General features: G+C 41.8%; 2 protein-coding genes, 2 long non-coding RNA genes and 1 pseudogene across 6 annotated transcripts in view; all 5 read left to right on the top strand.

The window, feature by feature from the left end:
• Nucleotides 1-10651: 10651 nt before the first annotated feature.
• Nucleotides 10652-13238, top strand: LOC109767991 (uncharacterized). 3 transcript variants are annotated; one of them, XR_005769144.3, is made up of 4 exons: nt 10652-10905; nt 11114-11237; nt 11932-12049; nt 12636-13238. It is a non-coding gene; the product is annotated as an uncharacterized lncRNA (long non-coding RNA). The 3 variants fall into 3 exon arrangements; XR_005769145.3 differs by having other exon boundaries at nt 11085-11237; nt 12663-13238; XR_002233941.4 differs by having other exon boundaries at nt 10654-10905; nt 11085-11237.
• Nucleotides 13239-21989: 8751 nt separating this feature from the next.
• Nucleotides 21990-49386, top strand: LOC109767983 (uncharacterized). Its single transcript, XM_073507430.1, has 16 exons — nt 21990-22274; nt 26205-26552; nt 30481-30828; nt 34756-35103; nt 36720-36837; nt 38956-39403; nt 44692-44716; nt 44764-44976; nt 45958-46690; nt 46872-46937; nt 47113-47208; nt 47601-47711; nt 47868-47966; nt 48116-48253; nt 48337-48500; nt 48585-49386. Exons 1-16 carry the CDS (start codon nt 21990-21992, stop codon nt 48885-48887), a joined length of 3843 nt encoding a protein of 1280 aa, XP_073363531.1. The 3' UTR covers nt 48888-49386.
• LOC141041877 (uncharacterized) lies at nt 39955-43121 on the top strand (annotated as a pseudogene).
• A 2627-nt stretch (nt 49387-52013) lies between the features above and the next one.
• On the top strand, nt 52014-55591 carry LOC109767979 (uncharacterized). Its single transcript, XM_020326720.4, has 4 exons — nt 52014-52220; nt 52321-52436; nt 52522-52603; nt 55220-55591. The coding sequence occupies exons 1-4, from the start codon at nt 52157-52159 to the stop codon at nt 55471-55473; spliced, it is 516 nt and encodes a 171-aa protein (XP_020182309.1). The 5' UTR covers nt 52014-52156; the 3' UTR covers nt 55474-55591.
• A 3600-nt stretch (nt 55592-59191) lies between these two features.
• The window catches only part of LOC120974698 (uncharacterized), a 3566-nt gene continuing 3268 nt past the window's right edge, over nt 59192-59489 (top strand). The window contains exon 1 of the long non-coding RNA XR_005770040.3: nt 59192-59361. This is a non-coding gene — a long non-coding RNA (uncharacterized lncRNA). The remainder of the gene's footprint in view (nt 59362-59489) is intronic.

The following is a 59489-nucleotide window of genomic DNA, read 5'->3' as shown; positions in this document are numbered from 1 at the left end:
ACCTTTATAATCACCCAGTTACGTTGTGACGTTTGGTAGCACACAAAGTGTTCCTCCGGTAAACGGGAGTTGCATAATCTCATAGTCATAGGAACATGTATAAGTCATGAAGAAAGCAATAGCAACATACTAAACGATCGGGTGCTAAGCTAACGTAATGGGTCATGTCAATCACGTCATTCTCCTAATGAGGTGATCCCGTTAATCAAATGACAACTCATGTCTATGGCTAGGAAACATAACCATCTTTGATTAACGAGCTAGTCAAGTAGAGGCATACTAGTGACACTCTGTTTGTCTATGTATTCACACATGTATTATGTTTCCGGTTAATACAATTCTAGCATGAATAATAAACATTTATCATGATATAAGGAAATATATAATACTTTATTATTGCCTCCAGGGCATATTTCCTTCAGTCTCCCACTTGCACTAGAGTCAATAATCTAGATTACATAGTAATGATTCTTACACCCATGGAGTCTTGGTGCTGATCATGTTTTGCTCGTGGAAGAGGCTTAGTCAACGGATCTGCTACATTCAGATCCGTATGTATCTTGCAAATTTCTATGTCTCCCACCTGGACTAAATCCCGGATGGAATTGAAGCGTCTTCTGATGTGCTTGGTTCTCTTGTGAAATCTGGATTCCTTTGCTAAGGCAATTGCACCAGTATTATCACAAAAGATTTTCATTGGTCCCGATGTACTAGGTATGACACCTAGATCGGATATGAACTCCTTCATCCAGACTCCTTCATTCGCTGCTTCCGAAGCAGCTATGTATTCCGCTTCACACGTAGATCCCGCCACGACACTTTGCTTGGAACTGCACCAACTGACAGCTCCACCGTTCAATGTAAATACGTATCCGGTTTGCGATTTTGAATCGTCCGGATCAGTGTCAAAGCTTGCATCAACGTAACCCCTTACGATGAGCTCTTTGTCACCTCCATATACGAGAAACATATCCTTAGTCCTTTTCAGGTATTTCAGGATGTTCTTGACCGCTGTCCAGTGATCCACTCATGGATTACTTTGGTACCTCCCTGCTAAACTTATAGCTAGGGACACATCAGGTCTGGTACACAGCATTGCATACATGATAGAGCCTATGGCTGAAGCATAGGGAACATCTTTCATTTTCTCTCTATCTTCTGCAGTGGTCGGGCATTGAGTCTTACTCAATCTCACACCTTGTAGTACAGGCAAGAACCCTTTCTTTGCTTGATCCATTTTGAACTTCTTCAAAACTTTGTCAAGGTATGTGCTTTGTGAAAGTCCAATTAAGCGTCTTGATCTATCTCTATAGATCTTAATGCCTAATATATATGCAGCTTCACCGAGGTTTTTCATTGAAAAACTCTTATTCAAGTATCCCTTTATGCTATCCAGAAATTCTATATCATTTCCAATCAGTAATATGTCATCCACATATAATATCAGAAATGCTATCGAGCTCCCACTCACTTTCTTGTAAATACAGGCTTCTCCAAAAGTCTGTATAAAACCAAATCCTTTGATCACACTATCAAAGCGTTTATTCCAACTCCGAGAGGCTTGCACCAGTCCATAAATGGATCGCTGGAGCTTGCACACTTTGTTAGCTCCCTTTGGATCGACAAAACCTTCCGGTTGCATCATATAGAACTCTTCTTCCAGAAATTCATTCAGGAACGCAGTTTTGACATCCATTTGCCAAATTTCATAATCATAAAATGCGGCAATTGCTAACATGATTCGGACAGACTTAAGCATCGCTACGGGTGAGAAGGTCTCATCGTAGTCAATTCCTTGAACTTGTCGAAAACCTTTCGCAACAAGTCGAGCTTTATCGACAGTAACATTACCATCAGCGTCAGTCTTCTTCTTGAAGATCCATTTATTTTCAATGGCTTGCCGACCATCGGGCAGGTCAACCAAAGTCCATACTTTGTTCTCATACATGGATCCCATCTCGGATTTCATGGCTTCAAGCCATTTTGCGGAATCTGGGCTCACCATCGCTTCTTCATAGTTCGTAGGTTCGCCATGGTCTAGTAACATGACCTCCAGAACAGGATTACCGTACCACTCTGGTGCGGATCTTGGTCTGGTTGACCTACGAAGTTCAGTAATAACTTGATCTGAAGTTTCATGATCATTATCATTAACTTCCTCACTACTTGGTGTAGGTGTCGCAGAAACTGATCTCTGCGATGATCTACTTTCCAATAAGGGAGCAGGTACAGTTACCTCATCAAGTTCTACTTTCCTCCCACTCACATCTTTCGAGAGAAACTCCTTCTCTAGAAAGGATCCATTTCTAGCAACAAATATCTTGCCTTCGGATCTGTGATAGAAGGTGTACCCAATGGTCTCCTTTGGGTATCCTATGAAGACACATTTCTCCGATTTAGGCTCGAGCTTATCAGGTTGAAGTTTCTTCACATAAGCATCGCAGCCCCAAACTTTAAGATACGACAACTTTGGTTTCTTGCCAAACCATAGTTCAAAAGGCGTCGTCTCAACGGATTTCGATGGTGTCCTATTTAGAGTGAATGCAGCCGTCTCTAAAGCATAACCCCAAAACGATAGCGGTAAATCAGTAAGAGACATCATAGTTCGCACCATATCTAATAAAGTACTATTACGACGTTCAGACACACCATTACGCTGTGGTGTTCCGGGTGGCGTGAGTTGCGAAACTATTCCGCATTGTTTCAAATGTAGACCAAACTCGTAACTCAAATATTCCCCTCCACGATCAGATCGTAGGAATTTTATTTTCTTGTTACGATGATTTTCAACTTCACTCTGAAATTCTTTGAACTTTTCAAATGTTTCAGACTTATGTTTCATTAAGTAGATATACCCATATCTGCTCAAATCATCTGTGAAGGTGAGAAAATAATGATATCCGCCACGAGCTTCAATATTCATCGGGCCACATACATCTGTATGTATGATTTCCAACAAATCTGTTGCTCTCTCCATAGTTCCGGAGAACGGTGTTTTGGTCATCTTGCCCATAAGGCACGGTTCGCAAGTACCAAGTGATTCCAAAATTCCATCAGTATGGAGTTTCTTCATGCGCTTTACACCGATATGACCCAAACGGCAGTGCCACAAATAAGTTGCACTGTCATTATTAACTCTGCATCTTTTGGCTTCAACATTATGAATATGTGTATCACTACTATCGAGATTCATTAAAAATAGACCACTCTTCAAGGGTGCATGACCATAAAAGATATTATTCATATAAATAGAACAACCATTATTCTCTGATTTAAATGAATAACCGTCTCGCATTAAACAAGATCCAGATATAATGTTCATGCTCAATGCTGGCACCAAATAACAATTATTTAGGTCTAAAACTAATCCCGAAGGTAGATGTAGAGGTAGCGTGCCGACGGCGATCACATCGACTTTGGAACCATTTCCCACGCGCATCGTCACCTCGTCCTTAGCCAAACTTCGCTTAATCCGTAGCCCCTATTTCGAGTTGCAAATATTAGCAACAGAACCAGTATCAAATACCCAGGTGCTACTGCGAGTATTAGTAAGGTACACATCAATAACATGTATATCACATATACCTTTGTTAACCTTGCCATCCTTCTTATCCGCCAAATACTTGGGGCAGTTCCGCTTCCAGTGGCCAGTCTGCTTACAGTAGAAGCACTCAGTTTCAGGCTTAGGTCCAGACTTGGATTTCTTCTCCTGAACAGCAACTTGCTTGCTATTCTTCTTGAAGTTCCCTTTCTTCTTCCCTTTGCCCTTTTTCTTGAAACTAGTGGTTTTACTGACCATCAACACTTGATGCTCCTTTTTGATTTCTACCTCCGCTGCCTTTAGCATTGCGAAGAGCTCGGGAATCGTCTTATTCATCCCTTGCATGTTATAGTTCATCACGAAGCTCTTGTAGCTTGGTGGCAGTGATTGAAGAATTCTGTCAATGACGCAATCATCCGGAAGTTGAACTCCCAGTTGAATTAAGTGATTATTATACCCCAGACATTCTGAGTATATGCTCACTGACAGAACTATTCTCTTCCATCTTGCAGCTATAGAACTTATTGGAGACGTCATATCTCTCAATCCGGGCATTTGCTTGAAATATTAACTTCAACTCCTGGAACATCTCATATGCTCCATGACGTTCAAAACGTCGTTGAAGTCCCGGTTCTAAGCCGTAAAGCATGGCACACTGAACTATTGAGTAGTCATCAGCTTTGCTTTGCCAGACGTTCATAACTTCTGGCGTAGCTCTTGCAGGAGGCCTGGCACCTAGCGGTGCTTCCAGGACGTAATTCTTCTGTGCAGCAATGAGGATAATCCTCAAGTTACGGACCCAGTCCGTGTAATTGCTACCATCATCTTTCAACTTAGCTTTCTCAAGGAACGCATTAAAATTCAACGGCACAACAGCACGGGCCATATATCTACAATTAACATAGACAAGCAAGATACTATCAGGTACTAAGTTCATGATAAATTTAAGTTCAATTAATCATATTACTTAAGAACTCCCACTTAGATAGACATCTATCTAATCATCTAAGTGATTACGTGATCCAAAGCAACTAAACCATGTCCGATTAACACGTGAGATGGAGTAGTTTCAATGGTGAACATCACTATGTTGATCATATCTACCATATGATTCACGCTCGACCTTTCGGTCTCTGTGTTCCGAGGCCATATCTGTACATATGCTAGGCTCGTCAAGTTTAACCTGAGTATTCCGCGTGTGCAACTGTTTTGCACCCGTTGTATTTGAACGTAGAGCCTATCACACCCGATTAACACGTGGTGTCTCAGCACGAAGAACTTTTGCAACGGTGCATACTCAGGGAGAACACTTTTATCTTGAAATTTTAGTGAGAGATCATCTTATAATGCTACCGTCAATCAAAGCAAGATAAGATGCATAAAGGATTAACATCACATGCAATCAATATAAGTGATATGATATGGCCATCATCATCTTGTGCTTGTGATCTCCATCTCCGAAGCACCGTGCTTGTGATCTCCATCTCCGAAGCACCGTCATGATCACCATCGTCACCGGCTCGACACCTTGATCTCCATCGTAGCATCGTTGTCGTCTCGCCAACTTATTGCTTTTACGACTATCGCTACCGCTTAGTGATAAAGTAAAACTATTACATGGCGATTGCATCTCATACAATAAAGCGACAACCATATGGCTCCTGCCAGTTGCCGATAACTTGATTACAAAACATGATCATCTCATACAACACATTATATCACATCATGTCTTGACCATATCACATCACAACATGCCCTGCAAAAACAAGTTAGACGTCCTCTACTTTGTTGTTGCAAGTTTTACGTGGCTGCTACGGGCTTAGCAAGAACCGTTCTTACCTACGCATCAAAACCACAACGATAGTTTGTCAAGTTGGTGCTGTTTTAACCTTCGCAAGGACCGGGCGTAGCCACACTCGGTTCAACTAAAGTGAGAGAGACAGACACCCGCCAGTCACCTTTAAGCAACGAGTGCTCCGAACGGTGAAACCAGTCTCGCGTAAGCGTACGCGTAATGTCGGTCCGGGCCGCTTCATCTCACAATACCGCTGAACCAAAGTATGACATGCTGGTAAGCAGTATGACTTATATCGCCCACAACTCACTTGTGTTCTACTCGTGCATAGCATCAACGCATAAAACCAGGCTCGGATGCCACTGTTGGGGAACGTAATAATTTCAAAAATTTCCTACGCACACGCAAGATCATGGTGATGCATAGCAACGAGAGGGGAGAGTGTTGTCCACGTACCCTCGTAGACCGACAGCGGAAGCGTTATCACAACGTGGTTGATGTAGTCGTACGTCTTCACGATCCGACCGATCAAGTACCGAACGCACGGCACCTCCGAAGTTCTACACACGTTCAGCTCGATGATGTCCCTCGAACTCCGATCCAGCCGAGTGTTGAGGGAGAGTTTCGTCAGCACGACGGCGTGGTGACGATGATGATGTTCCACCGACGCAGGGCTTCGCCTAAGCTCCGCGACGGTATTATCGAGGTGTAATCTGGTGAAGGGGGGCACCGCACACGGCTAAAATATCGTATATCAAGTGTGTCTAGAGGTGCCCCCTGCCCCCGTATATAAAGGAGCAAGGGGGAGGCCGGCTGCTTATGGGCGCGCCAAGGAGAGGGGGGGAGTCCTCCTCCTAGTAGGAGTAGGACTCCCCTTTCCTAGTCCTACTAGGAAAAGAAGGGGGGAAGGAAAGAGAGGGAGAGGGAGAGGGAAAGGGGGCTGCGCCCCCCCTCCTAGTCCAACTAGGACTCCTCCTGGGAGGGGGCGCACCACCTCCTGGCTGCTGCCCTCTCTCTTCCCTCAAGGCCCACTAAGGCCCAATACTTCCCCGGGGGGTTCCGGTAACCCTCCGGCACTCCGGTTTAATCCGAAACTTCTCCGGAACACTTCTGGTGTCCGAATATAGTCGTCCAATATATCAATCTTTACGTCTCGACCATTTCGAGACTCCTCGTCATGTCCGTGATCACATCCGGGACTCCGAACAACCTTCGGTACATCAAAACATATAAACTCATAATAAAACTGTCATCGTAACTTTAAGCGTGCGGACCCTTTGGGTTCGAGAACTATGTAGACATGACCGAGACACCTCTCCGGTCAATAACCAATAGCGGGACCTGGATGCCCATATTGGCTCCCACATATTCTACGAAGATCTTTATCGGTCAGACCGCATAACAACATACGTTGTTCCCTTTGTCATCGGTATGTTACTTGCCCGAGATTCGATCGTCGGTATCTCGATACCAAGTTCAATCTCGTTACCGGCAAGTCTCTTTACTCGTTCCGTAATACATCATCCCGCAACTAACTCATTAGTCACAATGCTTGCAAGGCTTATGGTGATGTGCATTACCGAGTGGGCCCAGAGATACCTCTCCGACAATCGGAGTGACAAATCCTAATCTCGAAATACGCCAACCCAACAAGTACCTTTGGAGACACCTGTAGAGCACCTTTATAATCACCCAGTTACGTTGTGACGTTTGGTAGCACACAAAGTGTTCCTCCGGTAAACGGGAGTTGCATAATCTCATAGTCATAGGAACATGTATAAGTCATGAAGAAAGCAATAGCAACATACTAAACGATCGGGTGCTAAGCTAACGTAATGGGTCATGTCAATCACGTCATTCTCCTAATGAGGTGATCCCGTTAATCAAATGACAACTCATGTCTATGGCTAGGAAACATAACCATCTTTGATTAACGAGCTAGTCAAGCAGAGGCATACTAGTGACACTCTGTTTGTCTATGTATTCACACATGTATTATGTTTCCGGTTAATACAATTCTAGCATGAATAATAAACATTTATCATGATATAAGGAAATATATAATACTTTATTATTGCCTCTAGGGCATATTTCCTTCAAGGGCTGGGTGGTGGAGTGGGAGTAGGGGCCGGGGGTGTTGGGGAGGGAGCAGGGGCCGGGGGTGTTGGGGACGTCTCGGGTGGGGTGAGTGTATGGTTGGGATTGGCTATGGTGGGTGTTAATGGGGGTGGTGATAAGTTGTGTTCGGTAGGTAGGGGAGTATATAGTTGGAAAGGACGGGGAGAGGGGGTGTTTGCGGAGCTAGGGGTGTTGGATGGTGTAGTAGTGCGTTGTGAGAAAGGAAAAATGTGCTCAGCAAACGTGACATGACGAGAGACATGAACGTGTCCGGTGTGAAGGTCGAGACAGCGATAGCCTTTGTGCTCGTCAGAGAAGCCGAGAAAAGCACATGGGATAGAGCGTGGTGACAATTTATTTGCAGAAGTGGCGTAGGCATTGGGAAAACAGAGACAGCCGAAAACACGAACCGCGGAGTAGTCGGGGTGGGAAAGAAAGAGGGAATAATAGGGAGTAGTGTTGGGTTTAGTTTTAGAAGGTCGAATATTTAGAAGGAAGGTGGCCATGTGTAGGGCTTCAGCCCAAAACTTGGGGGGCATAGATGATTGAATGAGGAGAGTGCGAACTATATCACTGAGGGTGCGAAGAGAGCGTTCTGCTTTACCATTTTGAGGGGATGTGTAGGGACATGAGAACCTAAGCAGGATGCCATGTTGTAAGAAGAAAGTACGATTTTTAATGTTATCAAACTCGCGACCATTGTCACATTGGATAAAGCGAATTGGGAGGAAGAAGTGAACAGACACATAGCGTTGAAAATTAAGGAAAAGAGAATGGACCTCGGATTTGTTAGAGGAAAAGTCCAGACAAAGTGGGTGAAATCATCTAGGATAACAAGGTAGTATTTAAAACCCGAAACACTTGCAATGGGAGAGGTCCATAAATCACAATGTATTAATTCAAAGGGATAAGTGCTACAAGAACTAGAGGAACTAAAGGGAAGACGCACATGTTTGCCTAATTGACAAGACTCGCAAAACACAGAATTATGAGAGTCCCTATTACATGGTATGGTAAATTCACTAAGCATAGAAGCTAAGACGGCGGGGTTGGGATGGCCCAAGCGACGATGCCAGAGATCGACGGAGGCCAGCATGGATGTTGGAGGGGTGGCGGCAGGAACTCCATTAAGAGAATAAAGATCACCGGAGCTATTGAAGTGAGCGATCTCGGCCTTGGTGAGGTAATCCTTCACAGATAAACCAAAAGGTCAAATTCAGCCAAAACTAGATTGTCGCAAGTAAATTGGCGAACAGAGATAAGATTTTTAATGAGGGCGGGTGCAACTAGAACATCGCGAAGTAAAAGAGGTTTGGTGGAAGAGGGAAGTTGAGCCTGACCAACACAATATATAGGAATAGATGATCCATCTCCAAGGATAATGGAAGGGAAAGGAGATTTAGTGCAAGAAGATAACCAATTACTAGATGCAGACATATGACTAGAGGCCCCTGAATCAAAGATCCAATCCGTACCTGAGTTTCCTTGTGCAGCAAAGTTATTCATGGCCTGGAGAAAGGCAGCTTGATCCCAGCTCAGCGTCGCAGGTGAGGGTGGCGTCGGAAGCAGTGCCGGCGGATACGATGGTGAAGGCAGTAGGGCCAGCTCGGGAGTGTAGTAGGCATTGGCCGGCTGTGGTGGGGGTGGCGTCGGGAGCAGGGCCGGCTGAGGTGTGTAGTAGGCGCCGCCGTCGCTGGTGTAATGACCATAAGGAGCATACGTCGGGGCGGCGTGATAGGCATTGGCCGGCTGTCGGGGGTTGAGAACCCCGGGAGCACCAGTAGGCGGCCGAAGGCCGGGTTGCCAGGCACCTGAGTATGCCGGCGGAGCACCGAGGGTGGACGGAGCGGACCAGGGCATGGGCCATGCTTGAACAAGCCCCGTCCAAGGATCATGAGGAGGCCGCCATGCAACCGCAGATGGAGCACTGGTGGGTGGTGCAGGACTCGGTGCTGGTGATGTCGTAGGCGGAACCGAACGAGTCGACGGCGGCCTGTAGATAGGGTTTTTGCCGCGGTAGTTCGGACTAGGACGCCAGCCTGAGGGCGGTTGAACAGATGACGATGCGGACGGCCCGGCGGCAGGAGCCGGCCTGGAAGGCGGCGCTGGTGTAGACGACAGAGGAGGACGAGCCGCAGCATGAAAGACCTTGGGGCGAGAGTCCTTGCGAGCTTGTGTTTCCGCCGCGAGTTGTAGCAAGGAACGAACTTCAGCGAAGGTAGGAGGGGGCCGTATCATCGGTATGAACGAGGCTTGCTTGTCAAAGTCTTCGCTGAGGCCGACGACGACGATATTGATTAGCTGTGAGTCGCTAACTGTATCGCCGAGTTCGCGGAGCTCATCACCAATGGTCTTAACGCGCTGGCAGAACAGGTTCACCGGGGCGTCTCCTTGCACCATATTGCGAAGCTCGGTGTGGAGAGCGTTTTTCCGAGCGTCGGTGTTGCTTCGGAAGAGCTGACGGAGGGAGTGCCAGATGTTGGCAGCGGTGGCGCCGTCGTGATCGAGCATGTTGAAGATCTCGGTGGTGATGCGGGTGTAGAACCACTGGACGATCGCGAGATCGTCTTTCAACCATTGCGGATCGTCGGGGCGGGGAAGACAGTTGGCGGCGACATGCGAGCGCAGGTTGCAGCGGCCGAGGTGGAGATCGAAGAGATGTCTCCAATGATAGTAGTTGTGGGCGGCGAGATCAAGAACTATGGGGATGTAGGGGCTGACGTCGGAGATTGTGTCAGCAAGAGATATTGGTGCGGCGAGGATGGGTGCAGGGTAGTTTTGTGGAGCTATGGTGAGGGCCGAGAGAGAAGCGGCCGCGGCGTTGGCAGCCTTGGCGATGAGTGCGGCCCGGCGCTCGAAGTAGCCGGCGGCGGCGACGGTGTTGGCGTTGGCGGAGCCATACCCTAAACCCTGGGACCGGTATCTGATACCATGAAAGCTGAATAAAACTGTTGTTTATTGATGATTTGGTGAGGCATACAAGAGTATATAAGAGGGTACAAACCGACTTGAGGTAGGGGTACAAAACTGACATGGACTAGAAGTCGTATACCATAATGACTACTCTAACACGCAGGATTAGGGACCGATGTAAAATTGTGATCAGTACCTTCGTAAGATTACCTTGACGCTGGGAGGAGCCAGCCCACTCCTCGATGCATTCGCTAATTAGGTGCTCACCTGCGAGCGGTTTCTACTTTTTACGTGGAGAGCGCGGTGAGCGGTGGGGATCGACGACGTGATGCTCGGCGGAGATTTTTGTCGCCCCTGTCCTCCTCTCCCCCGTACACTTGGCGATTAGGAGCAGGCGATAGTGGCGGCGGCCGCGGTGCAGGGGCGGCGGGGACGGCGATTTGGGCTGCGGCGGCGCCGGCCACTGCAAATCCAACCCTCCTCTGTCGGAGAAGGCGCCAGCGACAAGAAGACGGCGGTGACTGCCCTCCTCCGTATGGTCTGCTCTCTCTCTAACCTAGTAAAAAAATTCTCCTTGGTCTGGTTCTCCCTTGATTTCTTCCTTCTTGGAGATTGATGCTTACAAATTGGATTGTAAAAGTTCCTCCTCCGTCTCTTTATTTAGACGTCTGCACGCTTATGCTTTCTAAGCTCTGAGATTGATAGAAATTTAATTAGCTTGACTCTGGACAACGGGATGCTGAAAGGAACTGCTGACGAGGGAGATTAGAAGAAGCTGGACGGCAATGGTATTCTTATCAAAGAAAAGAGAAGTAGCACAAGGCTCCTGAGGAGGAAAACACAAGGTTATCTTCTTTGATCCAGCCAAAGGTGGTAGCTCTGTCTCTTCTCTGCTTTAGATTAATCGTCCCTTCCTTTCTTTGAGCCTTACTGACTTTCGATGAACTGGACTAGTCCCTCTTTAATCAATTAATTTCTCATGGAAAGAAGATAAAGTGAAATTTAATTGGAGGGTGCTTAATTAGTTGTTCCTCTTTCCTGATGGAGGCTGCATCATTTTTTTTTAGGAGAGAACTCCTATTCCAGTGTAGGCTCTCTACTTGCTACAGGGGAGAAAGAAATTAAATAGGGTTAATCAAGTATGATGACATGTCTACCTGTGTTTAATTAAACATGATGGATTGCTTACTTGTAATTTGTAGCTATTAGGTTGGATGATGATTTTCTCATATAATTAGTAGTTGTACGTTGGTAGTTTTTCACTGCGTATTTGATAACAGGAGAAAATTAAACTCCATGTATATGTATCAAAAGATACAGAAACATTAATGCTCCACAATTTATAAGAAATATGCATGTGACTGCCTGAATGCTTGATGCTTCTTTTTGAGACCGGCAAAAGCTAGCTAGCATATATATAGTCAAAAAGGGGCATTACCATCTAAAACAAAAGGTAGGCATGATGCTCTGTGTCTTTCTTTAATTGGTACTAATTAATTCTGAAGCTGCAGAGGTGTCATTCTTTTGTTTTGGTTGCCTGATGCTTCCTTTCTGTCCTCATTAGATATCCAAGCTGCTGAGGTGACACATACTATACTGTTGGAGAAATTGTTGTGAAGCTTAGCTTGTATGAGAGTCATAGTGAAGCTGTGGTGTCCTTTTTAAGCTAACAAGGATAAAAAGTAAGTTACCCTTGTACATTTGCAAGTAATTTGTAGAAGGCTGCATGCAACTTGCGCAGTTTGTATCTGTGGACAAAACTGACATTTCATTGGAAAATGTAGCATGGCTGATGTGGTTGTGCATGACTCACTTCATACCATGATATGACTTATTAGTTCATCGAAAAATAGAAGAGACCTGGACTCTGTCTCAGTATTTAGTTTCTTCTCGTATGTTGCCTGTGGCCATCTATTGTTTTTTATTAGCACCCCAATTTTTTCCCACTGAGAAACATTGTTTTGACATTTCTAGTTTGAGGATATTCCCCGCTTCATTCTTTTGGAAGGAATGAAGCATGAATTTTATTTATCCAAGTACAGAAAATGCCAGTACAATTTAGTGATTATCATTTAGTTGCCTTTCAGAGCCAACGAGTTCTCTTATCTTTATCTAAAATATAATGGAGCACCAAATTTATGAAGGCTAATTGGCTAATTAATCAAAAGAAAAGAAGAAAGTGAAATAATATTTTGTTTGTAAAATATTACAGCATGCATCTTTATGATTTTGTTTTTTATCAACATGTGTTCCATGGCTTTATGGCAGATTTGAAAGTGATATGCTTGCCTTTAGGGTGTTACTATGGGGCGCAGGAAAGGAGAGGAGAGAGCAAGGTGCCATTTGCATGCGATGCAAAACTTACATGTATGAATAGTTTCACATCTCAATACTTAGATACTCCCTCCGTCCCATAATGTAAGACGCTTTTTGACACTACACTAGTATGAAGTAGTTCGCAAGCAAAGATGAGTTGATTCCATATTTCCATACAAGCCCTCAATGCGCTCTTTCCATATTTCCATACAAAAGGCAAATTCTATGCCAACCCTGCTGCGTGTATATGTGAAGAGACTAAAGATGACCCCTCTAGTACAGGAGGGAAGAATTCCAAAGATGATCCCACCGGGACAGAAGAGGTGATTGATATTGGGACCGGCGGTGATTCTTTGGTCAGATTGGAGGTTTGTGAGTTGGAGGTCATCCTGATTAGTTGAGATATTTTGCAGCTCAGAGGAATTAGTTAAAGTTATTTGCGTGCTAGTGGTGTATGTGGTATACTAAAAATTCAGAGAATTTCTGATTTTATTTGGATGGATTTTGGTGTATGCATGAACTGTACTTCTTAATATAGTGGATCTTATTTTGTCTTGCAATGTGTTACTAAATTTTCGTTGGAAACAGAGAATTTCAGAGTCTTTTCTCTTTATTTCCAGATTACACAATATTTCATATTTTATTTTTGAAAGGAATCAGAGAAACAATAACATATTTGAATTCTTTATAATAAAAGAAGTACGTAGACCTGCTTTCAAAACATCCATGTGATCCTGTAGACACTAGATCCTCTCAATACAAAACATGTCAGCATCTACAGTTTGATCACTACACCATTGGCTTGCGATTTACTGCATCCTTCATCTTTTCTTGTACACTAAAAAACAAGACTTCCTACATCCTTCATCTAATACAACATATTGTCGTCCTAAGCAGAGCTCCTTAATCCTGTATAAGCGAGTTTTTCTGTCAGAGAAGAACCAAGACGCATACTATCATATTGTAGGTACTATACTGCCACAAAATTGAATGGATGGAACTTAACTCGCGCAGAACACTGAAGACGAGAACTGAGAAGGTTCCTTGGCATTGACAGTATTCAAAGAAATAGTGCATTCTGAATTAGCATATCAGAAATCTTTTTGTGTGGGGTCTATAGCCAACAAGATGATCTGGTAGACAACCAACAGGCAAAATATTGGAGGAAGATACAAACAGGAAGAATATCCCAAACCAAGAAATAAACAAGATTTTTCTCGGATACACTCAACAAAGACAGTTGTTGAAAAGCCTATCACAATCTGCTGAAAAACACGCACAAATTAGAAGAATAAACATCCAATGGTACCTCTACAAGGAAATTTGACAAGCATTCACATGGATCGATTTTATCGACAGAATATTTCAAAAGGTAAATGCATTTACCCCAATCAAGTACTCACTATACATCATGAAAAAGATGGCGGTGAAATCTTTGCCTTCCTATTACTAATTTTGCTCGCATTCAGATCTTGTATCACACTGAATAACCAGAGAGGAGCTGAATGACATGTTCAATTCATGGCATAAAAATTCAGAGTTCTTCATCTCTTATGGCACTGGCAGCTTCAGTTAGGCTGCTTCTGAATTCACCGGTAGCATTGACCGGTCGAGCAGTTACACATGGTTGTGATTTTGCTCGTTCTTAGTAGGTGACATGAGCATCCCGGCTTTACTGCAATACTGCTCCACGTGCTTCCACGCAACACAATCCTTGATGCTGCTGCATCTGTAGAACCCCCTGCGTTCTATTAGTTCATACTGAATTACTTGATTAAGTTGCCACCTACAATGAACGTATGCATATCTCATCTTAAGCTAAATAACATGTATATGAAGGCCCTATAGCACATAGCTGATGGGTCAAACATCTGAAGCTTTGGTAATTTGAACGCCCAACATTTCAAACATGAAATCAACACATAGATAACTAGAGTAAGAAATAAATTGGGTTTTCCACTAAAATTTCCTCTAGTGACAACACCCTATAAAATAGTATTCTGGAGACAATAACCCAACAGAAAAGAAGGAATAAGGAGTATACTAAGTACTGTACTGAATTTTAAGGTTAAAAAGGAAAGTAATATTTAAGGTAAAAACTGCAAATACCGTATACTCTCTCAGCAATCCGGTGGCTGCAGCTCGTCAGATCTGCCGGCTGCGACCGGATCCAGCTCTTCCACGGTGGTGGGAGGCCATGCCGGCTTGGTGCTCCGGGCTGGTGGCTGTATGTGGCTGGGCAGTGCGGCTGGGGCTACGGCTTCGTTCCTTTGGGCTCGGTAGCTGGCCCTGGCAGGTTTCGGGATGGTGTGGCAGTCCTCCCCCCGGCTCCGGTGTTGCGAGGAGGGTCTGTGGCTGTGTGGTGGTGCAGCGCGAGGTGGGTGCCAGATCTGCTGGTTCTCGCAGGCTTCGAGGTTTGAGGTGGCCCTGCGTGGCGGCGGCGCGACCGCTGCGTCAGGTGTGTGCGGGTCAGCGGAGGTGCTGTCGGCCTTGGCCGACTGCGTGGAGGTGATGGTCTGCGCTGCTTCAGGCGAAAGCCTTGCCGGTATTGTCGGCCGGCGGCGGCGGTGCCCGTGGGCGTCGCTATCCTTCTTGGAGGCGCCGTCGTGTTATGCGCAGCATCTACTTCCAGATCGAGCTCTTCGGGTGAAAGCCTAGACCCGGCTGGGTCGGGCAACGACGTCGTCCCTGCGGCGTTTTCCTCCTTTGGGGCGTTGCTTTGAAGATCGGTGATCCCTCTTTGTGCTTCCCTTGGGCTGGACACACACGATATCACGGTTGGCTGGTGCCCAACCGGTGATGCGAGGTGTTGGCGTTGCGACTCGTGCGGCAACGACGATGGTGGCGCGTGGAGCTGGGTCGCGGCTGGTCCTTCTGATGTCGGCAGTCCGGTGCACCTATGGGTGTGCCTATGTTTGCTTCTCGCTGTGACAGAGAAGTCGGAGCTGCTCGTGGCGGGGCCCCTGCGGCAACGATGCCTCCATGAGGGCGGTTTCAGCGGACAGTGCTCTCCGGAGGTTGCGATGGACTAGGTCGGTACGAGGCTTGCAACTTTCTCCCATGAAGCGCATCAACAAAATCGGAGCTGCCGGTCTTCGACGTCTCAGCCAATTGTTTGGCTTTGGCCAATGAGGTCCTCGGGTGTCGTCGTTCGGAGGGGTCTTGACGGGTCGTCAGCGCCAAAGTCGGAGTCGCCTGCTCGGGGAGAGGTGATGACGATGACATTGCAGGCAACCTCGACGGTGTCCTCTCCTCGGCGGTGTGTGTGGTCTTGTTGGTGCCAGGTCGGCCGATGTGCCCTTTGTGTGGGCGTGTTGTGACGGTTTTCGCCCGGGTCCCCGTTAATTAACCGGGCAATTCTCTTCTGCTTAATCAATGAAAATGGCAAATCTTTTGCCTCGTTTCAAAAACAAGTAGTATCATCATAAATCTCAAACTGAAGGCAATGGCCAGCCAACTAAACGAAGCTTCTAGTTAGATCAATGCATAATAGAGCCGGAAGATATAAATACACGTTCATATGAGAGCTAACTACTTCATTTTCTTTTGCAGGGAGAGAGCTAGCTATTTCGGAACTAAAAAATTCAGCATCCAATTGATTGATAAGCTTTTAGTCTTCAACAAATGTACTTGAATTTCTATCCAAACCTATACAGAAACTGCAAGTTATTCCATTATGTATTGCCTAAACAATATATGGGCTAGGATGCAGGTGAGCAAATGTACAACTGTCTTTTGAGTTCCTTGCAGATTGTAAAAGAAAACAAGAAAACTGAAGCAGCAGCTAATATGCATAACTAATTGTGGAAATTCATCAATACATTTTTTGAGGACTAACATTTTATCATCTTCTTTCAATTCTGGACAGTGGCATGCCTGGGATGCCTTTGGTGATATAATTTCTAACTGAAAATTAATGACATTTTCCCTTTTTTTTATGAAAATCAATGGTGGTACACAAGCAGCTCAAATTGATAGGAAACTTTGCAAGAAGTACGTGAAGTATTTTACATCAACTCGAACATGAGGTATATCTACTTTAAATCTATATCTAGATGATAGGAAAGTCACATATGCATTCTAAACATACATAATTCCCCAAACTAATTTCTTGTATCTCTAGCAGGAAAATTTAGCAGCACCTCCAGAATCTACGTTAAGTAGAAACATTATAATAATGTTTGAAAGAGCTACTAGCTGCAGGTATGAGTCTGAATAACAGAACAAGAACCTTTCTGAACAATACAAGTGTATTTACAGCGAGATTTGCTATATTCTAGAACAAAAAGATTCTCCATACCTTCCAAAAAACGATAAGGAAAATTCATTTAGTTTGACAAGGCAATCAGGCTATATAACTAAACTCGATTCACAGAAGGGGAATTCTGTAGAGGAAAAAATAGTGTGTTTTGATGGAATTCATCATCATTGATGACAGTAACTAGAGTTTACTTATATAGTGAGGCCTCGCCTGGATCCCTATAACAAAAAGATTACACTGAACAAATTTACGGGAACAACATCAAGAAAGAACACTAGTTGGAGACGAATACCTTTCTTCTTGAATTGGATATTGGTATCCCCATGAAAATCAGGAAACAATAGAAGAACTTAGCCAACCAAATTAACATTTAGCAGTACCCAAACTACAAGCTGAAGAAAAACTGCAAGTAGCTAGATGCTGAGGTCGCAGCCATGCTAGCATTGTGGCACGCGCAGCAGGACAGATTCTGGTATTACCAAACCTTAGCATAAGCATTTTAATTTCACATAACATGGTAATTTTATTATACTCCCATTACAACAGGCTCGAGTAATTCCTTAAAAGTAATTGCCCCATCATAAAGATATCAATCTCGTAACACACAAAGATGCCCCCTTGACATAACAAAAAAGCTTCAGTATATCCAAAATAGGTAGAAATATCACCAGGGGAATGGAATCGTCCATGTTCGAGATCGGCAAGGGGCAGACCTCGAGCTCATGGACGCATGAAGTAGGAGGAGCGACCAAACTTAAGAGGAGGTCGATGATGCATAGACCATGATGACTCGATGGCCTATGAAATCTCGCGTTCCTTTCAATCAGCGAGGTGAGGGGTGGGAGAGGAGAGAAATACAGTCCCCGAGCTCGCGGAGCGCGTCGACACGACCGAGCGCCCTGGCACTAAGGTCGAGGTCAGACTTGACGTCCTCGCTTCCGTTGAACTCGATCCCGCTGGTGGGACGACCTCTTCTCTTCTGCAAATCCACCGGAGCAGGTTCGCGGCCGCAGGGACAGAGTGACCTGGTCCGCTGGCCTCTGGAGAAGGGGAACCGCCGCGGCTGCGTGCGAAACTGGTCGGGCATAGCGGCGGTGGACTGGTGGAGATCGTTCGGAAAATGGCAGAGCCCTCCCACGATCTGGTCTTCTTCCAATTATTTTAGCAGTATATAGATGCGTGAGGTAAATTTACCTCGCAAGTCTTACGGTTCTTTCCATATGCCATAAGAAAAGAAAAAAGTCCTGCCGTCCTTTTTTTGGCATAGGGCCATACGTGAGGTAAATTTACGCCCCAAACTCTGTTTCTTTTGTTTCTTCCGTGTACCGTGTGGTTTGGCTGGGGTGAAAAATAACAAGTTGTTACTCAGGGTGACGAATAGTCAATCCCCCTATATATATATGGAAAATCCATCCTACCATCCGGTGGTAGTTATCCCACATATCTCATATACTACCATGTGGAACTATATATACTATTTTATTTTCTTAAATATGTTCGTATACTATATCTAAGACATTTCAAAGCAAGTTGCATGAACAAATTGCATATGAGCCCATAGTTTTTGTTATATTTGAGAAATACGTACATATTTGTACGTAAAAAAGAGCATACTCAAAACATAATACATACTACCTAAAAATTAGTATATATACTACATACTACACGTACGTATTCTCGGTTTCGATAGATACTACATACAACATACAAAAAGCAAGTGATGGTAACTACCACTGCTTGTAGGAAACATTTGTCATATATATATATATATATATATATATATATATATATATATATATATATATATATATATATATATATATATATTGAATATTATTTAATATACAATGATCTTATTTAAAAATAAGATACACCTTATTTAAATATAGGATGAACTTTTGTGCATGGCCTGAGTTACTAATTCAAACATATCATTATAGTTCTCTAGAAGTATGCCCTTGTGCATAGCCTGAGTGGATAATTTAGTAGTTCCTCTTCCTCACACCTCTTGCGCATCTTTTCTTCCACCAGCCCCTGCCTCCTACAAAAACCACAACAGAACCCAACCATCACAATTAAAACTTACAAGTTTAGCTCCAAACAGAAGAAGAAAAAATACTTTTTTTCTAGAACAAAATTGAAAACAAGTGGAACAAGGCAAAAAATACAGGGAAACAACCGACCTCCAGCACGGTACCACAGATCAGTAGAGTATATGTGCGTACTACATTTTGAATTATTTAATACTAGTGAGCGTGCATGTGCAACTCACGTCTTGAATAATATAAATGATAACAATCGGGCAAATTTATAAACTATATTGGATGTTGTACAATTTTGCCATAACTTCAAATATTATGTCAACTAAAACTGATTTTCATCCATTGTTTAGATCATACATAGTATTTGTAAAATTACACCGATCACATAAACAATAATAGATATACTCATTTCATAATGCAATACAACTTGTGTGTTAAGGACTAAAAACGGAAAACCTTGCTCATAAAAAGATAATCCATAAAACTTGTTGAACAGTCATGAAATCAAGACAATAAATGAATGCATAGGCCCTCTAATTTAGGCTCCAGGCAATGTGGAGGTAGCTCCGGTAATACTTGTTCGGCTTCAGCTGCACCTAGATCTTCTCGTTTGTCCTCATAACCGGCTACAAGGTGTACTCAACCACATCAGATGCCACTATCCCGTCATTTGCACCATTGACACGACAACCAGCACCAACACCTTTACGCTCTCCTTCGTGCTTTCATCACCGACAAGAACATGTATCCTGCTATACCCTGCCCAACCACGCCACACACCGCCCTTGACATGCAGATCCACATCATGGTGGGATGCGCACAATACTGATCCAGGCACGACCGTACAGGTGAGCAAAGTTCCAACGCTACAGTCATTGGCATTTTACAACCAAAATATACATGTAACAATATGTAAATTACCAAAGAATCATAGTCAAAGTACCAGATGAGAGATGTAATTGTCGAAGTCCAGTGATACCCATCACTTGACGAAGGATATAAGGGTGTTCAATGCACTTCGAGGAAAAATGATTAAATATGAAATCCAAGCATAAGGGTTCACAATGGTACATTCTTCCTAGAGTGAGGCATACTGTGCAACTAAAATATTGATGTTAATTAAGAAGGCAGTTAAAACTATTCTCTGAGCAAATGTAATTTTGTGTATTCCTTCTAAATAGTACATCAAGCCAATGTTATTGTGGAGGCTAAGGTAGAGTACATCTATTAGCAGTGTTATTGTGCAAGTCAAGGGAGAGTATGACAACTTAGAATTTAAATGCATGTCATAGAATCTTCATTTTCAAAAATACCCATCTTTACTTTTAAAGTGTGTTGATTTTTCCAAATTTATCTTTAGGAACTATGTCTAAGGAGAAGCATCATCATTAGCAACCAATAGTAAAAATACATACTAGCTAGATGAACGTAAATCAACTTATTTAGCCTTATGATTTTAAACAAGAAATACTATCAACCCTCTATGGAACACCATCAACCAAGTGGCCGAAAATAGACCCTCAGTAGAAGTCTTACCATTGACATGTGAAAAAAAACTGGCGGGCCTGGAATTGGGCCTAGCGAGATTGATATTGTTCCACCGATGATGATGGGCCTGGAAAAATTAAGCATGGACTTTCCTTTCTTCTCCCAAGTCCCACCCCATTCAAAACCTAGGGTTTTCCCCTTTCTGACCCCTTTATAACCCCAGAATCTTGCGAAGTCCACCGAGCACCGCGGCGGCAACCAACCATGATGGCCTTCATTTAAACCACATTGATCTCTACTCTCATATTCTCTGTTGAATCGAATGCCCCTTGAAGAGGTCTAATATTCATATCCATCAAGATTACATTGATCCACGATGCTTGGTAAGCCTAAAAGTATATCTGATCTATGCTAGCGTAGTTAGATCTTTGGCCCATTGGTATGATCATGTCTCGCTTTATTATTATATAAATCCACTATGCATCATGCTTTTGTTATTCCCAACACAAGGACGGGTGTATCCATGTTCATTGTTTGTAAATGTTTTAGTTGAGCATAGATCAGCATGTGGGATATAACTAGATGTTTTGTTGATAAGATTGATGTATCCATCTTCTCACTTTGAGAGGGGGTGTAGATTCTTGTGGAACACACAATAATGGTGTTGGTGTTGTCATCGTCGCATTGGAAATTTAGCCATGTGGGAAGAATGATCTAATGCCCTATATATATGGAAGAGAGAACCCCCACTAGGAATTTTTTAATTTCATTATTTTTGATATAGCAGATTAGTATAGTGCTACATTTTCTCTTGTGATAACCGTTGCTTTACTTGTTGGGCCATACCTTTCTTGTCTCATGACAAGGATGGTAACATATGAACACAATATGTGCATGTTTCTTGGTTTACTAAATTTTCATAACAGAGTCTTCGAATTTGTAAACCTCATCAAGACAATTTTTTTTGGCAAATTCTCGAGAAGGATAAACACGGGGAGCACATGAATGTCTATTAGTGGATAGATCAGATAAAGTATCACAACCGAATTGCCTGGCTAGATGAATATACACAAACGTGCAAGTGTGCCTCCCCAAAATATTATGCATGTGGCCACTCTATATATATTCCTAGCATTGATGTATGATGTGTCCAATATTTGAATATAAATATGGGATAAATAGTGTTCTACTTTCTTTCGTAAAGAGCTTATATGGAAGTTATATTTATGCTGGTTGTTAGATCTATAACAAAAGGGCCTTGTAGGAGTGTTTTTTAATATAACTAATACAATTTGGAATAATAATTGAATAGTCGTAACAAAAATCAAAACTTGGAAGGTGTTTCATACGTAGATTCAACTCACGAGTGAAACTTGAGTGGTATTATATGCCACTGTTACCATTGCAAAGTATTGTGCTAATGTATCATATATCTCATATTGTATTGCAAAGGGAGAAGTACCAGCCATTATTAAAGGACCAATCATGGTATGTCATAAGAAACAGTATAACACTATGGGCATGGTGGATAATAAGCAAAATGTCAAGGTAAAGGAAGAGGATGAGGAAGATATGAATACAAAAGTGAAAAGGAAGCAAAATAAAGACGAAGGTGATAATAAAACAAAGGAGAAGCAAAAGTCCTCGAAGAGGGAGATGGCTAAGTACAAGGAGAAGAAAGAGAAGAAATCAAGAGTTGTCGATAAGAAAGATGATAAGGAGAAGGAGAGGGAGGATCAGAGGAAATTAAAGGGAAATGAGAAGAATGTGAAGTCACATAAGGAAAGAAAGGGAAGATCGGTATGTTACTTTCCCGCGATTCGATCGTCGGTCTCTCAATACCTAGTTCAATCTCGTTACCGGCAAGTCTCTTTACTCGTTCCGTAATGCATCATCCTGCAACTAACTCATTAGTCACAATGCTTGCAAGGCTTATAGTGATGTGCATTACCAGGAGGGCCCAGACATACCTCTCCGATACTCGAAGTGACAAATCCTAATCTCGATCTATGTCAACTCAACAAACACCATCGGAGACACCTGTAGAGCATCTTTATAATCATCCAGTTACGTTGTGACGTTTGATAGCACACTAAGTGTTCCTCCGGTATTCGGGAGTTGCATAATCTCATAGTCATAGGAACATGTATAAGTTATGAAGAAAGCAATAGCAACAAACTAAACGATCATCGTGCTAAGCTAACGGATGGGTCAAGTAAATCACATCATTCTCTAATGATGTGATCCCGTTTATCAAATGACAACTCTTTGTCCATGGCTAGGAAACTTAACCATCGATCTTTCATTAACGAGCTAGTCAAGTACAGGCATACTAGTGACACTCTGTTTGTCTATGTATTCACACATGTATTAAGTTTACGGTTAATACAATTCTAGCATGAATAATAAACATTTATCATGATATAAGGAAATATAAATAACAACTTTATTATTGCCTCTAGGGCATATTTCCTTCACTCCCCTCCTCCCCTGTTCGGCGTGCGCGCCAGCCTGGTCGGGCTGCGCTTCCTCTTGGTCGCCGGTTCTGCACAGGAGGCGCTGCTGGTGGCGGGGATCTAGTTCGGGCGAAATCCCTGGCCGGCCTTGACCGGCCGCGCCGAGGACGATGCCTGAGGGCGCCGTTCCCCTCCTTGAAGGCGTCGATATGGACTGATCTCCTCACTTCACCTTCCCCTAGGTCTCTTGTGCATGGCCTGAGTGGATAATTTAGTAGTTCCTCTTCCTCACACCTCTTGCGCATCTTTTCTTCCACCAGCCCCTGCCTCCTGCAAAAACCACAACAGAATCCAACCATCACAATTAAAACTTACAAGTTTAGCTCCAAACAGAAGAAGAAAAAAAATACTTTTTTTTCTAGAACAAAATTGTAAACAAGTGGAACAAGGCAAAAAATACAGGGAAACAACCGACCTCCAGCACGGTACCACAGATCAGTAGAGTATATGTGCGTACTATATTTTGAATTATTTAATACTAGTAAGCGTGCATGTGCAACTCACGTCTTGAATAATATAAATGATAACAATCGGGCAAATTTATAAACTATATTGGATGTTGTACAATTTTGCCATAACTTCAAATATTATGTCAACTAAAACTGATTTTCATCCATTGTTTAGATCATACATAGTATTTGTAAAATTACACCGATCACATAAACAATAATAGATATACTCATTTCATAATGCAATACAACTTGTGTGTTAAGGACTAAAAACGGAAAACCTTGCTCATAAAAAGATAATCCATAAAACTTGTTGAACAGTCATGAAATAAAGACAATAAATGAATGCATAGGTCCTCTAATTTAGGCTCCAGGCAATGTGGAGGTAGCTCCGGTAATACTTGTTCGGCTTCAGCTGCACCTAGATCTTCTCGTTTGTCCTCATAACCGGCTACAAGGTGTACTCAACCACATCAGATGCCACTATCCCGTCATTTGCACCATTGACACGACAACCAGCACCAACACCTTTACGCTCTCCTTCGTGCTTTCATCACCGACAAGAACATGTATCCTGCTATACCCTGCCCAACCACGCCACACACCGCCCTTGACATGCAGATCCACATCATGGTGGGATGCGCACAATACTGATCCAGGCACGACCGTACAGGTGAGCAAAGTTCCAACGCTACAGTCATTGGCATTTTACAACCAAAATATACATGTAACAATATGTAAATTACCAAAGAATCATAGTCAAAGTACCAGATGAGAGATGTAATTGTCGAAGTCCAGTGATACCCATCACTTGACGAAGGATATAGGGGTCTTCAATGCACTTCGAGGAAAAATGATTAAATATGAAATCCAAGCATAAGGGTTCACAATGGTACATTCGTCCTCGAGTGAGGCATACTATGGCACTAAAATATTGATGTTAATTAAGAAGGCAGTTAAAACTATTCTCTGAGCAAATGTAATTTTGTGTATTCCTTCTAAATAGTACATCAAGCCAATGTTATTGTGGAGGCTAAGGTAGAGTACATCTATTAGCAGTGTTATTGTGCAGGTCAAGGGAGAGTATGACAACTTAGAATTTAAATGCATGTCATAGAATCTTCATTTTCAAAAATACCCATCTTTACTTTTAAAGTGTGTTGATTTTTCCAAATTTATCTTTAGGAACTATGTCTAAGGAGAAGCATCATCATTAGCAACCAATAGTAAAAATACATACTAGCTAGATGAACGTAAATCAACTTATTTAGCCTTATGATTTTAAACAAGAAATACTATCAACCCTCTATGGAACACCATCAACCAAGTGGCCGAAAATAGACCCTCAGTAGAAGTCTTACCATTGACATGTGAAAAAAAACTGGCGGGCCTGGAATTGGGCCTAGCGAGATTGATATTGTTCCACCGATGATGATGGGCCTGGAAAAATTAAGCATGGACTTTCCTTTCTTCTCCCAAGTCCCACCCCATTCAAAACCTAGGGTTTTCCCCTTTCTGACCCCTTTATAACCCCAGAATCTTGCGAAGTCCACCGAGCACCGCGGCGGCAACCAACCATGATGGCCTTCATTTAAACCACATTGATCTCTACTCTCGTATTCTCTGTTGAATCGAATGCCCCTTGAAGAGGTCTAATATTCATATCCATCAAGATTACATTGATCCACGATGCTTGGTAAGCCTAAAAGTATATCTGATCTATGCTAGCGTAGTTAGATCTTTGGCCCATTGGTATGATCATGTCTCGCTTTATTATTATATAAATCCACTATGCATCATGCTTTTGTTATTCCCAACACAAGGACGGGTGTATCCATGTTCATTGTTTGTAAATGTTTTAGTTGAGCATAGATCAGCATGTGGGATATAACTAGATGTTTTGTTGATAAGATTGATGTATCCATCTTCTCACTTTGAGAGGGGGTGTAGATTCTTGTGGAACACACAATAATGGTGTTGGTGTTGTCATCGTCGCATTGGAAATTTAGCCATGTGGGAAGAATGATCTAATGCCCTATATATATGGAAGAGAGAACCCCCACTAGGAATTTTTTAATTTCATTATTTTTGATATAGCAGATTAGTATAGTGCTACATTTTCTCTTGTGATAACCGTTGCTTTACTTGTTGGGCCATACCTTTCTTGTCTCATGACAAGGATGGTAACATATGAACACAATATGTGCATGTTTCTTGGTTTACTAAATTTTCATAACAGAGTCTTCGAATTTGTAAACCTCATCAAGACAAATTTTTTTGGCAAATTCTCGAGAAGGATAAACACGGGGAGCACATGAATGTCTATTAGTGGATAGATCAGATAAAGTATCACAACCGAATTGCCTGGCTAGATGAATATACACAAACGTGCAAGTGTGCCTCCCCAAAATATTATGCATGTGGCCACTCTATATATATTCCTAGCATTGATGTATGATGTGTCCAATATTTGAATATAAATATGGGATAAATAGTGTTCTACTTTCTTTCGTAAAGAGCTTATATGGAAGTTATATTTATGCTGGTTGTTAGATCTATAACAAAAGGGCCTTGTAGGAGTGTTTTTTAATATAACTAATACAATTTGGAATAATAATTGAATAGTCGTAACAAAAATCAAAACTTGGAAGGTGTTTCATACGTAGATTCAACTCACGAGTGAAACTTGAGTGGTATTATATGCCACTGTTACCATTGCAAAGTATTGTGCTAATGTATCATATATCTCATATTGTATTGCAAAGGGAGAAGTACCAGCCATTAGTAATGGACCAATCATGGTATGTCATAAGAAACAGTATAACACTATGGGCATGGTGGATAATAAGCAAAATGTCAAGGTAAAGGAAGAGGATGAGGAAGATATGAATACAAAAGTGAAAAGGAAGCAAAATAAAGACGAAGGTGATAATAAAACAAAGGAGAAGCAAAAGTCCTCGAAGAGGGAGATGGCTAAGTACAAGGAGAAGAAAGAGAAGAAATCAAGAGTTGTCGATAAGAAAGATGATAAGGAGAAGGAGAGGGAGGATCAGAGGAAATTAAAGGGAAATGAGAAGAATGTGAAGTCACATAAGGAAAGAAAGGGAAGATCGGTATGTTACTTTCCCGCGATTCGATCGTCGGTCTCTCAATACCTAGTTCAATCTCGTTACCGGCAAGTCTCTTTACTCGTTCCGTAATGCATCATCCTGCAACTAACTCATTAGTCACAATGCTTGCAAGGCTTATAGTGATGTGCATTACCAGGAGGGCCCAGACATACCTCTCCGATACTCGAAGTGACAAATCCTAATCTCGATCTATGTCAACTCAACAAACACCATCGGAGACACCTGTAGAGCATCTTTATAATCATCCAGTTACGTTGTGACGTTTGATAGCACACTAAGTGTTCCTCCGGTATTCGGGAGTTGCATAATCTCATAGTCATAGGAACATGTATAAGTTATGAAGAAAGCAATAGCAACAAACTAAACGATCATCGTGCTAAGCTAACGGATGGGTCAAGTAAATCACATCATTCTCTAATGATGTGATCCCGTTTATCAAATGACAACTCTTTGTCCATGGCTAGGAAACTTAACCATCGATCTTTCATTAACGAGCTAGTCAAGTACAGGCATACTAGTGACACTCTGTTTGTCTATGTATTCACACATGTACTAAGTTTACGGTTAATACAATTCTAGCATGAATAATAAACATTTATCATGATATAAGGAAATATAAATAACAACTTTATTATTGCCTCTAGGGCATATTTCCTTCACTCCCCTCCTCCCCTGTTCGGCGTGCGCGCCAGCCTGGTCGGGCTGCGCTTCCTCTTGGTCGCCGGTTCTGCACAGGAGGCGCTGCTGGTGGCGGGGATCTAGTTCGGGCGAAATCCCTGGCCGGCCTTGACCGGCCGCGCCGAGGACGATGCCTGAGGGCGCCGTTCCCCTCCTTGAAGGCGTCGATATGGACTGATCTCCTCACTTCACCTTCCCCTAGGTCTCTTGTGCATGGCCTGAGTGGATAATTTAGTAGTTCCTCTTCCTCACACCTCTTGCGCATCTTTTCTTCCACCAGCCCCTGCCTCCTGCAAAAACCACAACAGAATCCAACCATCACAATTAAAACTTACAAGTTTAGCTCCAAACAGAAGAAGAAAAAAAATACTTTTTTTTCTAGAACAAAATTGAAAACAAGTGGAACAAGGCAAAAAATACAGGGAAACAACCGACCTCCAGCACGGTACCACGGATCAGTAGAGTATATGTGCGTACTATATTTTGAATTATTTAATACTAGTAAGCGTGCATGTGCAACTCACGTCTTGAATAATATAAATGATAACAATCGGGCAAATTTATAAACTATATTGGATGTTGTACAATTTTGCCATAACTTCAAATATTATGTCAACTAAAACTGATTTTCATCCATTGTTTAGATCATACATAGTATTTGTAAAATTACACCGATCACATAAACAATAATAGATATACTCATTTCATAATGCAATACAACTTGTGTGTTAAGGACTAAAAACGGAAAACCTTGCTCATAAAAAGATAATCCATAAAACTTGTTGAACAGTCATGAAATAAAGACAATAAATGAATGCATAGGTCCTCTAATTTAGGCTCCAGGCAATGTGGAGGTAGCTCCGGTAATACTTGTTCGGCTTCAGCTGCACCTAGATCTTCTCGTTTGTCCTCATAACCAGCTACAAGGTGTACTCAACCACATCAGATGCCACTATCCCGTCATTTGCACCATTGACACGACAACCAGCACCAACACCTTTACGCTCTCCTTCGTGCTTTCATCACCGACAAGAACATGTATCCTGCTATACCCTGTCCAACCACGCCACACACCGCCCTTGACATGCAGATCCACATCATGGTGGGATGCGCACAATACTGATCCAGGCACGACCGTACGCGAGCAAAGTTCCAACGCTACAGTCATTGGCATTTTACAACCAAAATATACATGTAACAATATGTAAATTACCAAAGAATCATAGTCAAAGTACCAGATGAGAGATGTAATTGTCGAAGTCCAGTGATACCCATCACTTGATGAAGGATATAGGGGTCTTCAATGCACTTCGAGGAAAAATGATTAAATATGAAATCCAAGCATAAGGGTTCACAATGGTACATTCTTCCTCGAGTGAGGCATACTATGCCACTAAAATATTGATGTTAATTAAGAAGGCAGTAAAAACTATTCTCTGAGCAAATGTAATTTTGTGTATTCCTTCTAAATAGTACATCAAGCCAATGTTATTGTGGAGGCTAAGGTAGAGTACATCTATTAGCAGTGTTATTGTGCAGGTCAAGGGAGAGTATGACAACTTAGAATTTAAATGCATGTCATAGAATCTTCATTTTCAAAAATACCCATCTTTACTTTTAAAGTGTGTTGATTTTTCCAAATTTATCTTTAGGAACTATGTCTAAGGAGAAGCATCATCATTAGCAACCAATAGTAAAAATACATACTAGCTAGATGAACGTAAATCAACTTATTTAGCCTTATGATTTTAAACAAGAAATACTATCAACCCTCTATGGAACACCATCAACCAAGTGGCCGAAAATAGACCCTCAGTAGAAGTCTTACCATTGACATGTGAAAAAAAACTGGCGGGCCTGGAATTGGGCCTATCGAGATTGATATTGTTCCACCGATGATGATGGGCCTGGAAAAATTAAGCATGGACTTTCCTTTCTTCTCCCAAGTCCCACCCCATTCAAAACCTAGGGTTTTCCCCTTTCTGACCCCTTTATAACCCCAGAATCTTGCGAAGTCCACCGAGCACCGCGGCGGCAACCAACCATGATGGCCTTCATTTAAACCACATTGATCTCTACTCTCGTATTCTCTGTTGAATCGAATGCCCCTTGAAGAGGTCTAATATTCATATCCATCAAGATTACATTGATCCACGATGCTTGGTAAGCCTAAAAGTATATCTGATCTATGCTAGCGTAGTTAGATCTTTGGCCCATTGGTATGATCATGTCTTGCTTTATTATTATATAAATCCACTATGCATCATGCTTTTGTTATTCCCAACACAAGGACGGGTGTATCCATGTTCATTGTTTGTAAATGTTTTAGTTGAGCATAGATCAGCATGTGGGATATAACTAGATGTTTTGTTGATAAGATTGATGTATCCATCTTCTCACTTTGAGAGGGGGTGTAGATTCTTGTGGAACACACAATAATGGTGTTGGTGTTGTCATCGTCGCATTGGAAATTTAGCCATGTGGGAAGAATGATCTAATGCCCTATATATATGGAAGAGAGAACCCCCACTAGGAATTTTTTAATTTCATTATTTTTGATATAGCAGATTAGTATAGTGCTACATTTTCTCTTGTGATAACCGTTGCTTTACTTGTTGGGCCATACCTTTCTTGTCTCATGACAAGGATGGTAACATATGAACACAATATGTGCATGTTTCTTGGTTTACTAAATTTTCATAACAGAGTCTTCGAATTTGTAAACCTCATCAAGACAATTTTTTTTGGCAAATTCTCGAGAAGGATAAACACGGGGAGCACATGAATGTCTATTAGTGGATAGATCAGATAAAGTATCACAACCGAATTGCCTGGCTAGATGAATATACACAAACGTGCAAGTGTGCCTCCCCAAAATATTATGCATGTGGCCACTCTATATATATTCCTAGCATTGATGTATGATGTGTCCAATATTTGAATATAAATATGGGATAAATAGTGTTCTACTTTCTTTCGTAAAGAGCTTATATGGAAGTTATATTTATGCTGGTTGTTAGATCTATAACAAAAGGGCCTTGTAGGAGTGTTTTTTAATATAACCAATACAATTTGGAATAATAATTGAATAGTCGTAACAAAAATCAAAACTTGGAAAGTGTTTCATACGTAGATTCAACTCACGAGTGAAACTTGAGTGGTATTATATGCCACTGTTACCATTGCAAAGTATTGTGCTAATGTATCATATATCTCATATTGTATTGCAAAGGGAGAAGTACCAGCCATTAGTAAAGGACCAATCATGGTATGTCATAAGAAACAGTATAACACTATGGGCATGGTGGATAATAAGCAAAATGTCAAGGTAAAGGAAGAGGATGAGGAAGATATGAATACAAAAGTGAAAAGGAAGCAAAATAAAGACGAAGGTGATAAGAAAACAAAGGAGAAGCAAAAGTCCTCGAAGAGGGAGATGGCTAAGTACAAGGAGAAGAAAGAGAAGAAATCAAGAGTTGTCGATAAGAAAGATGATAAGGAGAAGGAGAGGGAGGATCAGAGGAAATTAAAGGGAAATGAGAAGAATGTGAAGTCACATAAGGAAAGAAAGGGAAGATCGGTATGTTACTTTCCCGCGATTCGATCGTCGGTCTCTCAATACCTAGTTCAATCTCGTTACCGGCAAGTCTCTTTACTCGTTCCGTAATGCATCATCCCGCAACTAACTCATTAGTCACAATGGTTGCAAGGCTTATAGTGATGTGCATTACCAAGAGGGCCCAGACATACCTCTCCGATACTCGAAGTGACAAATCCTAATCTCGATCTATGTCAACTCAACAAACACCATCGGAGACACCTGTAGAGCATCTTTATAATCATCCAGTTACGTTGTGACGTTTGATAGCACACTAAGTGTTCCTCCGGTATTCGGGAGTTGCATAATCTCATAGTCATAGGAACATGTATAAGTTATGAAGAAAGCAATAGCAACAAACTAAACGATCATCGTGCTAAGCTAACGGATGGGTCAAGTAAATCACATCATTCTCTAATGATGTGATCCCGTTTATCAAATGACAACTCTTTGTCCATGGCTAGGAAACTTAACCATCGATCTTTCATTAACGAGCTAGTCAAGTACAGGCATACTAGTGACACTCTGTTTGTCTATGTATTCACACATGTACTAAGTTTACGGTTAATACAATTCTAGCATGAATAATAAACATTTATCATGATATAAGGAAATATAAATAACAACTTTATTATTGCCTCTAGGGCATATTTCCTTCACTCTCCTCCTCCCCTGTTCGGCGTGCGCGCCAGCCTGGTCGGGCTGCGCTTCCTCTTGGTCGCCGGTTCTGCACAGGAGGCGCTGCTGGTGGCGGGGATCTAGTTCGGGCGAAATCCCTGGCCGGCCTTGACCGGCCGCGCCGAGGACGATGCCTGAGGGCGCCGTTCCCCTCCTTGAAGGAGTCGATATGGACTGATCTCCTCACTTCACCTTCCCCTAGGTCTCTTGTGCATGGCCTGAGTGGATAATTTAGTAGTTCCTCTTCCTCACACCTCTTGCGCATCTTTTCTTCCACCAGCCCCTGCCTCCTGCAAAAACCACAACAGAATCCAACCATCACAATTAAAACTTACAAGTTTAGCTCCAAACAGAAGAAGAAAAAAAATACTTTTTTTTCTAGAACAAAATTGAAAACAAGTGGAACAAGGCAAAAAATACAGGGAAACAACCGACCTCCAGCACGGTACCACAGATCAGTAGAGTATATGTGCGTACTATATTTTGAATTATTTAATACTAGTAAGCGTGCATGTGCAACTCACGTCTTGAATAATATAAATGATAACAATCGGGCAAATTTATAAACTATATTGGATGTTGTACAATTTTGCCATAACTTCAAATATTATGTCAACTAAAACTGATTTTCATCCATTGTTTAGATCATACATAGTATTTGTAAAATTACACCGATCACATAAACAATAATAGATATACTCATTTCATAATGCAATACAACTTGTGTGTTAAGGACTAAAAACGGAAAACCTTGCTCATAAAAAGATAATCCATAAAACTTGTTGAACAGTCATGAAATAAAGACAATAAATGAATGCATAGGTCCTCTAATTTAGGCTCCAGGCAATGTGGAGGTAGCTCCGGTAATACTTGTTCGGCTTCAGCTGCACCTAGATCTTCTCGTTTGTCCTCATAACCAGCTACAAGGTGTACTCAACCACATCAGATGCCACTATCCCGTCATTTGCACCATTGACACGACAACCAGCACCAACACCTTTACGCTCTCCTTCGTGCTTTCATCACCGACAAGAACATGTATCCTGCTATACCCTGTCCAACCACGCCACACACCGCCCTTGACATGCAGATCCACATCATGGTGGGATGCGCACAATACTGATCCAGGCACGACCGTACGCGAGCAAAGTTCCAACGCTACAGTCATTGGCATTTTACAACCAAAATATACATGTAACAATATGTAAATTACCAAAGAATCATAGTCAAAGTACCAGATGAGAGATGTAATTGTCGAAGTCCAGTGATACCCATCACTTGACGAAGGATATAGGGGTCTTCAATGCACTTCGAGGAAAAATGATTAAATATGAAATCCAAGCATAAGGGTTCACAATGGTACATTCTTCCTCGAGTGAGGCATACTATGCCACTAAAATATTGATGTTAATTAAGAAGGCAGTTAAAACTATTCTCTGAGCAATGTAATTTTGTGTATTCCTTCTAAATAGTACATCAAGCCAATGTTATTGTGGAGGCTAAGGTAGAGTACATCTATTAGCAGTGTTATTGTGCAGGTCAAGGGAGAGTATGACAACTTAGAATTTAAATGCATGTCATAGAATCTTCATTTTCAAAAATACCCATCTTTACTTTTAAAGTGTGTTGATTTTTCCAAATTTATCTTTAGGAACTATGTCTAAGGAGAAGCATCATCATTAGCAACCAATAGTAAAAATACATACTAGCTAGATGAACGTAAATCAACTTATTTAGCCTTATGATTTTAAACAAGAAATACTATCAACCCTCTATGGAACACCATCAACCAAGTGGCCGAAAATAGACCCTCAGTAGAACTCTTACCATTGACATGTGAAAAAAAACTGGCGGGCCTGGAATTGGGCCTATCGAGATTGATATTGTTCCACCGATGATGATGGGCCTGGAAAAATTAAGCATGGACTTTCCTTTCTTCTCCCAAGTCCCACCCCATTCAAAACCTAGGGTTTTCCCCTTTCTGACCCCTTTATAACCCCAGAATCTTGCGAAGTCCACCGAGCACCGCGGCGGCAACCAACCATGATGGCCTTCATTTAAACCACATTGATCTCTACTCTCGTATTCTCTGTTGAATCGAATGCCCCTTGAAGAGGTCTAATATTCATATCCATCAAGATTACATTGATCCACGATGCTTGGTAAGCCTAAAAGTATATCTGATCTATGCTAGCGTAGTTAGATCTTTGGCCCATTGGTATGATCATGTCTTGCTTTATTATTATATAAATCCACTATGCATCATGCTTTTGTTATTCCCAACACAAGGACGGGTGTATCCATGTTCATTGTTTGTAAATGTTTTAGTTGAGCATAGATCAGCATGTGGGATATAACTAGATGTTTTGTTGATAAGATTGATGTATCCATCTTCTCACTTTGAGAGGGGGTGTAGATTCTTGTGGAACACACAATAATGGTGTTGGTGTTGTCATCGTCGCATTGGAAATTTAGCCATGTGGGAAGAATGATCTAATGCCCTATATATATGGAAGAGAGAACCCCCACTAGGAATTTTTTAATTTCATTATTTTTGATATAGCAGATTAGTATAGTGCTACATTTTCTCTTGTGATAACCGTTGCTTTACTTGTTGGGCCATACCTTTCTTGTCTCATGACAAGGATGGTAACATATGAACACAATATGTGCATGTTTCTTGGTTTACTAAATTTTCATAACAGAGTCTTCGAATTTGTAAACCTCATCAAGACAATTTTTTTTGGCAAATTCTCGAGAAGGATAAACACGGGGAGCACATGAATGTCTATTAGTGGATAGATCAGATAAAGTATCACAACCGAATTGCCTGGCTAGATGAATATACACAAACGTGCAAGTGTGCCTCCCCAAAATATTATGCATGTGGCCACTCTATATATATTCCTAGCATTGATGTATGATGTGTCCAATATTTGAATATAAATATGGGATAAATAGTGTTCTACTTTCTTTCGTAAAGAGCTTATATGGAAGTTATATTTATGCTGGTTGTTAGATCTATAACAAAAGGGCCTTGTAGGAGTGTTTTTTAATATAACCAATACAATTTGGAATAATAATTGAATAGTCGTAACAAAAATCAAAACTTGGAAAGTGTTTCATACGTAGATTCAACTCACGAGTGAAACTTGAGTGGTATTATATGCCACTGTTACCATTGCAAAGTATTGTGCTAATGTATCATATATCTCATATTGTATTGCAAAGGGAGAAGTACCAGCCATTAGTAAAGGACCAATCATGGTATGTCATAAGAAACAGTATAACACTATGGGCATGGTGGATAATAAGCAAAATGTCAAGGTAAAGGAAGAGGATGAGGAAGATATGAATACAAAAGTGAAAAGGAAGCAAAATAAAGACGAAGGTGATAAGAAAACAAAGGAGAAGCAAAAGTCCTCGAAGAGGGAGATGGCTAAGTACAAGGAGAAGAAAGAGAAGAAATCAAGAGTTGTCGATAAGAAAGATGATAAGGAGAAGGAGAGGGAGGATCAGAGGAAATTAAAGGGAAATGAGAAGAATGTGAAGTCACATAAGGAAAGAAAGGGAAGATCGGTATGTTACTTTCCCGCGATTCGATCGTCGGTCTCTCAATACCTAGTTCAATCTCGTTACCGGCAAGTCTCTTTACTCGTTCCGTAATGCATCATCCCGCAACTAACTCATTAGTCACAATGGTTGCAAGGCTTATAGTGATGTGCATTACCAAGAGGGCCCAGACATACCTCTCCGATACTCGAAGTGACAAATCCTAATCTCGATCTATGTCAACTCAACAAACACCATCGGAGACACCTGTAGAGCATCTTTATAATCATCCAGTTACGTTGTGACGTTTGATAGCACACTAAGTGTTCCTCCGGTATTCGGGAGTTGCATAATCTCATAGTCATAGGAACATGTATAAGTTATGAAGAAAGCAATAGCAACAAACTAAACGATCATCGTGCTAAGCTAACGGATGGGTCAAGTAAATCACATCATTCTCTAATGATGTGATCCCGTTTATCAAATGACAACTCTTTGTCCATGGCTAGGAAACTTAACCATCGATCTTTCATTAACGAGCTAGTCAAGTACAGGCATACTAGTGACACTCTGTTTGTCTATGTATTCACACATGTACTAAGTTTACGGTTAATACAATTCTAGCATGAATAATAAACATTTATCATGATATAAGGAAATATAAATAACAACTTTATTATTGCCTCTAGGGCATATTTCCTTCACTCCCCTCCTCCCCTGTTCGGCGTGCGCGCCAGCCTGGTCGGGCTGCGCTTCCTCTTGGTCGCCGGTTCTGCACAGGAGGCGCTGCTGGTGGCGGGGATCTAGTTCGGGCGAAATCCCTGGCCGGCCTTGACCGGCCGCGCCGAGGACGATGCCTGAGGGCGCCGTTCCCCTCCTTGAAGGCGTCGATATGGACTGATCTCCTCACTTCACCTTCCCCTAGGTCTCTTGTGCATGGCCTGAGTGGATAATTTAGTAGTTCCTCTTCCTCACACCTCTTGCGCATCTTTTCTTCCACCAGCCCCTGCCTCCTGCAAAAACCACAACAGAATCCAACCATCACAATTAAAACTTACAAGTTTAGCTCCAAACAGAAGAAGAAAAAAAATACTTTTTTTTCTAGAACAAAATTGAAAACAAGTGGAACAAGGCAAAAAATACAGGGAAACAACCGACCTCCAGCACGGTACCACGGATCAGTAGAGTATATGTGCGTACTATATTTTGAATTATTTAATACTAGTAAGCGTGCATGTGCAACTCACGTCTTGAATAATATAAATGATAACAATCGGGCAAATTTATAAACTATATTGGATGTTGTACAATTTTGCCATAACTTCAAATATTATGTCAACTAAAACTGATTTTCATCCATTGTTTAGATCATACATAGTATTTGTAAAATTACACCGATCACATAAACAATAATAGATATACTCATTTCATAATGCAATACAACTTGTGTGTTAAGGACTAAAAACGGAAAACCTTGCTCATAAAAAGATAATCCATAAAACTTGTTGAACAGTCATGAAATAAAGACAATAAATGAATGCATAGGTCCTCTAATTTAGGCTCCAGGCAATGTGGAGGTAGCTCCGGTAATACTTGTTCGGCTTCAGCTGCACCTAGATCTTCTCGTTTGTCCTCATAACCAGCTACAAGGTGTACTCAACCACATCAGATGCCACTATCCCGTCATTTGCACCATTGACACGACAACCAGCACCAACACCTTTACGCTCTCCTTCGTGCTTTCATCACCGACAAGAACATGTATCCTGCTATACCCTGTCCAACCACGCCACACACCGCCCTTGACATGCAGATCCACATCATGGTGGGATGCGCACAATACTGATCCAGGCACGACCGTACGCGAGCAAAGTTCCAACGCTACAGTCATTGGCATTTTACAACCAAAATATACATGTAACAATATGTAAATTACCAAAGAATCATAGTCAAAGTACCAGATGAGAGATGTAATTGTCGAAGTCCAGTGATACCCATCACTTGACGAAGGATATAGGGGTCTTCAATGCACTTCGAGGAAAAATGATTAAATATGAAATCCAAGCATAAGGGTTCACAATGGTACATTCTTCCTCGAGTGAGGCATACTATGCCACTAAAATATTGATGTTAATTAAGAAGGCAGTTAAAACTATTCTCTGAGCAATGTAATTTTGTGTATTCCTTCTAAATAGTACATCAAGCCAATGTTATTGTGGAGGCTAAGGTAGAGTACATCTATTAGCAGTGTTATTGTGCAGGTCAAGGGAGAGTATGACAACTTAGAATTTAAATGCATGTCATAGAATCTTCATTTTCAAAAATACCCATCTTTACTTTTAAAGTGTGTTGATTTTTCCAAATTTATCTTTAGGAACTATGTCTAAGGAGAAGCATCATCATTAGCAACCAATAGTAAAAATACATACTAGCTAGATGAACGTAAATCAACTTATTTAGCCTTATGATTTTAAACAAGAAATACTATCAACCCTCTATGGAACACCATCAACCAAGTGGCCGAAAATAGACCCTCAGTAGAAGTCTTACCATTGACATGTGAAAAAAACTGGCGGGCCTGGAATTGGGCCTAGCGAGATTGATATTGTTCCACCGATGATGATGGGCCTGGAAAAATTAAGCATGGACTTTCCTTTCTTCTCCCAAGTCCCACCCCATTCAAAACCTAGGGTTTTCCCCTTTCTGACCCCTTTATAACCCCAGAATCTTGCGAAGTCCACCGAGCACCGCGGCGGCAACCAACCATGATGGCCTTCATTTAAACCACATTGATCTCTACTCTCGTATTCTCTGTTGAATCGAATGCCCCTTGAAGAGGTCTAATATTCATATCCATCAAGATTACATTGATCCACGATGCTTGGTAAGCCTAAAAGTATATCTGATCTATGCTAGCGTAGTTAGATCTTTGGCCCATTGGTATGATCATGTCTCGCTTTATTATTATATAAATCCACTATGCATCATGCTTTTGTTATTCCCAACACAAGGACGGGTGTATCCATGTTCATTGTTTGTAAATGTTTTAGTTGAGCATAGATCAGCATGTGGGATATAACTAGATGTTTTGTTGATAAGATTGATGTATCCATCTTCTCACTTTGAGAGGGGGTGTAGATTCTTGTGGAACACACAATAATGGTGTTGGTGTTGTCATCGTCGCATTGGAAATTTAGCCATGTGGGAAGAATGATCTAATGCCCTATATATATGGAAGAGAGAACCCCCACTAGGAATTTTTTAATTTCATTATTTTTGATATAGCAGATTAGTATAGTGCTACATTTTCTCTTGTGATAACCGTTGCTTTACTTGTTGGGCCATACCTTTCTTGTCTCATGACAAGGATGGTAACATATGAACACAATATGTGCATGTTTCTTGGTTTACTAAATTTTCATAACAGAGTCTTCGAATTTGTAAACCTCATCAAGACAATTTTTTTTGGCAAATTCTCGAGAAGGATAAACACGGGGAGCACATGAATGTCTATTAGTGGATAGATCAGATAAAGTATCACAACCGAATTGCCTGGCTAGATGAATATACACAAACGTGCAAGTGTGCCTCCCCAAAATATTATGCATGTGGCCACTCTATATATATTCCTAGCATTGATGTATGATGTGTCCAATATTTGAATATAAATATGGGATAAATAGTGTTCTACTTTCTTTCGTAAAGAGCTTATATGGAAGTTATATTTATGCTGGTTGTTAGATCTATAACAAAAGGGCCTTGTAGGAGTGTTTTTTAATATAACTAATACAATTTGGAATAATAATTGAATAGTCGTAACAAAAATCAAAACTTGGAAGGTGTTTCATACGTAGATTCAACTCACGAGTGAAACTTGAGTGGTATTATATGCCACTGTTACCATTGCAAAGTATTGTGCTAATGTATCATATATCTCATATTGTATTGCAAAGGGAGAAGTACCAGCCATTAGTAAAGGACCAATCATGGTATGTCATAAGAAACAGTATAACACTATGGGCATGGTGGATAATAAGCAAAATGTCAAGGTAAAGGAAGAGGATGAGGAAGATATGAATACAAAAGTGAAAAGGAAGCAAAATAAAGACGAAGGTGATAAGAAAACAAAGGAGAAGCAAAAGTCCTCGAAGAGGGAGATGGCTAAGTACAAGGAGAAGAAAGAGAAGAAATCAAGAGTTGTTGATAAGAAAGATGATAAGGAGAAGGAGAGGGAGGATCGGAGGAAATTAAAGGGAAATGAGAAGAATGTGAAGTCACATAAGGAAAGAAAGGAGGAGAATGAGAATGAGAAAGAAGAGCAGGAGCAGTGAGAAATTCAAAAGGAGAAAGAGGGGGAACAAAAGGAAATAAATGAGCAGAAGGGAAGGAGATTGATAAAGAGGAAGAGGGGTCAAAGAAAAGCATGAGAAAGACCAGAATGACAAAAAAACACTTCTTTAGGGCATTGACATCCCATTCATTTATGGACACGTGGTAGGTTTTCTTGATCACCAACAAACAAAAGAGACTAACTCATTTTAGCTATTCCATTTTTACCTACCATATTTTGCATGATTGCTGTGAATGTTATCTTTTCCATTGTGGTACAGTTTTAGGAATTGTGCTCTCTAATTTGATAGATTTAAAATGATAGATATATCTATTTCACCCAAGAGATTCTTTGTTCAATTAGTGATTGATATGTTTCAAACATGGACTATACAATGTTTTCTGCCATTGAGAAGGATAAACGAGATAACATATCCAAAATATAAACTACTTCATGAATGTTGATATTTTTGTATTTACAAAAAAATGTAGATTATAAATAAAAGAGACATATGTAACATTTCCACAAAATATAATGCCAATTGAGCAATGATTGATAGCTTGGAAATAATTAGTACATGTAGTACTTTATATATTGGTATGAGATGGCTTGATTTTGTGAAATGATTCTTATACTCTTGTTATCGTGCTAACCTTTGTCTATGTGCACATCGAACTGTAAGAAGAATCAGATCATCGTCCACCCAAGAATTCCAAGGCTAAGGTGATATGGTCTCAATCTGGTGATTCATCTTCTAAGGCAACAACATCAAGTGACAATTTTGCAGGTAATTAAGAATAGCCGTCCGATGGATTGATTTCATATTTAGCTATTGTGTTGGCTAAATGTTGTCAAATGATTCATAGGCTCTTGTTATCTACCTAACCTGTATGCACATCCATTGTAAGCAGAGTTAGCCAGTCGTCCATCCAAAGAGTACAAGGTTACGTTGAGGGGAAAAGCTCTGCTGCTCCTTTAATTGTTTATACCAGGTCTGCTGCTTCAGCATCTAAAAGAGTTCGCCTCAAAAAGCGTCTGAAGGAGCAGCATCAAGTGACAATTTGGCTAGTTTCTAAGAAGCCTTGGATGGAGAATTGAATTCAAAATGAGTAGTCCTACTTGTTTTATGCACACACACACACACACACACACACATATATATATATATATATATATATATATATATATATATATATATACATATATGTTGTGTCAGTCTTGACTCTGCTAGCTAGATATAGCGGTCTTATACTATAAAATGGTTCCTATCTATATCCCCTTGTCATCGAGCTAATGAACTTTGCCCGCATAAAGTTTGTACAGGTGTATTCGCACCAGAATCCGTGTGCACGGACTTAACCACGTGGCAGAAATCTTTTGGTAAAAGGCATAGTAACCAGAATCAATTTCCGATGTTGAACAAGAGAAATGGTGAAAACCAAGCTGGCAGAGGTAAAACTTGTTTCTTCCTTCCTTCCTTCCTCCTGTAAGCGCGCTCTTCTATTATACTGCTAGTATTAATTCAAACAAACTTGAAGTGAACTATCTTGATATAAGTCTGCATCTTTTTATACTAGTTCTAATCAAGTTTACGAGAAGGATGGGATAAACGTCACACCGAAAAAAGGCACACGCCCCACTTTATATATAAAGCAATGATCATGCAAACCAAGCCATACAACAGGAACCAGCAATACACGCGCACAAGGCTAGATACAAGGGTGTTAAGGACAACTACACAACTCCGAAAACTCGAAGCACACTACACGAGGAAGCAACTTGGAGACGTCAGAGCTCTCAACCGTGAACGAGTCACCGCGAAGAGATGAAGTCGTGCACGACGAGCTGGGTACTTCAAGGGCGTGCCATCAAGAAGGGCAAGACAGTGGAGCGTCGCCACCGCCTGATCCAAGGATCAAGGTTTCCCTCGAAGCAACATGAAGGACGAAGAGTAGCCACGACAACGCCTTCAACAAGGAAATGACGCCCATAGCCGCCACCATCGTCGTCTTGGCAAGCCAGAGCAGGCTTCCACCCCGGCAAGGACTTCTCCTTCAAAACATAGTACAACAGGCTACGGCCGCCGCGTCAACGCCACCGACCACCGGACTCTGGCTACCACACCGCCCACATGGCCATGTCACCCAGTCAACACCCGAGCCGCGAGCTCCGCCCCTAAGCACCGCCGCTCCCACCAGCAAGGCCGCTGCCCCGGCATCCATGGCTCCAACTCCACCCTCGCCCCACGCTTGCAACCAAGGTGACAAAAGAGACGGGCGGGAAGGCACCACCTTCCCAACCCCTGGACAACTCCCAAGACCACACTCACCCCCGGTCTAGACAGCTCTAGCCTCCACCGCCCCACCTTGCGCCTCCGAGCAAAGACGAGCTCCCCGGTAGCACACCGCCACTAGACAGGAGGCAAGGATGACATCAAGGCACCCTTGCCGACATAACATCCCTCAACGGTGGGCGAAATTGGAAAACTCCAGCCCTTTGGGCACCCTGCACACGCCTATCTTGGGGATGGAGCGGACCCGCTCTCAGATTGACGCCGCCACCGAAGACCGCGCCATCCACCACCGCTACATCTGCCGTGAGCAGCAGGTGCCGCAACTCCCTCGACGAGGGCGGCCACGAAGGCAGCAGCGGGCTTGCCGCACCCAGATCTGGGTCGCTAGCCTCGGCCGCCGCAACCCCGCCCCCGCCACGTACCTGTGCTCCTCGATGCCACTGGCTCCTGCCCGACTCCCACTAAGATCCGTCGCCGCATCACGCTACCAACGCACGCAGATCGGGCGAGGTTCACTGTGCTGCCGCCACCAGCCACGAGGTTGGGAGAGCTGAGCGGGGATTGCCCAGGGGTCCGCCCCGCAGCCACCTTCCTTGGAGGCCGCCCGGACTTTACAGGTGGCGCCTCCGGCGGCTACACGACAAGAAGGAGGAAGAAGGGGAGTCGGTGGCGCGCAAGGATCGCCCCCTGTGTCGCCAGACGCGGGAGAGTTTTTCTTTTTTCCCTGAATTACTATTACAATCCCGGGATAAACGTCGCAGAGGCGTCCAGTGACTCAAAGGGAGAAGGAAGACGCCATGGAGAAGACGCGGAGGTTCAAATCCGAGAGGCCCTCCATCGTCAAGGAAATGAAGCACATCGATGTCTATGCCTTGGTACTTCATGGTAACTAACGTCTTCCTCCTGAGTCACAATGCACATGTTCAAAGCCAAACATTTAGTTTCCCTTCCCTTTACTCTCTGTATTACTTGTTGACAATACTCACATGTACTACTATTTGACTCCATTGCTCGCTTACTGATCGACTTGGGACACTTTAGATCATCCCAAACATGTTCATCGAAAATTTCCTCCCGAAGGACAGCAGGAAGATGACGCTGTGGGACCCGTAGGCGAAGCCATGGAAGGTGTGGGACGAGTACACCAGCGGCGAGTGCCCCCGTGCGGCATTCAACACCGGGTGGGGCGCGCTCGTCATGGAGAACAACCTGGATAGGTGGGACGTGTGCGTCTTCGAGCTCCTGGACCATGACTACAACATCAAGCTGCACGTCTACAGGGCCGTGCTGGAGATCACCCCTGCTCATCGCCTCAAACCCAGCCACAGACGAGTGATTGTGTGCCTGAAAGTGGCAGACATGTTAGATTGTCGTTGTCAAAACATAACGTTTGGACTTATGTGTTTCCGTTGTTCGCCGTGACGACCTAGGGTTTTTCCCTTGCCCCGAATTCCCTTTATATATATATATGTAATCCCGAAATATTTCAAAGTTCCATCCAGCCGCCGGGCCGCCGCCCAAACCCATCTAAATCTCATCGAGATCTTCTCCCGTCCTCACAACCAACGAACCTCCATCTAAATCCACATCGAGATCTTCTCCCGTCCTCTCCTTCGAATTTGAATCGATCGAACGCCCCTTGGAGAGGCCTGTATTCTGATCCAACGAGATCGCGATTGATTCACTGCTACGCGCTGGTAAGCCCTACTACGGTATATCTGATCTATGCTAGATCAACAAAATCTTTAGCTTTTCAATCGCCTTGGCGTTCTACAAATCCATGGTGTGCATCGTGCTTTTGTTCTTTGCACCACAAGAAATGGTGTTCGTTGTTCCTAAATGTTTTAGTTCAGTGTAGATTCAACTTGTGGGATATAACTACAGGTTTTAGCCGGTTGACAAGATTGAATTCCTTCTTTCTGTCGCCCTGGGCGTATATTCCTAATGATGCATTCGGTTTTATGCTACCTCTTCTCCAGTGATAGTCGTTGTGTTGCTAGTTAGGCCATACTTTTCTTGTCTCAAGACAAGGATGGTGCAAATTTGAATCATCCATATATGCATGCTTCTTGGTTTACTGAATTTGCACGACAGAATGGTCGAATTTGTAAATCTCTTCAAGAAAAATAAATGTGCTAATTTGGCAAATGCTCTAAAAGGAAAAAAAAATGGGGAGCACTGTTAGTGGATATATCAGACAGGGTATCAAAACCGCATTACCCAGCGACATGGATATATACAGATATACAAGTATGCCGCGACACAAAATTATGCGTGCATGTAGCCACTATATATATATATGTGTATGTATGTATACTCGTTAGGGCAAAAGTGTGTCGTTGCCCACCTCAGCCTTTCTACATACACCCAGCACAGCCTCATCTCGCCCCGCTCAGGAAGAGGTGGGGCGGAGGTCTAGCCGAAAAGATTAGCTTAGTAGCAGCGTGAAGTAGTGCCAAGGGCGACCCATCTCTCGTGCCGTGGCGGCGTGTCCACGGCCATGCCCAGGCAGCGGCGAGCGAATTTTTTATTCTCCTGTGAGGTCAGCCACCATGTATTTCCTTTGTAGTTCCGCCACTGCTTGTGTGTCCAACATTCAAATATAAATATGGGATACATTTTGTTCTTTTTCCATCCCTCAAGAGCTTATATAGTAATTATATTTATATTGTTAGTTTTGTAACAAAGGAGTCTGTAGGAGTGTTCTTGAAAATAACTAATGCAGTTGGGAATATCCAATGCAAACAAACTTGTGTTTTATGTAGATTCAGCTCTCGAGTAAAACTTATATCATTGTTACCTTCGCCAAAAGTGTTATACTAATATATGCATATATTTCTCCTATTGTATTGCAGAGACAGAAGTGTGTGGCATATGTAAAGGTCCAATCATGGTACACCAGCAAAAGCAATATAGCAATATGGGTATGATAGATGATAAGCAGAATGTGAAAGTGAAAGAAGGGGGTGGTGAAAATACGAATGCGAAAGAGAAAAAGAAACAAAGCAAAGAAGAAGGTGATAAGAAAAAGGAGGTGAAGAAGATGACTAAGTATAAGGAGAAGAAAGAGAGAATGAGGGGTAATGACAAGGATAATGAGAAGGAGAAGGAGGATCAGAGGAAAATGAAAGAAAATGAGAAGAAGATGAGGGCACATAAGGAAAGAGAGGAGAAGAAGGAGAATGATAAAGAGGAGGAGTTGAAGGAGCAGAATGACACAAAAAATTGCCCACAATTCTTTAGGTCCCTAATGACCAGTTCATCTATGGAACAAGAGGTAGGTTTTCTTGATTCATAACAGAAATTAAGGAGACTAACCCATTTTTGGTCCTCCATTTTTATGTATCGTATTTGCATGATTTTTGTGAAGGTTCTCTTTCCGTTTGCGGTCCACTTTAGGAATGGTGCTTACTAATTTGACAAAGTTTAAATGGTACATATTTCATCAGAACTTTTGTTCGATTAGTCACTGATATTTTTCAAATATGGACTATACTATGTGGTCTGACTTTGAAAAGGAATAAAAGAGAGATAACATATCCGCATCATATATGAGTATGTTATCCAATATATAAACTAGTTCATCAAAGTTGATTTTATTCGTATTTATAGTTTTGTAGATTGTGAAGAAAAGAGACACATGTAAATTTTTCCCCAAAATATAATGCCAAGTGAGAGTGACCGAGACAATATATGCTTGTTTGGATAGGGGCTTGGACCCAAGCCTTGAATTCGTTCAGACTGATTATTTACACCATTAACACTATTACCAAACTCTTGAAATCAATCTCCAACACTACTATCAAACATGTCACTACTAAAGGGACAGAATTGATCGCTTTTGATGGGTGCCAGGATCAGCACTAATCTATTGTCAGTGGAGACTCATCCATCACTCGTGGGATAGAGCCCATCAGTGGAGTGCCTAAAGACACGGACAGTCGCTCGTCACTGACCATGTCAGCACTCTGACGTATGACCGTCCTTATGTGGTGACAAGTTAAATGCTATGTATTCATAGCATGCAGCACATATCATTTTTCACTATAACAAACATTTCATAGATTCAGAACATTTGCTTCAAAGATTCTGAAAAACTGCATCATCACATAGACAGAAACTCATTACACATTCATCTGAACATAAAATCCATCGGCCATTTCTAAGACATAGCACACAGCCTTTTTATATTATTTTTTAGTTTTGGATTGTGCTCGACATACTTAGTCATTGATTTATATGATAACATATGTTGCAGACAATTCCCGAAGACTGCCACAAATACTTGGAAGAGTGTACAGGAACAGTTTCACTGAGAGGTCCAAGCGGAAATTTATGGCCCGTAGAGCTGGCTAAAATCTCCGGGGAGCTATGCTTTGCACGTGGATGGAAGGAGTTCCTCTGCGACCATTGCATCGTGTATGGCTACCTGCTGGTTTTCCGTTACGATGGGAACTCACAGTTCTCAGTCACGGTATTCTCGCCATCATCCTGCGAGGCACCGTATGCGTTTCTAGCCCAGCCGCAGCGCATGGGCGCCACCGCTGTGGCAGCAAATGATGAGAATGGGCACACGGGCACCAATGCAGATGGTACTGCCCCGCAAGAAGAAGACTCTCACATTGGCACAGCTGCAGATGGTACTCCACAAAATGAAGGAGAAGAAGAAGAAGATGCTTCAGAAGAATATGAAGGGAGCGACAACATGAGTGTCGATGCTGACGGCGCTGGTCCACAAAAGGAAGAAGAAGACGCATTATCAGAGAATCCGGATAATGAGGAAGAAAGTGAATGGCGCAGCGCACCATTGCAGCAACAGAAGGAGGATCAAGACAAGATCGACAATGGTTTTGTGGTCGGGAAGAGGACTAGGTTCAGGAAGGTTGATGATATCATGACAGAAGTGGTCCGATCCAAGAAGTCCAAGGCTAAGGAAGGGAAAAGACATGAAGCTCAATCTAGTGATTCGAAGTCTGAAGGAGAAGCATTAGGTGACAGTTTAGCAAGTAATTAAGAAGAACCCTCCCACACTGATCGATTGATTTCAAAATTATTAGTACCACTTCTACTTTTTACATATATATTGGTTTGAAATGGTTTAATGTTGTCAAATGATTCTTATGATGGTTTTATCGAGCTAATTGTGACTCTGTGCACATCAATTAAAAGCAGAATTGGGGCTTCGTCCACCCAGGAAGTCCAAGGCTACTGAGGAGAAAAGGCCTGAAGCTCCATCAGGTGATAGTTTGGCAGGTAACCAAGAATAACCCTCCGATGGATGATTGATTTCAAAATAATTGATAGTACTACTTTTTACATATATATTGGTGTGAGATGGCTTGGTGTTGTAAAATGATTTATGTCCTCTTGTTATCGAGCTAACATGTACATGTGTGCACATTGATGTAAGCAGAATTGGTCCGTCGTTCACCCAAGAAGTCCAAGGCCGAGGGGAAAAGGTCTACTGCTTTAGCTTCTAAAGGAGCAGCATCAAGTGACAGTTTGAAAGGTAATTAAGAGGAAGCCTCTGATCGAGAATCGATTTGAAAATAAGTAGAATTTTTCTTGCGGGTAAAAAAGTATTACTTGTTTCACACACACACACACACACATGTATGTATTAGTTTGGGATGGCTTAAATGTTGTGTCAGTTTTGATTCTGCTATCTAGATAGCAACGGTCTTGTACCGTAAAATGAATCCTATATAAGCATTAGGTGACAGTTTAGCAAGTATATTAAGAAGAACCCTTCCACACTGATCCGTTGATTTCAAAATTATTATTACCACTACTTTTTACACATATATTGGTTTGAAACGGTTTAATGTTTTAAAATGATTCTTATGCTCTTTTTATCGAGCTAACCTGTGTCTCTGTGCACATCAATCCAATTATAAGCAGAATCAAAGCGTCGTCCACCCAGGAAGCCCAAGGCTGCGAAGGGGAAAAGGCCTCGAGCTCCATGTGGCCATTCGGAGTCTGAGGGTGCAGCATCAGGTGACAGTTTGGCAGGTAACTAGAATAACCCTCCGATCGATGATCGATTTCAAAATAACTGGTACTACTTTTTACGTATATATTGCTATGAGATGGCTCGGTGTTGTAAAATGATTTCTGTGCTCTTATTATCATGCTAAAATGTACATGTGTGCATATTGATGTAAGCAGAATTGGTCCGTCGTCCACCCAAGAAGTCCAGGACTGAGGGGAAAGGGTCTGCTGCTTCATCAGCTTCTAAAGGAATGACATCAAGTCACAGTTTGGCAGGTAATTAACTTGAAGCCTCCGATCGAAATTGGTTTGAGATGGCTTAAATGCTGTGTCAGTTTTGACTCTGCTATTTAGATAGCAATGGTCTTCTCTGCCGAAAAAAGATAGCAATGGTCATGTCATTGAGCTAACTTGCGCTCATATAGTTCATACAGGTGTATTCGCGCCAGAATCTGTATGCAAGGACTTAACCAAATTACACAAATCTTTTGGTAAAAAACATAGCATGAAGGCTCAGTTCCCGATGTTCAATAAGAGCAATAGTGAAAACCAACCTGGTAGAGGTAAATCTTCTTCCTAACTACGCTGATTACAACAAAATTTGAACTGAACTATCTTAGTAATTTGCATCTTCTTTTATACTTAGTTATCGTCAAGGTTCAGAGAAGGCCGGAATTAGAGTCGCAGAGACGTCCAATAACCCAAAGGGACAAGGAATATGCTATGGAGAGGGCACGGAGGTTCCAATCCAAGAGGCCCTTCGTGATCAAGGAAATAAAGCACACAGATGTCTATGTGTCGTACTTCATGGTAATTGATCAAATTCTTCTCTGGATGGATACACATATTCTAAAACTGCATTGCTCGCTTACTGATCGACCTGGGACACTGCAGATCATTCCAGACATGTTCGTTGAAAATTTCCTCCTGAAGGAAAGCAGGAAGATGACGCTGTGGGACCCACAGGCGAAGCCGTGGAAGGTGTGGTACGAGTACACCGGCGGAGAGTGTCCCCGTGCGGCGTTCAGCGCCGGGTGGGGCGCGCTCGCCATGGAGAACTACCTGGAGAACAGGGACTTGTGTGTGTTCGAGCTCCTGGACGATGACTACAACATCAAGCTGCACGTCTATAGGGCCGTGCTGGATATCACCCCCTTCGCCCTGGCCCCAAAACATCGTCAACAGGGTTGTGCATAGCCCTTTGTTTTTGTTCTAGTATATCGTTGATGATGGAGGTGTATGTTGGTGACTATTTTGTTGAATTATTATCAGATCATATTACTTGGTGAATCGTGTTTTTGGCTGTTTTATTGAATATGGGCATTCATTGCTTTTCTTGTCGTGGCACATATCAATATATATGTGATTTCTTTAGAGAGAAAGCCATTAGATAGCTCTTTTTTTACTGCAATTGTTGATCAAAAATGGTACAAGAAAGTTCGGCAGTTCGGTCCAATTAAGGCACATTTCTTGTTGCGTCACTGCTTAAGTACGGGATGCCACATCTCTTAACACTTTTTCGAGGAAAGCCGTCATGGCCGATTTTATTGATCAGGATTCAAAGATATATCATTTTCTAAGGCAGCTCGAACAAAATCCGGAGGATCATCAAGCCATTGATGGTTACCCTCTGTAAACTTTGCCAGATTATGAGTAGCCCTATTGGCCTCCCTAGGGGAATGAGAAAAAATTACACGAGAGAAATTGTGACAAAGAAAAGTACACTCTTCATATATAGCAGCCACCACACCTAGAGAGTTTCCGCCATTGTGCATGAAACTTCCATGCAATCACTTTCAACTAATAGTCTATTGCACCCTACGTTCCCAGCAAGAATCAAACCGTCTCAAAGGGTGGTAGCTTCAACAGTAGGGGCATCCAGTGGCGGACCTCGAGTTTGACTACAGGGGGTGCCAACCTTATCGCTTACAATAAAAGTACCATGTATAACCATAAAAAATTATCAGTTTAGCATTTCAACCCTATAATACACATAGAATTAGACTAATTACTACTAGGTAAAAAAAGTTTAGCATTTTGGAGGGGATGCATGGCACCCCCACTAGATCAGCCACTGGGGGCATCATCAACAAATGGGAGGTTCCAGCTTCCTCCTATGACAGGAACAACATGATGATCCCGGACGAATGTGCATGTCCATCCCGAGCTAGTGTCCTTGTCGAAGGCAGCGTCAACATTCAGATTTACAAAATCTTCAGGTGGTTTAATCCATCCTTGTCTAACAATCTGAGCACTACTCAATTTGTTAACTCTTGCAAAATTTAATGCCAGCACAGAGATAGACTGGGCCGATCTAACCGGCGCTTGCAAGCTGTCACCATGAGTACATTTCCTTCGCTCCCACCAAGCATACCAGGCAACAACAACGACTAGATCACACCTTCAAACACCTACCATATACGGTGCAACATTCTCATCCATTAGCAGTCGCTCGAGAGGCCCAATTCCATCAGCCACTTCAAGGCAAGCGTCTTCAATAACTTGTGTCATTCCAAGGCATGACCAAATTTCCTTTATTCTACCACATTTGAAGAAGACATGATTCATACTTTCACAGTCCACTGAACATATAGGGCATTGGCTAAAATTCTGCATATGCCGATTTGCAAGGCCGCCATAGGAAGGAATCGCCCCATATAAAGCATGCCAACAATGTATCTTCACCTTAACAGGTGTTTTCAAGGCCCACAAAGCTCTCCAGATAGGGTTGGTCGATGAAGAATTATTAGGCCTTGTCATCCGTAGTTTTCGACCATGCTGATTATCTCATTCAATATAATAAGCAGACTTTACCGTAAAAATGTGATTCTTATTATAGTGCCATGACACAAAATCCTCCATCATCACAACGGCCAGCGGGGTTTCAGAATTCTTTCCGTGTCAACGGCCCAAAATAGTTCTCTACCCAGTGCTTCATCCTATACACGGTTTTCATGATCAATTAGTTCAGCAACCTTTGTAATTACTATATTTCCTCTCCTTGTCATTAATTACCTTCCTAGTTGGGCTGCTAGGGATCCAACAATCATTCCAAATATCAATTTTATTACCATCTCACACCCTTCAAATATGTCCTCTTTTAAAAGTTCGAATTCCTGCCCAAATGCTTTGCCAAGTATAGGAGCTTCCCTTTTTCAGTTCACAATTTAATAGAACACCCGAGGGAAAATACTTAGCACGAAGAACTTGGGCGCATAAAGAATCTGGCGCACAAAGCAACCTCCAACATTGTTTTGACAAGATAGCCAGATTGAAACTCTCCAAATCTTTGAAACTCATACCTCCTTGTTTCTTTGGGATACACATTTTCCACCATGCAAACCAGTGCATATGCTTCTGTTGGTCAACATATCCCCACCAGAATTGAGACATCGCAGAGATTATTGTTAGGTTGATCTTTCTCCCGTTCGAGCCCAATGGGTCGAACGGGCCCTTGCATCGCGCCCTGATCGGGAGCGCCCAACCAAACCATGGTTGGTGGGCCCCTGTCACCAGCGCTATATAAATAGGTGGGGTGCCGGGGCACGGATCACGAAGTTGACCGTGCACCACAACACCACGAACACCCCAATTCGATCTAGGGTTGCGCTGAGCCGACGGGAAGCTCCGCCGCCACCACCTCGCCCACTCTCTGTCGTCACCGCCGTCGCCATCCACCATGGCCACCTCGGCAGGGTCAGCAACCGAAAGTGAAGGTAGGACCACCGATCTACTGGCCTACTCCGATCCAGAGAAGCTTTCAATGGTATCAGACTAGATTGGGTTTAGGATTTCAGGGTTTGATAAAACAGATTCAAGTTTGACCGTAAATTTAACCAACGAGACCGACTGCGGAAGGGACAAAAATTATACCATGGAATTATATCGAATTCTGTGGTATAATTTTTGCTCCCGCCGCAGTCGGTCTCGTTGGTTAAATTTACGGTCAAACTTGGATCTCGGAAAATGCGGGCACACTATATTATGGAATGAAGGGAGTAGCATCATGACAAATCCTTCCGGTCCATCTCATCCCTGTCGCAACACTCACAAACCCTGACAAAATGCATCCTGGTAGCTTCTTAAAGACAAAATGCAAACATTCCACCAAAGCTCGAAAAGGACGGGCGGTGACGGGACAGGAATCGCCGGTACACTCCAGACCATCTTTCAGTAGGAGCTACGGCTAAGGAGGAGCATCAACATCGGCGACCAACCACCCAATCTCCTCTCTGAGGTGGTACGCACATCAACCTTTCAGGCACATTTCACCAATCCGCCATTATTTACACGCCCGACGTCTCATTCCGCACGAGACCATCACGGCATCCGGTTGATAGTACATCTCTGTCACCCATTTCTCGTCCCGGTGTTTGCTTCTAAGCTCATCCTTGACGTACTGTGTGCGTTCTCGTCCTAGGAAGGGCGTCCGTGGGCGGCAGCCAGCAGCCAGCAGGGTGCCATCGATGGCGTCCAACTACAAGATGAAGGGGTTCTTCAAGGGCTTCAAGATCATCTCCCAGATCTTCGGTGAGCGCGTATAACTAACTGGGACTAGCTAGTGTGTCGGTTTCTGAATTTGATCGTGCGAGCAGGGGCGGACAGACGTGATCTGAATCTGTTCTTGCAGCGGCGAAGGAGCAGGAGATGGTGATCGGCCGGCCGACGGACGTGAAGCACGTCGCGCACATCGGCTGGAGCAGCTCCACGCCGGGGACGCTCACGGGGAATGCTTCTCCAAGCTGGGTAACCATTTCAGTGCGATAGTACACGCAAATTCTGGTTCCATCAGCTTGCCTGCCTGCCTGCCTGACCATTGTTTTCTTCCTAGATGAATGTCATCGAGGGATCATCTGATTTCTCGTCTCTGGGCTACTTCGCGCCGTCAGCGGGGACCTCCTGGACTTCTCAAGGTATGTTCGAACGTGCAACGCCACTGTTCTCGTATGGAGTGAGAGCAGCTTTGTGTCCCCTGTCTCAGCATAATTCTCTATTTGGTCTGGCGGCTTCTTGTGATTGTGCCTTGTTTTGGAAAGATTATGATTCATCGTCTGAGACTCTGAGTGTACATGTGCAAACATGGCAACCTGCACTATTTTTATGCTGGGCACGAGGCCACGTTCAACAAATTTTATTGGCTTGATCTTGATCTGGTATCCCGAAGCTGCGCCCGGAGCACATGTTAGTAAACAATTCGCATGCTTGTGCGAGCACTCAACCACCACCCAGTCCACCAGCATGTTTTGCAGACATTTTGATAAAACTAACATTTTATTGAAAATTATTAGTGCCGATAAAACCAAAGTTACCTTTATCCCTTTTTTCAAACTTGAAGGCAAGAGTTTCCCGTTTAATGTGGAAAACCAGGCTAAAATTATAACAGCAACCATCCACACCGACCGTCATAGTCTCATAGAACATGACAATCCATTGGAACCAGCAGCTTGGCTTTCAACAAACCTCACTCACACCTTCTAGGTGCATGCAAGCGTCACCTTCATCGCTCCTCCACAAACTAGTGGTTCCAACTTCATTTCAAATGGCCATCGACCATCTACTATATCACTAAACTCCCTAGGATTGGCGGCCTCTCATTCAATTGAGGTTGCCAATTTGGAATTGGGTCCTCGATTTTGACCGGGTCAACAATCTCTCACTCAATTCTTTTAGTTCAGCTCCTTAATTTTGAAGCTCTCTCATTCCATTGAGAAATTCAATATGAATTTGATTCATGATTTTGATTGGGTTAACAATTTTTTCAACTTAATCGGAATCAATAGGCCCACCAAAACAACGCATTATATGAATAAAAAAGAAACGCACCCCATCATCTTCCGCATTAACAAAAGCAAACACTCCATCTGTTCCAAATATAAGATTTATTAGTTTATTGAAAAGTCGGATTTCTTTAATTTTGATCAAGTTCAGAGCAAAAAAATATTAACATCAACAATACTAAATAAATAAAATATTAAAATTCATTTCATCATGAATCTAGAAATCCGGTTTGATATTATGGATATTGATATATATCTACACAAATATAGTCAAAGTTAAATAGGTTTGACTTAAAAAACTAATACACCTTATATTTTCAAACAGATGGACTAAAAATAGTAAACCAAACAACATCAACGGCGTAGTAAAGCGCGCCCAACCCTTCTAGTATGTGTGATAGTCCACTTAAGCGCTACCTTTGTCTTCACATTCCATAATTAAGGGATCACTCAAATCATGCTCCGACTACAAACTTGTAGAGTTGTTTGGTCAATCTACCGACAAGTTACGTATTTGACAACAACATGCTAGGATACATGTACAACTGCCTGCAAAAGGCAAACATTGTCTGCATTACACGGTTTTCGTATTTTTAGAACATGTTGGGTACATTCAGAGCTTCTTCAGTGATCAGATGTATACATTAATGGAAAGGGTGTATTTTTGGTCTCTCACCTATTAGCGAAATCAAAATTTGAACCCCTAGCTCTACTACTAGAAATTCTTGGTCACAAAAATGTCAAACACATCTAGGTCGGTCCTTTGCCCAATCAAAAGGGTTTCAACAATACCTACCAGTGGCACATGATAGCTCAGTCAATACAATTTTTTAACATAAATAAGAAAAGTAGGAACGACGGATGGAGGGGCGTTAAATTAAAGATTTTACTTTTTATTTGAAAACTCGACAAATTTGGATAAAGATAGGAAAAATATATTAAAATTAGAAATTTAGAAAAAAAATATGGATTTTCTTCAGGAAAGTAGATTTTGTTAAGATTTACAAAAGTAAAAATATTTTTTATAGGAGAAACAATTTCAACTTTAGAAGCAAAAATCAAGAATATTACAAAAAATGCCTTAAAATATGTGGAGCCTGAAAACAGAAAGAAGCAAATTTAGAAGAAAAAAAACATTTGAATCATATTGATCCATAGGTTTCCAAAATCTTTTCCATTGTAATAGACTTCATAAACCCTTACAATCCTTAGTTACTTAATCGGAATGCTTTCATTTTCCTTACTTTTGCTATATTTCATTTTCCTATTATTTATGATTGATTTTTCAATGCTGAATGCTAACTTTTTTTTTGAGAAAACCCTCAATGCTAACTAGGTCGCCACTAGTGGCGATTCTACTAGGGGGGGCTTCGATAGGCTTAAGCCTACCCTCCAAAATGCCTATTTCAACTAAATATACCGCTTGAAACTTATATTGAGGTGTTTTACATGCAACAATTGCAATGCACATGTTAATTAGATTAAAAAACTTGATGTTTTGAGACTGCCCTCCATTGCCATGCTAGATTCGCCACTTATTACCACATGTATGAAACCACTGCATCATCAAAGACGCTTTTGGTGAAGTAAGGGACTAGTCTAGACGTTTTGACACTTGAGGGGCCAAAAATTAATGCTTTTAAAATGGGTCTAAACTTATTATTCTGTAGAAATTGGAAAAAATTGTTGGATTTCAGTTGTTTTCTTGTCACCGATAAGCGTATAAAACAACTATATGTGACTGTTGGGCAGACTTCGAGCAGCAGCACCAACTCCCACGTGACATGCTGCCTCTCAGGATAGCTTCAGAGATCACCGGGGAAGACGTGGCAGCAGCTCCGTGCCCTGATGTTCCACGCCCGCCACCGAGAAAGACAAGGCGAAAGAGGAAAACAACGCTTGGCTCTCTAGTGAATTCGACAATGCCAAATGATTCATCTGCATCAGCCTCGACGGCAGCAACAGTTGTTGCCGATGCCATTGACACCAATGGTGTGATGCAGTGACAGGCAAGGCTGCAAAGTGTGTTGTAAGTTGTAAGTGTGGGTGTGCGGTTCTAAAAAAACCGAGAATTGTAAATGTACTGATTTCATAGGTAGTTGGATACAATGGATTGTTCTAAAAGCATGCATTGCTTCTCTTTTCTTATGATTCGTTCATCTTCATTTGTTACTTTCTTCTCATTTGCGGTTTGTGATGCCCATGTTCTTGCAACGAGATGACACTTAGACTCTACTGATTAACTAAAGGATGAAGTACAATGAAACAAGTTGGGATGGCAATGAAAATCAAAATATCCTGATAAGATCTAAAGTTTCAACAGGGTCTTTTGATGTCTACATTTCTAGTTGGATCTGTTTGCATCTCAATATTTCTCAAACCTTCTGATGAAACCCCACAATGAACCAACAAAAATAGGTCAGAAGTTAAAACATGGTGACCTAGGACACCCTTTTACAAGGATATGTAATTTTATTTCTTTCATCGAAAACTATACAAAAAATGAAAGAACCACTGATCAAAGCAAACTCGGCATCATAGTTGTCACTGTCGTCAAGTCAAGCCGAAGCTTAGGCCTCAATCTGCACTATTGGAAAGCCGTTAACCCACCTGACCAAAATACAACAGTCTCATCTCCACGACATCCATAACATGACGAGATAGAGTTGTAAGATTCTAATTTCTTATTATGTATCTCTACCGCTAAGGCATAGCCGCTAGCCCACAAAAGACATATAAAGCTCACGGAGATCCACACTTACCCGTCTTCTCCTAGTGTTGATAAATAGATCGCCAAATACTATTATGGAAAAAATCGCGTCCTTTTGCCCTACTCCAACCAGGTTTGTTGTTTGCCTCACTATTTGTTCTCTCTATGGAAGCTTTAAAGAACACAACAGACACATCTTTGAGAAATGTAGGCAATCAACATCTGAAATCCTGGCAATCATCAAGAACAAACCTGCTCTTGGGGTGACAATGGTTAGTGTTGGTCTCGATGCTTTGGATGAGGATGAGATGATGTTGTACCACATTTTCTCTCCTAGTAGTATGGCTTTTCTAAACATCCTTGTATAGCTATATTTATAACTATGTTCTTTTTCTGTGTACTGGGTAATTTGTGGATTGATTTCTTCTCAATTTTCCTTTGGCAAAATGAATGGCTCGATGAAGTTATTTCGGGTTCTTTAGAAACTATGAAGTTATTTCGTAACCTTTCTTTGCACTGCAAGGAAATAAAGAGCCAGTCTAGCTCGGCTCGTTTGAGTGACCCTCATATTTGTTTTTTTCGTTTTTTGGGGGCGCGACTATGTCCCACTGCAAGCGAGACAGAATCAGCTCGCATGAGGCCACTGCCTCTTTTTTTGTTTATTGACCTTTTGTTTTCTTTCTTTCATTTCTTTTTTTATTTTTGTTTACACTTCCAAAAATTCTAAACATATATATTACAAAATATACTTTTCATAATGTTTAAAAAAATGTTAACCATGCACTTAAAAATGTTAAATGTGCATAGAAAAAATTTAGACCATGTATACAAAAAAATACAATGTGTGTTAAAAAGTTGATCATGTATTTAAAATATGTTAATCAAGCATCTGAAAAAAAAATGATAAACAAGTATTGAAAATGTTGAATATGTATAGTAAAAATATTGACCATGTATTAAAAATGATGAAATTTTTTTATCATGTATGTGAAAATTTTAACCAAGCTTTAAAAAAATGTTGAATAAGTATTTCAAAAATGTTAGTCAATCATTCGAAAAATGTAAAACGTGTATAGAAAAAATTGATTGTGCATTCAAAAAAAAATATTAATCTTGCATTTGAAAAATGATGACAAAGCATTAGAAAAATGTTAAAATGTGCATAGAAAATATGTTGATCATGTATTAGAAAATGTTAAATTTCTATTTGAAAAATGTTAATCAAGCATTTGAAAACTTTAAAGTGTGTATAGAAAAAATGTTGACCATGTATTCGAAAAATATTAATCTTGTATTTTAAAAATGTTCATCAAGCATTTGAATTTTTTTTAATGTGTACAAAAAAATATTGATCATGTATTAAAAAAATGTTGATCATGTATTCAAAAAAGTGTTCAAAAACATGCATTTAATAAAAATGTAGGTCATGTATTTAAAAAATGTTCAGTATATTAAAATGTATATCGCTGACCATGTATTAAAAATGTTGATTGTGTATTAAAAAAAGTTCAAAAACATGTACTTTAAAAAATGTAGATCATGTATTTGAAAAATATTCAATGTGTTTCAAAAATGTTTCATGTGTATATTAAAAGTGTACGTTGTATAATGAGAAAAGCGCAAAACAAAATAAAAATGAAGAAACTAAAAGGAAACAAATAAACGAAACAAAGAAACCCAAGTAAACGGAAAAAAATAAAGAAATCTTTCAAAAAATGGAAAACCAATGAAAAAACAAAGAAATCATGTTATATCGAAGAAAAAGGAAAAGCAAATAAAACCGATGAAGAAATAAAGGAAATAAAAAATTGGAAATAAAAATGAAGCAAAGAACCACCACAGAAAACCAAAGTAAAAACCGAAAACAACCGGCAAAGAAAACCATCAGAAAAACCAAAAAACGTGAACAAACAAAGAAAAAAGAAACATAAAACAAGAAAAAAAATTGATTGAGGCGAGCGAACCAGCGAACTCACTCGATCGAAAGAACTCAGTGAAGGAAAAAAGGCAAAACAGGCCGGCCAGTAACTACAAATACAGGGTAAAAAGCTTCAAAGAGAGTATCTTCTATCTCGCATAACGCGAGATATAGTTCTCGCGAAATCACTAATTAAGGAGCACTCTTTGCAAAGGTCACTCTCACCTCTCCAGGTTGCGACAAGTGGCGCACATGGGACTTTTCCTTTTTTTTCGTAGATCCGTTTATTCTAAACGTTTTATCTCTTAAACCGTGCTTCCAAATCTCGAATCGTTTTCACTATTGAATTCCTCACGTTGAGATCTTTAAAACTAGATCCCATGTTGATAGTTTTTGACGTACTTCTTTTTTGAAAAAACCAGATGAAAAAACCGAACTGGGAGCACAATTTTTTCCCTTTCTGAAAGAGGTACGACCGTCCCTCTCGCGAAGCAAACTCATGCCTCTCGCAGAAGCAAATCCGTACCTCTCGCGGAAGGACAAAAACACGCATTTTTTCTTTGTCAAGAGGCACGGTTGTGCCTCTCGCGGAAGCAAAAAAAACATGTTTTTTTTCATTTCCAATAGGGACGACCGTGCCTATTGCGGAAGCAAACCCGTGCCTCTCGCGGAAGCAAATCCATGTCTCGCGCTAAACGAAAAAATGTGTTTTTTTGCGCAAAAAGATGGTCCGGAAGTTAGGAGAGAGAGATCGGTGAAAAATAGAAAAGTCAAAAAAACAAAGAAAAAACATCTAAAAGCCAAAAACGCGTGTGAAAAAATAAAAGAAAACAAAATCCGGAGGGAGTGTCCAGAACGCGACACGTGGCGGCGGCTGAGTGCGCGCTCTCAGCCCACCCAAAGTGACTCTTGGGGAGGCTTTCGTGGGAGCACTCCTTCGTTAGTTGCTTCTGGCGCCCCCTCTTATTAGATTTTTTTTAGGGGTATCCCTCTTATTAGATTGTTTTTTTTGAATCGAAAATGCATCCCTGAAATGGTCAGTCCAGCCCATTCTGGCAACCTAAATTTGGTACCGGCCGAGCCCAGCCCAACTTCAGTCGATGCCGGCCCGACGAACGGAACGCGATCCTCTTCACTTCTTCGGTCCGTCTCGCTCTCCGGCAAAGACGAGGCAACCCGCCGCCACGCCGCCGGTGGCAAAATCATCCATACGACGGCGGCCGGTTTTTTCGCCCCGTCACCGGCGAAGTTGTACCACGTGACTATGTAAGTGGACTTCACTCGCAGCTCTCCCTATCCTCCCCATCTCGTTCTTCACCTCTCCCCACGAGACCTGCCGACCTGTAAATCAGCTACCAACTTGTTAAATTAACAAGAGAATCGATGTGGTGTTA

The sequence above is a fragment of the Aegilops tauschii genome, chromosome 2 (assembly GCF_002575655.3).
Source record: "Aegilops tauschii subsp. strangulata cultivar AL8/78 chromosome 2, Aet v6.0, whole genome shotgun sequence".
In the NCBI taxonomy this organism is placed as follows: Eukaryota; Viridiplantae; Streptophyta; class Magnoliopsida; order Poales; family Poaceae; genus Aegilops; species Aegilops tauschii.
This window is presented reverse-complemented; position numbering and strand designations above follow the sequence as displayed.

Bases quoted from the DNA above. Each gene is read 5' to 3' on its own strand.
- LOC109767983 (XM_073507430.1), top strand. From the start codon at position 21,990: ATGGGCATGGTGGATAATAAGCAAAATGTCAAGGTAAAGGAAGAGGAT. The intron at 44,977-45,957 runs GTAGGTTTTCTT...CATATGTTGCAG, and splicing joins GTTCATCTATGGAACAAGAG to ACAATTCCCGAAGACTGCCA. The intron at 48,254-48,336 runs GTAAATCTTCTT...TTTTATACTTAG, and splicing joins TGAAAACCAACCTGGTAGAG to TTATCGTCAAGGTTCAGAGA.
- LOC109767979 (XM_020326720.4), top strand. From the start codon at position 52,157: ATGGCGTCCAACTACAAGATGAAGGGGTTCTTCAAGGGCTTCAAGATC. The intron at 52,437-52,521 runs GTAACCATTTCA...TTTTCTTCCTAG, and splicing joins GGAATGCTTCTCCAAGCTGG to ATGAATGTCATCGAGGGATC. The intron at 52,604-55,219 runs GTATGTTCGAAC...ACTGTTGGGCAG, and splicing joins GACCTCCTGGACTTCTCAAG to ACTTCGAGCAGCAGCACCAA.